This window comes from Spermophilus citellus (assembly GCF_964194105.1).
Source record: "Spermophilus citellus genome assembly, chromosome: 11".
In the NCBI taxonomy this organism is placed as follows: domain Eukaryota; kingdom Metazoa; phylum Chordata; class Mammalia; order Rodentia; family Sciuridae; genus Spermophilus; species Spermophilus citellus.
In genome coordinates, this window is record NC_138192.1 from 14,993,976 (window position 1) to 15,066,064 (window position 72,089).

Sequence of the window (72,089 nt, forward strand, 5' to 3'; positions counted from 1 at the left end):
TGGAAAGGGGTTGCCAAGCTTCCAAAAAATTACGAGTTTCCTGAAATCTCAGCACATATTTTTTCACCCAATCTTGATGACACTTTCAGGAAATGATCAGTACCCCAATCCCACTTGGCTCACCAAATTTCGTTCTTCTAGGTTCAACCTTTCGTTGGCAGTAACAGTTTTAATTTTTAGGTTTCACTCTGTTTTCTCCTATATGGATACATGTATTTGGAACTCTAAATTAAACATGGTTTGTGCTAGCTCTTTGAAACCTGATACAATAAAGTAGTTCCAAGTTCGATCTCTATGGTTTGTTTCCTATTGATGTAGCCCTAAGCAGAGACCACCGCAAATCACTTTCATGGAAATGGGTTCCAAGCTTCCAAAAAACTACGAGTTTCCTGAAATCTCAGCACACATTTTTTCACCCAATCTTGATGACACTTTCAGGTAATGATCAGTACGCCAATCACACTAGGCTCACTTAATTTCGTTCTTCTAGGTTAAACTGTTCGATGGCAGTAACAGTTTTAATTTTTATCTTTCACTCTGTTTTCTCCTATATGGATACATGTAGTTGAAACTCTAAATCAAACACGCTTTGTGCTAGCTCTTTGAAACTTGACACAATAAAGTAGTTCCAAGTTCTACCTCTATGGTTTGTTTCCTATTGATGTAGCCCTAAGCAGAGACCACCGCAAACTACTTTCATCTAAATGGGTTGCCAAGCTTCCAAAAAACTACGAGTTTCCTGAAATCTCAGCACACATTTTTTCACCCAATCTTGAAGACACTTTCAGGTAATGATCAGTACCCCCATCCCACTTGGCTCACCAATTTTCGTTCTTCTAGGTTAAACCGTTCGTTGGCAGTAACAGTTTTAATTTTTAGGTTTCACTCTGTTTTCTCCTATATGGATACATGTAGTTGGAACTCTAAATGAAACACGGTTTGTGCTAGCTCTTTGAATCTTGACACAACAAAGTAGTTCCAAGTTCTATCTCTATGGTTTGTTTCCTATTGATGTAGCCCTAAGCAGAGACCGGCGCAAATCACTTTCATGGAAAGGGGTTACCAAGCTTCCAAAAAACTACGAGTTTCCTGAAATCTCAGCACACATTTTTTCACCCAATCTTGATGACACTTTCAGGTAATGATCAGTACCCCAATCCCACTTGGCTCACCAAATTTCGTTCTTCTAGATTAAACCGTTCGTTGGCAGTAGGAGTTTTAATTTTTAGGTTTCACTCTGTTTTCTCCTATATGGATACATGTAGTTGGAACTCTAAATCAAACATGGTTTGTGCTAGCTCTTTGAAACTTGACACAATAAAGTACTTCCAAGTTCTGTCTCTATGGTTTGTTTCCTATTTGTGTAGCCCTAAGCATAGACCGGCGGAAATCACTTTCATGGAAAGGGGTTGCCAAGCTTCCAAAAAACTACGAGTTTCCTGAAATCTCAGCACTCATTTTTTCACCCAATCTTGATGTCACTTTCAGGTAATGATCAGTACCCCAATCCCACTTGGCTCACCAAATTTCGTTCCTCTAGTTAAAACCGTTCGTTGGCAGTAACAGATTTAATTTTTAGGTTTCACTCTGTTTTCTCCTATGTGGATACATGTAGATGGAACTCTAAATCAAACACGGTTTGTGATGGCTCTTTGAAACTTGACACAATAAAGTAGTTCCAAGTTCAATCTCTATGGTTTGTTTCCTATTGCTGTAGCCCTAAGAAGAGACCACCGCAAATCACTTTCATGGAAAGGGGTTGCCAAGCTTCCAAAAAACTACGAGTTTCCTGAAATCTCAGCACACATTTTTTCACCCAATCTTGATGACACTTTCAGGTAATGATCAGTACCCCAATCCCACTTGGCTCATTAAATTTCGTACTTCTAGGTTAAACCATTCGTTGTCAGTAACAGTTTTAATTTTTAGGTTTCACTCTGGTTTCTCCTATATGGATACATGTAGTTGGAACACTATATCAAACACGGTTTGTGCTAGCACTTTGAAACTTGACACAATAAAGTAGTTCCAAGTTCTATCTCTATGATTTGTTTCCTATTGATATAACCCTAAGCAGAGACTGGTGCAAATCACTTTAATGGAAAGGGGTTGCCTAGCTTCTAAAACACTACGAGATTCCTGAAATCTCAGCACACATTTTTTCATCCAATCTTGATGACACTTTCAGGTAATGATCAGTATGCCAATCCCACTTGGCTCACCAAATAACGTTCCTCTACTTAAACCGTTCGTTGGCAGTAACTGTTTTAATTTTTAGGTTTCACTCTGTTTTCTCCTATATGGATACATGTAGTTGGAACTCTAAATCAAACACGGTTTGTGCTAGCTGTTTGAAACTTGACACAATAAAGTAGTCCCAAGTTCTATCTCTATGGTTTGTTTCCTATTGATGTAGCCCTAAGCAGAAACCAGCGCAAATCACTTTCACGGAAAGGGGTTGCCAAGCTTCCAAAAAATTATGAGTTTCCTGAAATCTCAGCACATATTTTTTCACACAATCTTGATGACACGTTCAGGTAATGATCAGTAACCCAATCCCACTTGGCTCACCAATTTTCGTTCTTCTACATTAAACCATTCGTTGGCAGTAAGAGTTTTAATTTTTATCTTTCACTCTGTTTTCTCTAATAGGGATACATGTAGTTGGAACTCTAAATCAAACACGGTTTGTGCTAGCTCTTTGAAACCTGACACAATAAAGTAGTTCCAAGTTCTACCTCTATGGTTTGTTTCCTATTGATGTAGCCCTAAGCAGAGACCACCGCAAATCAATTTCATGGAAATGGGTTGCCAAGTTTCCAAAATACTACGAGTTTCCCGAAATATCAGCACACATTTTTTCACCCAATCTTGATGACACTTTCAGGTAAGGATCAGTACGCCAATCCCACTAGGCTCACCAAATTTCGTTCTTCTAGGTTAAACCGTTCGATGGCAGTAACAGTTTTAAATTTTATCTTTCACTCTGTTTTCTCCTATATGGATACATGTAGTTGGAAATCTAAATCCAACACGGTTTGTGCTAGCTCTTTGAAACTTGACACAATAAAGTAGTCCCAAGTTCTATCTCTATGGTTTGTTTCCTATTGATGTAGCCCTAAGCAGAGACCGGCGCAAATCACTTTCATGGAAAGGGGTTGCCAAGCTTCCAAAAAACTACCAGTTTCCTGAAATCTCAGCACACATTTTTTCTCCCAATCTTGATGACACTTTCAGGTAATGATCAGTACGGGTTTCCACTAGGCTCACCAAATTTCGTTCTTCTAGGTTAAACCGTTCGATGGCAGTAACAGTTTTAATTTTTATGTTTCACTCTGTTTTCTCCTATATGGATACATGTAGTTGGAACTCTAAATCAAACACGGTTTGTGTTAGCTCTTTGAAACTTGACACAATAAAGTAGTTCCATGTTCTATTTCTACGGTTTGTTTCCTATTGATGTAGCCCTAAGCAGACCTGCGGAAACCACTATCATGAAAAGGGGTTGCCAAGCTTCCAAAAAACTCCGAGTTTCCTGAAATCTCAGCACACATTTTTTCACCGAATCTTGATGACACTTTCAGGTAATGATCAGTACCCCAATCCCACTTGGCTCACCAATTTTCGTTCTTCTAGGTTAAACCGTTCGTTGGCAGTAACAGTTTTAATTTTTAGGTTTCACTCTGTTTTCTCCTATATGGATACATGTAGTTGGAACTCTAAATCAAACACGGTTTGTGCTAGCTCTTTGAAACTTGACACAATAAAGTAGTTCCAAGTTCTATCTCTATGGTTTGTTTCCTATTGATGTAGCCCTAAGCAGAGACCGGCGCAAATCACTTGCATGGAAACGGGTTGCCAAGCTTCCAAAAAACTACGAGTTTCCTGAAATCTCAGCACAGATTTTTTCACCCAATCTTGATGACACTTTCAGGTAATGATCAGTACCCCAATTCCACTTGGCTCACCCAATTTCGTTCTTCTAGGTTAAACCGTTCGTTGGCAGTAACAGTTTTAATTCTTAGGTTTCACTCTGTTTTCTCCTATATGGATACATGTAGTTGGAACTCTAAATCAAACACGGTTTGTGCTAGCTCTTTGAAACTTGACACAATAAAGTAGTTCCAAGTTCTATCTCTATGGTTTGTTTCCTATTGATGTAGCCCTAAACAGAGACCAGCGCAAATAACTTTCACGGAAAAAGTTTTCCAAGCTTCCAAAAAACTACGAGTTTCCTGACATCTCAGCACACATTTTTTTACACAATCTTGATGACACTTTCAGGTAATGATCAGTACCCCAATCCCACTTGGCTCACCAATTTTCGTTCTTCTAGGTTAAACCGTTCGTTGGCAGTAACAGTTTTAATTTTTAGGTTTCACTCTGTTTTCTCCTAATGGATACATGTCGTTGGAACTCTAAATCAAACACGGTTTGTGCTAGCTCTTTGAAACTTGACACAATAAAGTAGTTCCAAGTTATGTCTCTATGGTTTGTTTCCTATTGATGTAGCCCTAAGCAGAGACCGGCGCAAATCCCTTTCATGGAAAGGGGTTGCCAAGCTTCCAGAAAACTACGAGTTTCCTGAAATCTCAGCCCACATTTTTTCACCCAATCTTGATGACACTTTCAGGAAATGATCAGTACCCCAATCCCACTTGGCTCACCAAATTTCGTTCTTCTAGGTTAAACCGTTCGTTGGCAGTAACAGTTTTAATTTTTAGGTTTCACTCTGTTTTCTCCTATATGGATACATGTATTTGGAACTCTAAATCAAACACGGTTTGTGCTAGCTCTTTGAAACCTGACACAATAAAGTAGTTCCAAGTTCTATCTCTATGGTTTGTTTCCTTTTGCTGTAGCCCTAAGCAGAGACTGACGCAAATCATTTTCATGGAAAGGGGTTGCCAAGCTTCCAAAAAACTACGAGTTTCCTGAAATCTCAGCACACATTTTTTCACCCAATCTTGATGACACTTTCAGGTAATGATCAGTACCCCAATCCCACTTGGCTCACCAAATTTAGTTCTTCTAGGATAAACCGTTCGATGGCAGTAACAGTTTTAATTTTTAGGTTTCACTCTGTTTTCTCCTATATGGATACATGTAGTTGGAACTCTAAATCAAATACGGTTTGTGCTACCTGTTTGAAACTTGACACAATAAAGTAGTCCCAAGTTCTATCTCTATGGTTTGTTTCATATTGATGTAGCCCTAAGCAGAAACCGGCGCAAATCACTTTCACGGAAAGGGGTTGCCAAGCTTCCAAAAAACTATGAGTTTCCTGAAATCTCAGCACATATTTTTTCACACAATCTTGATGACACGTTCAGGTACTGATCAGTACCCCAATCCCACTTGGCTCACCAATTTTAGTTCTTCTAGATTAAACCGTTCGTTGGCAGTAAGAGTTTTAATTTTTATCTTTCACTCTGTTTTCTCTAATAGGGATACATGTAGTTGGAACTCTAAATCAAACATGGTTTGTGCTAGCTCTTTGAAACCTGACACAATAAAGTAGTTCCAAGTTCTACCTCTATGGTTCGTTTCCTATTGATGTAGCCCTAAGCAGAGACCACCGCAAATCAATTTCATGGAAATGGGTTGCCAAGTTTCCAAAATACTACGAGTTTCCCGAAATATCAGCACACATTTTTTCACCCAATCTTGATGACACTTTCAGGTAAGGATCAGTACGCCAATCCCACTAGGCTCACCATATTTCGTTCTTCTAGGTTAAACCGTTCGATGGCAGTAACAGTTTTAAATTTTATCTTTCACTCTGTTTTCTCCTATATGGATACATGTAGTTGGAACTCTAAATCCAACACGGTTTGTGCTAGCTCTTTGAAACTTGACACAATAAAGTAGTCCCAAGTTCTATCTCTATGGTTTGTTTCCTATTGATGTAGCCCTAAGCAGAGACCGGCGCAAATCACTTTCACGGAAAGGGGTTGCCAAGCTTCCAAAAAACTACGAGTTTCCTGAAATCTGAGCACACATTTTTTCTCCCAATATTGATGACACTTTCAGGTAATGATCAGTACGGGAATCCCACTAGGCTCACCAAATTTTGTTCTTCTAGGTTAAACCGTTCGATGGCAGTAACAGTTTTAATTTTTATATTTCACTCTGTTTTCTCCTATATGGATACATGTAGTTGGAACTCTAAATCAAACACGGTTTGTGTTAGCTCTTTGGAACTTGACACAATAAAGTAGTTCCATGTTCTATTTCTACGGTTTGTTTCCTATTGATGTAGCCCTAAGCAGACCTGCGGAAACCACTATCATGAAAAGGGGTTGCCAGGCTTCCAAAACACTACGAGGTTCCTGAAATCTCAGCACACATTTTTTCACCGAATCTTGATGACACTCTCAGGTAATGATCAGTACCCCAATCCCACTTGGCTCACCAATTTTCGTTCTTCTAGGTTAAACCGTTCGTTGGCAGTAACAGTTTTAATTTTTAGGTTTCACTCTGTTTTCTCCTATATGGATACATGTAGTTGGAACTCTAAATCAAACACGGTTTGTGCTAGCTCTTTGAAACTTGACACAATAAAGTAGTTCCAAGTTCTATCTCTATGGTTTGTTTCCTATTGATGTAGCCCTAATCAGAGACCGGCGCAAATCACTTTCTTGGAAAGGTGATGCCAAGCTTCCAAAAAACTACGAGTTTCCTGAAATCTCAGCCCACATTGTTTCACCCAATCTTGATGACACTTTCAGGTAATTGTCAGTACCCCAATCCCACTTGGCTCACCAAATTTCGTTTTTCTAGGTTAAACCGTTCATTGGCAGTAACAGTTTTAATTTTTAGGTTTCACTCTGTTTTCTCCTATATGGATACATGTAGTTGGAACTCTAAATCAAACACGGTTTGTGCTAGCTGTTTGAAACTTGACACAATAAAGTAGTTCCAAGTTTTATCTCTATGGTTTGCTTCCTATTGATGTAGCCCTAAGCAGAGACCACCGCAAATCACTTTCATGGAAAGGGGTTGAAAGCTTCCAAAAAACTACGAGTTTCCTGAAATCTCAGCACACATTTTTTCACCCAATATTGATGACACTTTCAGGTAATGATCAGTACCCCAATCCCATTTGGCTCACCAAATTTTGTTCTTCTACGTTAAACCGTTCGTTGGCAGTAACAGTTTTAATTTTTAGGTTTCACTCTGTTTTCTCCAATAAGGATACATGTAGTTGGAACTCTAAATCAAACACGGTTTGTGCTAGCTGTTTGAAACTAGACACAATAAAGCAGTCCCAAGATCTATCTCTATGGTTTGTTTCCTATTGATGTAGCCCTAAGCAGAGACCGGCGCAAATCAATTTCACGGAAAGGGGTTGCCAAGCTTCCAAAAAACTACGAGTTTCCTGAATCTAAGAACACATTTTTTCACACAATCTTGATGACACTTTCAGGTAATGATCAGTACCCCAATCTCACTTGGCTCACCAAATTTCGTTCTTCTAGGTTAAACCGTTTGCTGGCAGTACGAGTTTTAATTTTTAGGTTTCACTCTGTTTTCTCCTATATGGATACATGTAGTTGGAACTCTAAATCAAACACGGTTTGTGCTAGCTCTTTGATACTTGACACAATAAAGTAGTTCAAAGTTCTATTTCTATGGTTTGTTTTTTAATGATGTAGCCCCAAGCAGAGACCACCGCAAATCACTTTCATGGAAATGGGTTGTCAAGCTTCCAAAAAACTACGAGTTTCCTGAAATCTCAGCACACATTTTTTCACCAATCTTGATGACACATTCAGGTAATGATCAGTACGCCAATCCCACTAGGCTCACCTAATTTTGTTCTTCTAGGTTAAACCGTTCGTTGGCAGTAACAGTTTTAATTTTTCGGTTTCACTCTGTTTTCTATGATATGGATACATGTAGTTGGAACTCTAAAACAAACACGGTTTGTGCTAGCTGTTTGAAACTTGACACAATAAAGTAGTCCCAAGATCTATCTCTATTGTTTGTTTCCTATTGATGTAGCCCTAAGCAGAGACCGGCGCAAATCACTTACATGGAAAGGGGTTTCCAAGCTTCCAAAAAACTACGAGTTTCGTGAAATCTCAGCACACATTTTTCACCCAAACTTGATGACACTTTCAGATAATGATCAGTACCCCAATCCAACTTGGCTCACCAAATTTCGTTCTTCTATGTTAAACCGTTTGGTGGCAGTAACAGTTTTAATTTTTAGGTTTCACTCTGTTTTCTCCTATATGGATACATGTATTTGGAACTCTAAATCAAAAACGGTTTGTGCTAGCTCTTTGAAACTTGACACAATAAAGTAGTTCCAAGTTCTATCTCTATGGTTTGTTTCCTAATGATGTAACACTAAGCAGAGACGGGCGCAAATCACTTTCATGGAAAGGGGTTGCCAAGCTTCCAAAAAACTACGAGTTTCCTGAAATCTCAGCACATATTTTTTCACACAATCTTGATGACACTTTCAGGTAATGATCAGTACCCCAATCCCACTTGGCTCACCAATTATCGTTCTTCTAGGTTAAACCGTTCGTTGGCAGTAACAGTTTTAATTTTTAGGTTTCACTCTGTTTTCTCCTATATGGATACATGTAGTTGGAACTCTAAATCCAACACGGTTTGTGCTAGCTCTTTGAAACTTGACACAATAAAGTAGTTCCAAGTTATATCTCTATGGTTTGTTTCCTATTGATGTAGCCCTAAGCAGAGACCGGCGCAAATCACTTTCATGGAAAGGGGTTGCCAAGCTTCCAAAAAATTACGAGTTTCCTGAAATCTCAGCACATATTTTTTCACCCAATCTTGATGACACTTTCAGGTAATGAGCAGTTTGCCAATCCCAATTGGCTCACCAAATTTCGTTCTTCTAGGTTAAACCGTTGGGTGGCAGTAACAGTTTTAATTTTTAGGTTTTACTCTGTTTTCTCCTATATGGATACATGTATTTGGAACACTAAATCAAACACGGTTTGTGCTAGCACTTGGAAACTTGACACAATAAATTAGTTCCAAGTTATGTCTCTATGGTTTGTTTCCTATTGATGTAGCCCTAAGCAGAGACCGGCGCAAATCACTTACATGGAAAGGGGTTGCCAAGCTTCCAGAAAACTACGAGTTTTCTCAAATCTCAGCCCACATTTTTTCACCCAATCTTGATGACACTTTCAGGAAATGATCAGTACCCCAATCCCACTTGGCTCACCAAATTTCGTTCTTCTAGGTTCAACCTTTCGTTGGCAGTAACAGTTTTAATTTTTAGGTTTCACTCTGTTTTCTCCTATATGGATACATGTATTTGGAACTCTAAATTAAACATGGTTTGTGCTAGCTCTTTGAAACCTGATACAATAAAGTAGTTCCAAGTTCGATCTCTATGGTTTGTTTCCTATTGATGTAGCCCTAAGCAGAGACCACCGCAAATCACTTTCATGGAAATGGGTTCCAAGCTTCCAAAAAACTACGAGTTTCCTGAAATCTCAGCACACATTTTTTCACCCAATCTTGATGACACTTTCAGGTAATGATCAGTACGCCAATCACACTAGGCTCACTTAATTTCGTTCTTCTAGGTTAAACTGTTCGATGGCAGTAACAGTTTTAATTTTTATCTTTCACTCTGTTTTCTCCTATATGGATACATGTAGTTGAAACTCTAAATCAAACACGCTTTGTGCTAGCTCTTTGAAACTTGACACAATAAAGTAGTTCCAAGTTCTACCTCTATGGTTTGTTTCCTATTGATGTAGCCCTAAGCAGAGACCACCGCAAACTACTTTCATCTAAATGGGTTGCCAAGCTTCCAAAAAACTACGAGTTTCCTGAAATCTCAGCACACATTTTTTCACCCAATCTTGAAGACACTTTCAGGTAATGATCAGTACCCCCATCCCACTTGGCTCACCAATTTTCGTTCTTCTAGGTTAAACCGTTCGTTGGCAGTAACAGTTTTAATTTTTAGGTTTCACTCTGTTTTCTCCTATATGGATACATGTAGTTGGAACTCTAAATGAAACACGGTTTGTGCTAGCTCTTTGAATCTTGACACAACAAAGTAGTTCCAAGTTCTATCTCTATGGTTTGTTTCCTATTGATGTAGCCCTAAGCAGAGACCGGCGCAAATCACTTTCATGGAAAGGGGTTACCAAGCTTCCAAAAAACTACGAGTTTCCTGAAATCTCAGCACACATTTTTTCACCCAATCTTGATGACACTTTCAGGTAATGATCAGTACCCCAATCCCACTTGGCTCACCAAATTTCGTTCTTCTAGATTAAACCGTTCGTTGGCAGTAGGAGTTTTAATTTTTAGGTTTCACTCTGTTTTCTCCTATATGGATACATGTAGTTGGAACTCTAAATCAAACATGGTTTGTGCTAGCTCTTTGAAACTTGACACAATAAAGTACTTCCAAGTTCTGTCTCTATGGTTTGTTTCCTATTTGTGTAGCCCTAAGCATAGACCGGCGGAAATCACTTTCATGGAAAGGGGTTGCCAAGCTTCCAAAAAACTACGAGTTTCCTGAAATCTCAGCACTCATTTTTTCACCCAATCTTGATGTCACTTTCAGGTAATGATCAGTACCCCAATCCCACTTGGCTCACCAAATTTCGTTCCTCTAGTTAAAACCGTTCGTTGGCAGTAACAGATTTAATTTTTAGGTTTCACTCTGTTTTCTCCTATGTGGATACATGTAGATGGAACTCTAAATCAAACACGGTTTGTGATGGCTCTTTGAAACTTGACACAATAAAGTAGTTCCAAGTTCTATCTCTATGGTTTGTTTCCTATTGCTGTAGCCCTAAGAAGAGACCACCGCAAATCACTTTCATGGAAAGGGGTTGCCAAGCTTCCAAAAAACTACGAGTTTTCTCAAATTTCAGCACACATTTTTTCACCCAATCTTGATGACACTTTCAGGTAATGATCAGTACCCCAATCCCACTTGGCTCATTAAATTTCGTTCTTCTAGGTTAAACCGTTCGTTGGCAGTAACAGTTTTAATTTTTAGGTTTCACTCTGGATTCTCCTATATGGATACATGTAGTTGGAACACTAAATCAAACACGGGTTGTGCTAGCACTTGGAAACTTGACACAATAAAGTAGTTCCAAGTTCTATCTCTATGATTTGTTTCCTATTGATGTAGCCCTAAACAGAGACCAGCGCAAATCACTTTCACGGAAAAAGGTTGCCAAGCTTCCAAAAAACTACGAGTTTCCTGAAATCTCAGCACACATTTTTTCACACAATCTTGATGACACTTTCAGGTAATGATCAGTACCCCAATCCCACTTGGCTCACCAATTTTCGTTCTTCTAGGTTAAACCGTTCGTTGGCAGTAACAGTTTTAATTTTTAGGTTTCACTCTGTTTTCTCCTATATGGATACATGTAGTTGGAACTCTAAATCCAACACGGTTTGTGCTAGCTCTTTGAAACTTGACACAATAAAGTAGTTCCAAGTAATGTCTCTATGGTTTGTTTCCTATTGATGTAGCCCTAAGGAGAGACCACCGCAAATCACTTTAATGGAAAGGGGTTGCCAAGATTCCAAAAAACTACGAGTTTCGTGAAATCTCAGCACACATTTTTTCTCCCAATCTTGATGACACTTTCAGGTAATGATCAGTACCCCAATCCCACTTGGCTCACCAAATTTCGTTCTTCTTGGTTAAACCGTTCGTTGGCAGTAAGCGTTTTAATTTTTAGGTTTCACTCTGTTTTCTCCGATATGGATACATGTAGTTGGAACTCTAAATCAAACACGGTTTGTGCTAGCTGTTTGAAACTGACACAATAAAGTAGTCTCAAGATCTATCTCTATAGTTTGTTTCCTATTGATGTAGCCCTAAGCAGAGACCGGCGCAAATCACTTTCATGGAAAGGGGTTGCCAAGCTTCCAAAAAACTACGAGTTTCCTGAAATCTCAGCACACATTTTTTCACCCAATCTTGATGACATTTTCAGGTAACGATCAGTACCCCAATACCACTTGGCTCACCAAATTTCGTTCTTCTAGGTTAAACAGTTCGTTGGCAGTAACAGTTTTAATTTTTAGGTTTCACTCTGTTTTCTCCTATATGGATACATGTAGTTGGAACTCTAAATCAAACACGGTTTGTGCTAGCTCTTTTAAACTTGACACAATAAAGTAGTTCCAAGTTCTACTTCTACGGTTTGTTTCCTATTGATGTAGCCCTAAGCAGAGACCAGCGCAAATCACTTTTATGGAAAGGGGTTGCCAAGCTTCCAAAAAACTACGAGTTTCCTGAAATCTCACCCCATATTTTTTCACCCAATCTTGATGACACTTTCAGGTAATGCTCATACCCCAATTTCACTTGGCTCACCAAATTTCATTCTTTTAGGTTAAACCGTTCGTTGGCAGTAACAGTTTTAATTTTTAGGTTTCACTATGTTTTCTGCTATAGGGATACATGTAGTTGGAACTCTAAATCAAACACGGTTTGTGTTAGCTCTTTGAAACTTGACACAATAAAGTAGTTCCAAGTTCTATCTCTATGGTTTGTTTCCTATTGAAGGAGCCCTAAGCAGAGACCGGCGCAAATCACTTTCATGGAAAGGGGTTGCCAAGCTTCCAAGTAACTACGAGTTTCCTGAAATCTCAGCACACATTTTTCACCCAATCTTGATGACACTTTCAGGTAATGATCAGTACCCCAATCCCACTTGGCTCACCAAATTTCGTTCTTCTAGATTAAACCGTTCGTTGGCAGTAACAGTTTTAATTTTATGTTTCACTCTGCTTTCTCCTACATGGATACATGTAGTTGGAACTTCAAATCAAACACGGTTTGTGCTATCTCTTTTAAACTTGACTCAATAAAGTAGTTCAAAGTTCTATTTCTACTGTTGGTTTTCTATTGATGTAGCCCTAAGCAGAGACCGGCGGAAACCACTATCATGGAAAGGGGTTGCCAAGCTTCCAAACAACTACGAGTTTCCTGAAATATCAGTACCCATTTTTTCACCCAATCTTGATGACACTTTCAGGTAATGATCAGTACCCGAATCCCACTTGGCTAACCAAATTTCGATCTTCTAGGTTAAACCGTTCGTTGGCAGTAACAGTTTTAATTTTTAGCTTTCACTCTGTTTTCTCCTATATGGATACATGTAGTTGGAACTCTAAATCAAACACGGTTTGTGCTAGCTCTTTGAAACTTGACACAATAAACTAGTTCAAAGATCTGTCTCTATGGTTTGTTTCCTATTGATGTAGCCCTAAGCAGAGACCAGCGCAAATCACTTTCATGGAAAGGGGTTGCCAAGCTTCCAAAAAACTATGAGTTTCCTGAAATCTCAGCCCACATTTTTTCACCCAATCTTGATGACACTTTCAGGAAATGATCAGTACCCCAATCCCACTTGGCTCACCAAATTTCGTTCTTCTAGGTTAAACCGTTCGTTGGCAGTAACAGTTTTAATTTTTAGGTTTCACTCTGTTTTCTCCTATATGGATACATGTATTTGGAACTCTAAATCAAACACGGTTTGTGCTAGCTCTTTGAAACCTGACACAATAAAGTAGTTCCAAGTTCTATCTCTATGGTTTGTTTCCTTTTGCTGTAGCCCTAAGCAGAGACTGACGCAAATCATTTTCATGGAAAGGGGTTGCCAAGCTTCCAAAAAACTACGAGTTTCCTGAAATCTCAGCACACATTTTTTCACCCAATCTTGATGACACTTTCAGGTAATGATCAGTACCCCAATCCCACTTGGCTCACCAAATTTAGTTCTTCTAGGATAAACCGTTCGATGGCAGTAACAGTTTTAATTTTTAGGTTTCACTCTGTTTTCTCCTATATGGATACATGTAGTTGGAACTCTAAATCAAATACGGTTTGTGCTACCTGTTTGAAACTTGACACAATAAAGTAGTCCCAAGTTCTATCTCTATGGTTTGTTTCATATTGATGTAGCCCTAAGCAGAAACCGGCGCAAATCACTTTCACGGAAAGGGGTTGCCAAGCTTCCAAAAAACTATGAGTTTCCTGAAATCTCAGCACATATTTTTTCACACAATCTTGATGACACGTTCAGGTACTGATCAGTACCCCAATCCCACTTGGCTCACCAATTTTCGTTCTTCTAGATTAAACCGTTCGTTGGCAGTAAGAGTTTTAATTTTTATCTTTCACTCTGTTTTCTCCTATATGGATACATGTAGTTGGAACTCTAAATCCAACACGGTTTGTGCTAGCTCTTTGAAACTTGACACAATAAAGTAGTCCCAAGTTCTATCTCTATGGTTTGTTTCCTATTGATGTAGCCCTAAGCAGAGACCGGCGCAAATCACTTTCAAGGAAAGGGGTTGCCAAGCTTCCAAAAAACTACGAGTTTCCTGAAATCTGAGCACACATTTTTTCTCCCAATATTGATGACACTTTCAGGTAATGATCAGTACGGGAATCCCACTAGGCTCACCAAATTTTGTTCTTCTAGGTTAAACCGTTCGATGGCAGTAACAGTTTTAATTTTTATATTTCACTCTGTTTTCTCCTATATGGATACATGTAGTTGGAACTCTAAATCAAACACGGTTTGTGTTAGCTCTTTGGAACTTGACACAATAAAGTAGTTCCATGTTCTATTTCTACGGTTTGTTTCCTATTGATGTAGCCCTAAGCAGACCTGCGGAAACCACTATCATGAAAAGGGGTTGCCAGGCTTCCAAAACACTACGAGGTTCCTGAAATCTCAGCACACATTTTTTCACCGAATCTTGATGACACTCTCAGGTAATGATCAGTACCCCAATCCCACTTGGCTCACCAATTTTCGTTCTTCTAGGTTAAACCGTTCGTTGGCAGTAACAGTTTTAATTTTTAGGTTTCACTCTGTTTTCTCCTATATGGATACATGTAGTTGGAACTCTAAATCAAACACGGTTTGTGCTAGCTCTTTGAAACTTGACACAATAAAGTAGTTCCAAGTTCTATCTCTATGGTTTGTTTCCTATTGATGTAGCCCTAATCAGAGACCGGCGCAAATCACTTTCTTGGAAAGGTGATGCCAAGCTTCCAAAAAACTACGAGTTTCCTGAAATCTCAGCCCACATTGTTTCACCCAATCTTGATGACACTTTCAGGTAATTGTCAGTACCCCAATCCCACTTGGCTCACCAAATTTCGTTTTTCTAGGTTAAACCGTTCATTGGCAGTAACAGTTTTAATTTTTAGGTTTCACTCTGTTTTCTCCTATATGGATACATGTAGTTGGAACTCTAAATCAAACACGGTTTGTGCTAGCTGTTTGAAACTTGACACAATAAAGTAGTTCCAAGTTTTATCTCTATGGTTTGCTTCCTATTGATGTAGCCCTAAGCAGAGACCACCGCAAATCACTTTCATGGAAAGGGGTTGAAAGCTTCCAAAAAACTACGAGTTTCCTGAAATCTCAGCACACATTTTTTCACCCAATATTGATGACACTTTCAGGTAATGATCAGTACCCCAATCCCATTTGGCTCACCAAATTTTGTTCTTCTACGTTAAACCGTTCGTTGGCAGTAACAGTTTTAATTTTTAGGTTTCACTCTGTTTTCTCCAATAAGGATACATGTAGTTGGAACTCTAAATCAAACACGGTTTGTGCTAGCTGTTTGAAACTAGACACAATAAAGCAGTCCCAAGATCTATCTCTATGGTTTGTTTCCTATTGATGTAGCCCTAAGCAGAGACCGGCGCAAATCACTTTCACGGAAAGGGGTTGCCAAGCTTCCAAAAAACTACGAGTTTCCTGAATCTAAGAACACATTTTTTCACACAATCTTGATGACACTTTCAGGTAATGATCAGTACCCCAATCTCACTTGGCTCACCAAATTTCGTTCTTCTAGGTTAAACCGTTTGCTGGCAGTACGAGTTTTAATTTTTAGGTTTCACTCTGTTTTCTCCTATATGGATACATGTAGTTGGAACTCTAAATCAAACACGGTTTGTGCTAGCTCTTTGATACTTGACACAATAAAGTAGTTCAAAGTTCTATTTCTATGGTTTGTTTTTTAATGATGTAGCCCCAAGCAGAGACCACCGCAAATCACTTTCATGGAAATGGGTTGTCAAGCTTCCAAAAAACTACGAGTTTCCTGAAATCTCAGCACACATTTTTTCACCAATCTTGATGACACATTCAGGTAATGATCAGTACGCCAATCCCACTAGGCTCACCTAATTTTGTTCTTCTAGGTTAAACCGTTCGTTGGCAGTAACAGTTTTAATTTTTCGGTTTCACTCTGTTTTCTATGATATGGATACATGTAGTTGGAACTCTAAAACAAACACGGTTTGTGCTAGCTGTTTGAAACTTGACACAATAAAGTAGTCCCAAGATCTATCTCTATTGTTTGTTTCCTATTGATGTAGCCCTAAGCAGAGACCGGCGCAAATCACTTACATGGAAAGGGGTTTCCAAGCTTCCAAAAAACTACGAGTTTCGTGAAATCTCAGCACACATTTTTCACCCAAACTTGATGACACTTTCAGATAATGATCAGTACCCCAATCCAACTTGGCTCACCAAATTTCGTTCTTCTATGTTAAACCGTTTGGTGGCAGTAACAGTTTTAATTTTTAGGTTTCACTCTGTTTTCTCCTATATGGATACATGTATTTGGAACTCTAAATCAAAAACGGTTTGTGCTAGCTCTTTGAAACTTGACACAATAAAGTAGTTCCAAGTTCTATCTCTATGGTTTGTTTCCTAATGATGTAACACTAAGCAGAGACGGGCGCAAATCACTTTCATGGAAAGGGGTTGCCAAGCTTCCAAAAAACTACGAGTTTCCTGAAATCTCAGCACACATTTTTTCACACAATCTTGATGACACTTTCAGGTAATGATCAGTACCCCAATCCCACTTGGCTCACCAATTATCGTTCTTCTAGGTTAAACCGTTCGTTGGCAGTAACAGTTTTAATTTTTAGGTTTCACTCTGTTTTCTCCTATATGGATACATGTAGTTGGAACTCTAAATCCAACACGGTTTGTGCTAGCTCTTTGAAACTTGACACAATAAAGTAGTTCCAAGTTATATCTCTATGGTTTGTTTCCTATTGATGTAGCCCTAAGCAGAGACCGGCGCAAATCACTTTCATGGAAAGGGGTTGCCAAGCTTCCAAAAAATTACGAGTTTCCTGAAATCTCAGCACATATTTTTTCACCCAATCTTGATGACACTTTCAGGTAATGAGCAGTTTGCCAATCCCAATTGGCTCACCAAATTTCGTTCTTCTAGGTTAAACCGTTGGGTGGCAGTAACAGTTTTAATTTTTAGGTTTTACTCTGTTTTCTCCTATATGGATACATGTATTTGGAACACTAAATCAAACACGGTTTGTGCTAGCACTTGGAAACTTGACACAATAAATTAGTTCCAAGTTATGTCTCTATGGTTTGTTTCCTATTGATGTAGCCCTAAGCAGAGACCGGCGCAAATCACTTACATGGAAAGGGGTTGCCAAGCTTCCAGAAAACTACGAGTTTTCTCAAATCTCAGCCCACATTTTTTCACCCAATCTTGATGACACTTTCAGGAAATGATCAGTACCCCAATCCCACTTGGCTCACCAAATTTCGTTCTTCTAGGTTAAACCTTTCGTTGGCAGTAACAGTTTTAATTTTTAGGTTTCACTCTGTTTTCTCCTATATGGATACATGTATTTGGAACTCTAAATTAAACATGGTTTGTGCTAGCTCTTTGAAACCTGATACAATAAAGTAGTTCCAAGTTCGATCTCTATGGTTTGTTTCCTATTGATGTAGCCCTAAGCAGAGACCACCGCAAATCACTTTCATGGAAATGGGTTCCAAGCTTCCAAAAAACTACGAGTTTCCTGAAATCTCAGCACACATTTTTTCACCCAATCTTGATGACACTTTCAGGTAATGATCAGTACGCCAATCACACTAGGCTTACTTAATTTCGTTCTTCTAGGTTAAACTGTTCGATGGCAGTAACAGTTTTAATTTTTATCTTTCACTCTGTTTTCTCCTATATGGATACATGTAGTTGAAACTCTAAATCAAACACGCTTTGTGCTAGCTCTTTGAAACTTGACACAATAAAGTAGTTCCAAGTTCTACCTCTATGGTTTGTTTCCTATTGATGTAGCCCTAAGCAGAGACCACCGCAAACTACTTTCATCTAAATGGGTTGCCAAGCTTCCAAAAAACTACGAGTTTCCTGAAATCTCAGCACACATTTTTTCACCCAATCTTGAAGACACTTTCAGGTAATGATCAGTACCCCCATCCCACTTGGCTCACCAATTTTCGTTCTTCTAGGTTAAACCGTTCGTTGGCAGTAACAGTTTTAATTTTTAGGTTTCACTCTGTTTTCTCCTATATGGATACATGTAGTTGGAACTCTAAATGAAACACGGTTTGTGCTAGCTCTTTGAATCTTGACACAACAAAGTAGTTCCAAGTTCTATCTCTATGGTTTGTTTCCTATTGATGTAGCCCTAAGCAGAGACCGGCGCAAATCACTTTCATGGAAAGGGGTTACCAAGCTTCCAAAAAACTACGAGTTTCCTGAAATCTCAGCACACATTTTTTCACCCAATCTTGATGACACTTTCAGGTAATGATCAGTACCCCAATCCCACTTGGCTCACCAAATTTCGTTCTTCTAGATTAAACCGTTCGTTGGCAGTAGGAGTTTTAATTTTTAGGTTTCACTCTGTTTTCTCCTATATGGATACATGTAGTTGGAACTCTAAATCAAACATGGTTTGTGCTAGCTCTTTGAAACTTGACACAATAAAGTACTTCCAAGTTCTGTCTCTATGGTTTGTTTCCTATTTGTGTAGCCCTAAGCATAGACCGGCGGAAATCACTTTCATGGAAAGGGGTTGCCAAGCTTCCAAAAAACTACGAGTTTCCTGAAATCTCAGCACTCATTTTTTCACCCAATCTTGATGTCACTTTCAGGTAATGATCAGTACCCCAATCCCACTTGGCTCACCAAATTTCGTTCCTCTAGTTAAAACCGTTCGTTGGCAGTAACAGATTAAATTTTTAGGTTTCACTCTGTTTTCTCCTATGTGGATACATGTAGATGGAACTCTAAATCAAACACGGTTTGTGATGGCTCTTTTAAACTTGACACAATAAAGTAGTTCCAAGTTCTATCTCTATGGTTTGTTTCCTATTGCTGTAGCCCTAAGAAGAGACCACCGCAAATCACTTTCATGGAAAGGGGTTGCCAAGCTTCCAAAAAACTACGAGTTTTCTCAAATTTCAGCACACATTTTTTCACCCAATCTTGATGACACTTTCAGGTAATGATCAGTACCCCAATCCCACTTGGCTCATTAAATTTCGTTCTTCTAGGTTAAACCGTTCGTTGGCAGTAACAGTTTTAATTTTTAGGTTTCACTCTGGATTCTCCTATATGGATACATGTAGTTGGAACACTAAATCAAACACGGGTTGTGCTAGCACTTGGAAACTTGACACAATAAAGTAGTTCCAAGTTCTATCTCTATGATTTGTTTCCTATTGATGTAGCCCTAAACAGAGACCAGCGCAAATCACTTTCACGGAAAAAGGTTGCCAAGCTTCCAAAAAACTACGAGTTTCCTGAAATCTCAGCACACATTTTTTCACACAATCTTGATGACACTTTCAGGTAATGATCAGTACCCCAATCCCACTTGGCTCACCAATTTTCGTTCTTCTAGGTTAAACCGTTCGTTGGCAGTAACAGTTTTAATTTTTAGGTTTCACTCTGTTTTCTCCTATATGGATACATGTAGTTGGAACTCTAAATCCAACACGGTTTGTGCTAGCTCTTTGAAACTTGACACAATAAAGTAGTTCCAAGTAATGTCTCTATGGTTTGTTTCCTATTGATGTAGCCCTAAGGAGAGACCACCGCAAATCACTTTAATGGAAAGGGGTTGCCAAGATTCCAAAAAACTACGAGTTTCCTGAAATCTCAGCACACATTTTTTCTCCCAATCTTGATGACACTTTCAGGTAATGATCAGTACCCCAATCCCACTTGGCTCACCAAATTTCGTTCTTCTTGGTTAAACCGTTCGTTGGCAGTAAGCGTTTTAATTTTTAGGTTTCACTCTGTTTTCTCCGATATGGATACATGTAGTTGGAACTCTAAATCAAACACGGTTTGTGCTAGCTGTTTGAAACTGACACAATAAAGTAGTCTCAAGATCTATCTCTATAGTTTGTTTCCTATTGATGTAGCCCTAAGCAGAGACCGGCGCAAATCACTTTCATGGAAAGGGGTTGCCAAGCTTCCAAAAAACTACGAGTTTCCTGAAATCTCAGCACACATTTTTTCACCCAATCTTGATGACATTTTCAGGTAACGATCAGTACCCCAATACCACTTGGCTCACCAAATTTCGTTCTTCTAGGTTAAACAGTTCGTTGGCAGTAACAGTTTTAATTTTTAGGTTTCACTCTGTTTTCTCCTATATGGATACATGTAGTTGGAACTCTAAATCAAACACGGTTTGTGCTAGCTCTTTTAAACTTGACACAATAAAGTAGTTCCAAGTTCTACTTCTAAGGTTTGTTTCCTATTGATGTAGCCCTAAGCAGAGACCAGCGCAAATCACTTTTATGGAAAGGGGTTGCCAAGCTTCCAAAAAACTACGAGTTTCCTGAAATCTCACCCCATATTTTTTCACCCAATCTTGATGACACTTTCAGGTAATGCTCATACCCCAATTTCACTTGGCTCACCAAATTTCATTCTTTTAGGTTAAACCGTTCGTTGGCAGTAACAGTTTTAATTTTTAGGTTTCACTATGTTTTCTGCTATAGGGATACATGTAGTTGGAACTCTAAATCAAACACGGTTTGTGTTAGCTCTTTGAAACTTGACACAATAAAGTAGTTCCAAGTTCTATCTCTATGGTTTGTTTCCTATTGAAGGAGCCCTAAGCAGAGACCGGCGCAAATCACTTTCATGGAAAGGGGTTGCCAAGCTTCCAAGTAACTACGAGTTTCCTGAAATCTCAGCACACATTTTTCACCCAATCTTGATGACACTTTCAGGTAATGATCAGTACCCCAATCCCACTTGGCTCACCAAATTTCGTTCTTCTAGATTAAACCGTTCGTTGGCAGTAACAGTTTTAATTTTATGTTTCACTCTGCTTTCTCCTACATGGATACATGTAGTTGGAACTTCAAATCAAACACGGTTTGTGCTATCTCTTTTAAACTTGACTCAATAAAGTAGTTCAAAGTTCTATTTCTACTGTTGGTTTTCTATTGATGTAGCCCTAAGCAGAGACCGGCGGAAACCACTATCATGGAAAGGGGTTGCCAAGCTTCCAAACAACTACGAGTTTCCTGAAATATCAGTACCCATTTTTTCACCCAATCTTGATGACACTTTCAGGTAATGATCAGTACCCGAATCCCACTTGGCTAACCAAATTTCGATCTTCTAGGTTAAACCGTTCGTTGGCAGTAACAGTTTTAATTTTTAGCTTTCACTCTGTTTTCTCCTATATGGATACATGTAGTTGGAACTCTAAATCAAACACGGTTTGTGCTAGCTCTTTGAAACTTGACACAATAAACTAGTTCAAAGATCTGTCTCTATGGTTTGTTTCCTATTGATGTAGCCCTAAGCAGAGACCAGCGCAAATCACTTTCATGGAAAGGGGTTGCCAAGCTTCCAAAAAACTACGAGTTTCCTGAAATCTCAGCACACATTTTTTCACCCAATCTTGATGACACTTTCAGGTAATGCTCATACCCCAATTTCACTTGGCTCACGAAATTTCTTTCTTCTAGGTTAAACCGTTCGTTGGCAGTAACAGTTTTCATTTTTAGGTTTCACTCTGTTTTCTCCTATATGGATACATGTAGTTGGAACTCTAAATCAAACACGGTTTGTGCTAGCTGTTTGAAACTTGACACAATAAAGTAGTCCCAAGTTCTATCTCTATGGTTTGTTTCCTATTGATGTAGCCCTAAGCAGAGACCGGCGCAAATCACTTTCACGGAAAGGGGTTGCCAAGCTTCCAAAAAACTACGAGTTTCCTGAAATATAAGCACACATTTTTTCAACCAATCTTGATGACACTTTCAGGTAATGATCAGTACTCCAATCCCACATGGCTCACCAAATTTCGTTCTTCTAGGTTAAACCGTTTGATGGCAGTAACAGTTTTAATTTTTAGGTTTCACTCTGTTTTCTCCTAATGGATACATGTTGTAGGAACTCTAAATCAAAAACGGTTTGTGCTAGCTCTTTGAAACTTGACACAATAGAGTAGTTCAAAGTTCTGTTTCTATGGTTTGTTTCCTATTGATGTAGCCCTAAGCAGAGACCGGCCCAAATCACTTTCATGGAAAGGAATTGCCAAGCTTCCAAAAAAGTAAGAGTTTCCTGAAATATCAGCACACATTTTTTCACCCAATCTTGATGACACTTTCAGGTAATGATCAGTACCCCAAATCCACTTGGCTCAGCAAATTTCGTTCTTCCAGGTTAAACCGTTCGATGGCAGTAACAGTTTTAATTTTTAGGTTTCATTCTGTTTTCTCCAATATGGATACATGTAGTTGGAACTCTAAATCAAACACGGTTTGTGCTAGCTCTTTGAAACTTGACACAATGAAGTAGTTCCAAGTTCTATCTCTATGGTTTGTTTCCTATTGATGTAGCCCTAATCAGAGACCGGCGCAAATCACTTTCATGGAAAGGGGTTGCCAAGCTTCCAAAAAACTACGAGATTCCTGAAATCTCAGCCCACATTTTTACACCCAATCTTGCTGACACTTTCAGGTAACGATCAGTACCCCAATCCCACTTGTCTCACCAAATTTTGTTCTTCTAGGTTAATCCGTTCCGTGGCAGTAACAGTTTTAACTTTTAGTTTTCACTCTGTTTTCTCTTATATGGATACATGTTGTTGGAACTCTAAATCAAACACGGTTTGTGCTAGCTCTTTGAAACTTGACACAATAAAATAGTTCCAAGTTCTGTCTCTATGGTTTGTTTCCTATTGATGTTGCCCTAAGCAGAGACCACCGCAAATCACTTTCATGGAAAGGGGTTGAAAGCTTCCAAAAAACTACGAGTTTCCTGAAATCTCAGCAGACATTTTTTCACCCAATCTTGATGACACTTTCAGGTAATGATCAGTACCCCAAATCCACTTGGCTCAGCATATTTCGTTCTTCCAGGTTAAACCGTTCGATGGCAGTAACAGTTTTAATTTTTAGGTTTCACTCTGTTTTCTCCAATATGGATACATGTAGTTGGAACTCTAAATCCAACACGGTTTGTGCTAGCTCTTTGAAACTTGACATAATAAAGTAGTTCCAAGTTCTATCTCTATGGTTTGTTTCCTATTGATGTAGCCCTAATCAGAGACCGGCGCAAATCACTTTCATGGAAAGGGGTTGCCAAGCTTCCAAAAAACTACGAGATTCCTGAAATCTCAGCCCACATTTTTTCACCCAATCATGCTGACACTTTCATGTAACGATCAGTACCCCAATCCCACTTGGCTCACCAGATTTCGTTCTTCTAGGTTAAACAGTTCGTTGGCATTAACAGTTTTAATTTTTAGGTTTCACTCTGTTTTCTCCTATATGGATAAATGTAGTTGGAATTCTAAATCAAACACGGTTTGTGCTAGTTCTTTGAAACTTGACACAATTAAGTAGTTCCATGTTCTACCTCTATGGTTTGTTTCCTATTGATGTAGCCCTAAGCAGAGAAAGGCGCAAATCACTTTCATGGAAATGGGTTGCCAAGCTTCCAAAAAACTACGAGTTTCCTGAAATCCCAGCACACATATTTTCACCCAATCTTGATGACACTTTCAGGTAATGATCAGTACGCCAATCCCACTAGGCTCACCAAATTTCGTTCTTCTAAGTTAAACCGTTCGATGGCAGTAACAGCTTAAATTTTTACCTTTCACTCTGTTTTCTCCTATATGGATACATGTAGTTGGAACTCTAAATCAAGCACGGTTTGTTCTAGCTCTTTGAAACTTGACACAATAAAGTAGTTCCAAGTTCTATATCTACGGTTTGTTTCCTATTGATGTAGCCCTAAGCAGAGACCGGCGGAAACCACTATCATGGAAAGGGGATGCCAAGGTTCCAAAAAACTACGAGTTTCCTGAAATCTCAGCACACATTTTTTAACCCAATCTTGATGACACTTTCTGGTAATAATCACTACCCCGATCCCACTTTGCTCATCAAATTTCGTTCTTCTAGGTTAATCCGTTCGTTGGCAGTAACAGTTTTAATTTTTAGGTTTCACTCTGTTTTCTCCTATATGGATACATGTAGTTGGAACTCTAAATCAAACACGGTTTGTGCTAGCTCTTTGAAACTTGACACAATAAAGTAGTTCCAAGTTCTACCTCTATGGTTTGTTTCCTATTGATGTAGCCCTAAGCAGAGACCAGCGCAAATCACTTTCATGGAAAGGGGTTGCCAAGCTTCCAAAAAACTACGAGTTTCCTGAAATCTCCGCACATATTTTTTCACCCAATATTGATGACACATTCAGTTAAGGATCAGTACACCAATATCACTTGGCTCACCAATTTTCGTTCTTCTAGGTTAAACCGTTCGTTGGCAGTAACAGTTTTAATTTTTAGGTTTCACCCTGTTTTCTCCTATATGGATACATGTAGTTGGAACTCTAAATCAAACACGGTTTGTGCTAGCTCTTTGAAACTTGACACAATAAAGTAGGTCCAAGTTCTATCTCTATGGTTTGTTTCCTATTGATGTAACAGTAAGCAGAGACGGGCGCAAATCACTTTCATGGAAAGGGGTTGCCAAGCTTCCAAAAAACTACGAGTTTCCTGAAATCACAGCACACATTTTTTCACCCAATATTGAAGACACTTTCAGGTAATGATCGTACCCCAATCCCACTTGGCTCACCAAATTTCGTTCTTCTAGGTTAAACCATTCGTTGGCAGTAACAGTTTTAAATTTTTAGGTTTCACTCTGTTTTCTCCTATATGGATACATGTAGTTGGAACTCTAAATGAAACACGGTTTGTGCTAGCTCTTTGAAACTTGACACAATAAAGTAGTTCCAAGTTCTATCTCTATGGTTTGTTTCCTATTGATGTAGCCCTAATAGAGACCGGCGGAAACCACTATCATGGAAAGGGGATGCCAAGGTTCCAAAAAACTACGAGTTTCCTGAAATCTCAGCACACATTTTTTAACCCAATCTTGATGACACTTTCTGGTAATGATCACTACCACAATCCCACTTTGCTCATCAAATTTCGTTCTTCTAGGTTAATCCGTTCGTTGGCAGTAACAGTTTTAATTTTTAGATTTCACTCTGTTTTCTCCTATATGGATACATGTATTTGGAACTCTAAATCAAACACGGTTTGTGCTAGCTCTTTGAAACTTGACACAATAAAGTAGTTCCAAGTTCTACCTCTATGGTTTGTTTCCTATTGATGTAGCCCTAAGCAGAGACCAGCGCAAATCACTTTCATGGAAAGGGGTTGCCAAGCTTCCAAAAAACTACGAGTTTCCTGAAATCTCCGCACATATTTTTTCACCCAATATTGATGACACTTTCAGTTAAGGATCAGTACCCCAATCCCACTTGGCTCACCAATTTTCGTTCTTCTAGGTTAAACCGTTCGTTGGCAGTAACAGTTTTAATTTTTAGGTTTCACCCTGTTTTCTCGTATATGGATACATGTAGTTGGAAGTCTAAATCAAAAACGGTTTGTGCTAGCTCTTTGAAACTTGACACAATAAAGTGGTTCCAAGTTCTATCTCTATGGTTTGTTTCCTATTGATGTAACAGTAAGCAGAGACGGGCGCAAATCACTTTCATTGAAAGGGGTTGCCAAGCTTCCGAAAAACTACGAGTTTCCTGAAATCTCAGCACACATTTTTTCACCCAATCTTGATGACACTTTCAGGTAATGATCAGTACGCCAATCCCACTAGGCTCACCAAATTTCGTTCTTCTAGGTTAAACCATTCGATGGCAGTAACAGTTTTAATTTTTATCTTTCACTCTGTTTTCTCCTATATGGATACATGTAGTTGGAACTCTAAATCAAAAACGGTTTGTGCTAGCTCTTTGAAAATTGACACAATAAAGTAGTCCCAAGTTCTATCTCTATGGTTTGTTTCCTACTGATGTAGCCCTAAGCAGAGACCAGCGCAAATCACTTTCACGGAAAAAGGTTGCCAAGCTTCCAAAAAACTACGAGTTTCCTGAAATCTCAGCACACATTTTTTCACCCAATCTTGATGACACTTTCAGGTAATGATCAGTACCCCAATCCCACTTGGCTCACCAATTTTCGTTCTTCTAGGTTAAACCGTTCGTTGGCAGTAACAGTTTTAATTTTTAGTTTTCACTCTGTTTTCTCCTATATGGATACATGTAGTTGGAACTCTAAATCCAACACGGTTTGTGCTAGCTGTTTGAAACTTGACACAATAAAGTAGTCCCAAGTTCTATCTCTATGGTTTGTTTCCTACTGATGTAGCCCTAAGCAGAGACCAGCGCAAATCACTTTCACGGAAAAAGGTTGCCAAGCTTCCAAAAAACTACGAGTTTCCTGAAAACTCAGCACACATTTTTTCACCCAATCTTGATGACACTTCAAGGTAATGATCAGTACCCCAATCCCACTTGGCTCACCAACTTTCGTTCTTCTAGATTAAACCGTTCATTGGCAGTAAGAGTTTTAATTTTTAGGTTTCACTCTGTTTTCTCCTATAGGGATACATGTAGTTGGAACTCTAAATCAAACACGGTTTGTGCTAGCTCTTTGAAACTTGACACAATAAAGTAGTTCCAAGTTCTACCTCTATGGTTTGTTTCCTATTGATGTAGCCCTAAGCAGAGACCACCGCAAATCACTTTCATGGAAAGGGGTTGCCAAGCTTCCAAAATACTACGAGTTTCCTGAAATCTGAGCACACATTTTTTCACCCAATCTTGATGACACTTGCAGGTAAGGATCAGTACGCCAATCCCACTTGGCTCACCAAATTTCGTTCTTCTAGGTTAAACCGTTCCATGGCAGTAACAGTTTTAATTTTTCGGTTTCACTCTGTTTTCTCCTATATGGATACATGTAGTTTGAACTCTAAATCCAACACGGTTTGTGCTAGCTCTTTGAAACTTGACACAATAAAGTAGTTCCAAGTTCTATCTCTATGGTTTGTTTCCTATTGATGTAGCCCTAAGCAGAGACTGGCGCAAATCACTTTCATGGAAAGGGGTTGCCAAGCTTCCAAAAAACTATGAGTTTCCTGAAATCTCAGCACACATATTTTCACCCAATCTTGATGACACTTTCAGGTAATGATCAGTACCCCAATCCCATTTGGCACACCAAATTTGGTTCTTCTCGGTTAAACCGTTCGTTGGCAGTAACAGTTTTAATTTTTCGGTTTCACTCTGTTTTCTCCTATATGGATACATGTAGTTGGAACTCTAAAGTAAACACGGTTTGTGCTAGCTCTTTGAATCTTGACACAATAAAGTAGTCCCAAGATCTATCTCTATGGTTTGTTTCCTATTGATGTAGCCCTAAGCAGAGACCAGCGCAAATCACTTTCACGGAAAGGGGTTGCCAAGCTTCCAAAAAACTACGAGTTTCCTAAATCTCAGCACACATTTTTTCACTCAATCTTGATGATACTTTCAGGTAATGATCAGTACCCCAATCTCACTTGGCTCACCAAATTTCGTTCTTCTAGGTTAAACCGTTTGTTGGCAGTACGAGTTTAAATTTTTAGGTTTCACTCTGTTTTCTCCTATATGGATACATGTAGTTGGAACTCTAAATCAAACACGGTTTGTGCTAGCTCTTTGAAACTTGACACAATAAAGTAGTCCCAAGTTCTATCTCTATGGTTTGTTTCCTATTGATGTAGCCCTAAGCAGAGACCAGCGCAAATCACTTTCACGGAAAAAGGTTGCCAAGCTTCCAAAAAACTACGAGTTTCCTGAAATCTCAGCACACATTTTTTCACCCTATCTTGATGACACTTTCAGGTAATGAACAGTACCCCAATCCCACTTGGCTCACCAACTTTCGTTCTTCTAGATTAAACCGTTCGTTGGCAGTAAGCGTTTTAATTTTTAGGTTTCACTCTGTTTTCTCCTATAGGGATACATGTAGTTGGAACTCTAAATCCAACACGGTTTGTGCTAGCTCTTTGAAACTTGACACAATAAAGTAGTTCCAAGTTCTATCTCTATGGTTTGTTTCCTATTGATGTAGCCCTAAGCAGAGACTGGCGCAAATCACTTTCATGGAAAGGGGTTGCCAAGCTTCCAAAAAACTACGAGTTTCCTGAAATCTCAGCACACATATTTTCACCCAATCTTGATGACACTTTCAGGTAATGATCAGTACCCCAATCCCATTTGGCTCACCAAATTTGGTTCTTCTCGGTTAAACCGTTCGTTGGCAGTAACAGTTTTAATTTTTCGGTTTCACTCTGTTTTCTCCTATATGGATACATGTAGTTGGAACTCTAAAGTAAACACGGTTTGTGCTAGCTCTTTGAATCTTGACACAATAAAGTAGTCCCAAGATCTATCTCTATGGTTTGTTTCCTATTGATGTAGCCCATGCAGAGACCAGCGCAAATCACTTTCACGGAAAGGGGTTGCCAAGCTTCCAAAAAACTACGAGTTTCCTAAATCTCAGCACACATTTTTTCACTCAACTTGATGATACTTTCAGGTAATGATCAGTACCCCAATCTCACTTGGCTCACCAAATTTCGTTCTTCTAGGTTAAACCGTTTGTTGGCAGTACGAGTTTAAATTTTTAGGTTTCACTGTGTTTTCTCCTATATGGATACATGTAGTTGGAACTCTAAATCAAACACGGTTTGTGCTAGCTCTTTGAAACTTGACACAATAAAGTAGTCCCAAGTTCTATCTCTATGGTTTGTTTCCTATTGATGTAGCCCTAAGCAGAGACCGGCGCAAATCACATTCACGGAAAAAGGTTGCCAAGCTTCCAAAAAACTACGAGTTTCCTGAAATCTCAGCACACATTTTTTCACCCTATCTTGATGACACTTTCAGGTAATGATCAGTACCCCAATCCCACTTGGCTCACCAATTTTCGTTCTTCTAGGTTAAACCGTTCGTTGGCAGTAACAGTTTTAATTTTTAGGTTTCACTCTGTTTTCTCCTATATGGATAAATGTATTTGGAACTCTAAATCCAACACGGTTTGTGCTAGCTGTTTGAAACTTGACACAATAAAGTAGTCCCAATTTTTATCTCTATGGTTTGTTTCCTAATGATGTAGCCCTAAGCAGAGACCGGCGCAAATCACTTACAAGGAAAGGGGTTGCCAAGTTTCCAAAATACTACGAGTTTCCTGAAATCTCAGCCCACATTTTTTCACCCAATCTTGATGACACTTTCAGGTAATGATCAGTACCCCAATCCCACTTGGCTCACCAACTTTCGTTCTTCTAGATTAAACCGTTCGTTGGCAGTAAGCGTTTTAATTTTTAGTTTCACTCTGTTTTCTCCTATAGGGATACATGTAGTTGGAACTCTAAATCCAACACGGTTTGTGCTAGCTCTTTGAAACTTGACACAATAAAGTAGTTCCAAGTTCTATCTCTATGGTTTGTTTCCTATTGATGTAGCCCTAAGCAGAGACTGGCGCAAATCACTTTCATGGAAAGGGGTTGCCAAGCTTCCAAAAAACTACGAGTTTCCTGAAATCTCAGCACACATTTTTTCACCCAATATTCATGACACTTTCAGGTAATGATCAGTACCCCAATCCCATTTGGCTCACCAAATTTGGTTCTTCTCGGTTAAACCGTTCATTGGCAGTAACAGTTTTAATTTTTCGGTTTCACTCTGTTTTCTCCTATATGGATACATGTAGTTGGAACTCTAAAGTAAACACGGTTTGTGCTAGCTCTTTGAAACTTGTCACAATAAAGTAGTCCCAAGATCTATCTCTATGGTTTGTTTCCTATTGATGTAGCCCTAAGCAGAGACCAGCGCAAATCACTTTCACGGAAAGGGGTTGCCAAGCTTCCAAAAAACTACGAGTTTCCTGAATCTCAGCACACATTTTTTCACTCAATCTTGATGACACTTTCAGGTAATGATCAGTACCCCAATCTCACTTGGCTCAACAAATTTCGTTCTTCTAGGTTAAACCGTTTGTTGGCAGTACGAGTTTAAATTTTTAGGTTTCACTCTGTTTTCTCCTATATGGATACATGTATTTGGAACACTAAATCAAACATGGTTTGTTCTAGCTCTTTGAAACTTGACACAATAAAGTAGTTCCAAGTTCTGTTTCTATGGTTTGTTTCTTATTGATGTAGCCCTAAGCAGAGACCACCGCAAATCACTTTCATGGAAATGGGTTGCCAAGCTTCCAAAATACTACGAGTTTTCTGAAATCTCAGCACACATTTTTTCACCCAATCTTGATGACACTTTCAGGTAATGATCAGTATGCCAATCCCACTAGGCTCACATAATTTCGTTCTTCTAGGTTAAACCGTTCGATGGCAGTAACAGTTTTAAATTTTATCTTTCACTCTGTTTTCTCCTATATGGATACATGTAGTTGGAACTCTAAATCAAACACGGTTTGTGCTATCTCTTTTAAACTTGACACAATAAAGTAGTTCCAAGTTCTATTTCTATGGTTTGTTTCCTATTGATGTAGCCCTAAGCAGAGACCGGCGGAAACCACTATCATGTAAAGGGGATGCCAAGCTTCCAAAAAACTACGAGTTTCCTGAAATCTCAGCACATATTTTTTAACCCAATCTTGATGACACTTTCTGGTAATGATCAGTACCCCAAAACCACTTGGCTCACCAAATTTCGTTCTTCTAGGTTAATCCGTTCGTTGGCAGTAACAGTTTTAATTTTTAGGTTTCACTCTGTTTTCTCCTATATGGATACATGTAGTTGGAACTCTAAATCAAACACGGTTTGTGCTAGCTGTTTGAAACTTGACACAATAAAGTAGTCCCAGGTTCTATCTCTATGCTTTGTTTCCTATTGATGTAGCCCTAAGCAGAGACCGGCGCAAATCACTTTCACGGAAAGGTGTTGCCAAGCTTCCAAAAAACTACGAGTTTCCTGAAATCTCAGCACATATTTTTTCACACAATCTTGATGACACTTTCAGGTAATGATCAGTACCCCAATCCCACTTAGCTCACCAAATTTCGTTCTTCTATATTAAACCGTTGGTTGGCAGTAAGAGTTTTAATTTTTATATTTCACTCTGTTTTCTCCTATATGGATACATGTAGTTGGAACTCTAAATCAAACACGGTTTGTGCTAGCTCTTTGAAACTTGACACAATAAAGTAGTTCCAAGTTCTACCTCTATGGTTTGTTTCCTATTGATGTAGCCCTAAGCAGAGACCACCGCAAATCACTTTCATGGAAATGGGTTGCCAAGCTTCCAAAATACTACGAGTTTCCTGAAATCTCAGCACAAATTTTTTCACCCAATCTTGATGACACTTTCAGGTAAGGATCAGTACGCCAGTACCACTAGGCACACCAAATTTCGTTCTTCTAGGTTAAACAGTTCGATGGCAGTAACAGTTTTAATTTTTATCTATCACTCTGTTTTCTCCTATATGGATACATGTAGTTGGAACTCTAAATCCAACATGGTTTGTGCTAGCTCTTTGAAACTTGACACAATAAAGTAGTTCCAAGTTCTGTCTCTATGGTTTGTTTCCTATTGATGTAGCCCTAAGCAGAGACCGGCGCAAAACACTTTCATGGAAAGGGGTTGCCAAGCTTCCAAAAAACTACGAGTTTCCTGAAATCACAGCACAGATTTTTTCACCCAATCTTGATGACACTTTCAGGTAATGATAAGTACCCCAATGCCACTTGGCTCACCAAATTTCGTTCTTCTAGGTTAAACAGTTCGTTGGCAGTAACAGTTTTAATTTTGACGTTTCACTCTGTTTTCTCCTATATGGATACATGTAGTTGGAACTCTAAATCAAACACGGTTTGTGCTAGCTCTTTGAAACTTGACACAATAAAGTAGTTCCAAGTTCTATCTCTATGGTTTGTTTCCTATTGATGTAGCCCTAAGCAGAGACTGCCGCAAATCTCTTTCATGGAAAGGGGTTGCCAAGCTTCCAAAAAACTACGAGTTTCCTGAAATATAAGCACACATTTTTTCACCCAATATTCATGACACTTTCAGGTAATGATCAGTACCCCAATCCCACTTGGATCACCAAATTTCGTTCTTCTAGGTTAAACCGTTCATTGGCAGTAACAGTTTAAATTTTTAGGTTTCAATCTGTTTTCTCCTATATGGATACATGTAGTTGGAACTCTAAATCAAACACGGTTTGTGCTAGCTCTTTGAAACTTGACACAATAAAGTAGTTCCAAGATTTATCTCTATGGTTTGTTTCCTATTAATGTTGCCCTAAGCAGAGACCACCGCAAATCACTTTCATGGAAAGTGGTTGAAAGATTCCAAAAAACTACGAGTTTCATGAAATCTCAGCACACATTTTTTCACCCAATATTCATGACACTTTCAGGTAATGATCAGTACCCCAATCCCACTTGGCTCACCAAATTTCGTTCTTCTAGGTTAAACCGTTCGTTGGCAGTAACAGTTTAAATTTTTAGGTTTCACTCTGTTTTCTCCTATATGGATACATGTAGTTGGAACTCTAAATCAAACACGGTTTGTGCTAGCTCTTTGAAACTTGACACAATAAAGTAGTTCCAAGTTCTATCTTTATGGTTTGTTTCCTATTGATGTAGCCCTAAGCAGAGACCACCGCAAATCACTTTCATGGAAAGGGGTTGCCAAGCTTCCAAAAAACTACGAGTTTCCTGAAATCTCAGCACACATTTTTTCACCCAATCTTGATGACACTTTCAGGTAATGATCAGTACCCCAATTCCACTTGGCTCACCAAATTTCGTTCTTCTAGTTTAAACCGTTCGTTGGCAGTAACAGTTTTAATTTTTCGGTTTCACTCTGTTTTCTCCTATATGGATACATGTAATTGGAACTCTAAATCAAACACGGTTTGGGCTAGCTGTTTGAAACTTGACACAATAAAGTAGTCCCAAGTTCTATCTCTATGGTTTGTTTCTATTGATGTAGTCCTAAGCAGAGACCAGCGCAAATCACTTTCACGGAAAGGTGTTGCCAAGCTTCCAAAAAACTACGAGTTTCCTGAAATCTCAGCACACATTTTTTCACACAATCTTGATGACAATTTCAGGTAATGATCAGTACCCCAATCCCACTTGGCTCACCAAATTTCGTTCTTCTAGGTTAAACCGTTCGTTGGCAGTAACAGTTTTAATTTTTATCTTTCACTCTGTTTTCTCCTATATGGATACATGTAGTTGGAACTCTAAATCAAACACGGTTAGTGCTAGCTCTTTGAAACTTGACACAATAAATAGTTCCAATTTCTACCTCTATGGTTTGTTTCCTATTGATGTAGCCCTAAGTAGAGACCAGCGCAAATCACTTTCATAGAAAGGGGTTGCCAAGCTTCCAAAAAACTACGAGTTACCTGAAATCTCAGCACACATTTTTTAACCCAATCTTGATGACACTTTCAGGTAATGATCAGTACGCCAATCCCACTTGGCTCACCAAATTTCGTTCTTCTAGGTTAAACCGTTCGTTGGCATTAACAGTTTTAATTTTTAGGTTTCACTCTGTTTTCTCCTATATGGATACATGTAGTTGGAATTCTAAATCAAACACGGTTTGTGCTAGTTCTTTGAAACTTGACACAATTAAGTAGTTCCAAGTTCTATCTCTATGGTTTGTTTCCTATTGATGTAGCCCTAATCAGAGACCGGCGCAAATCACTTTCATGGAAAGGGGTTGCCAATCTTCCAAAAAACTACGAGTTTCCTGAAATCTCAGCACACAAATTTTCACCCAATCTTGATGACACTTTCAGGTAATGATCAGTACGCCAATCCCACTAGGCTCACCAAATTTCGTTCTTCTAGGTTAAACCGTTCGATGGCAGTATCAGTTTAAATTTTTACCTTTCACTCTGTTTTCTCCTATATGGATACATGTAGTTGGAACTCTAAATCAAACACGGTTTGTGCTAGCTCTTTGAAACTTGACACAATAAAGTAGTTCTAAGTTTTGTCTCTATGGTTTGTTTCCTATTGATGTAGCCCTAAGCAGAGACCACCAAATCACTTTCATGGAAATGGGTTGCCAAGCTTCCAAAAAACTACGAGTTTCCTGAAATCTCAGCACACATTTTTTCACCCAATCTTGATGACACTTTCAGTTAATGATCAGTACGCCAATCCCACTTGGCTCATTAAATTTCGTTCTTCTAGGTTAAACCGTTCGTTGGCAGTAACAGTTTTAATTTTTAGGTTTCACTCTAGTTTCTCCTATATGGATACATGTAGTTGGAACACTAAATCAAACACGGTTTGTGCTAGCACTCGGAAACTTGACACAATAAAGTAGTTCCAAGTTCTATCTCTATGGTTTGTTTCCTATTGATGTAGCCCTAAGCAGAGACTGGCACAAATCACTTTCATGGAAAGGGGTTGCCAAGCTTCCAAAAAACTACGAGTTTCCTGAAATCTCAGCACACATTTTTTTCATCCAATCTTGATGACCCTTTCAGGTAATGATCAGTAGAACAATACCACTTGGCTCAGCAAATTTCGTTCCTCTAGTTTAAACCGTTCGTTGGCAGTCACAGTTTTAATTTTTAGGTTTCACTCAGTTTTCTCCTATATGGATACATGTAGTTGGAACTCTAAATCAAACACTGTTTGTGTTAGCTCTTTGAAACTTGACACAATAAAGTAGTTCCAAGTTCTATCTCTATGGTTTATTTCCTATTGAAGGAGCCCTAAGCAGAGACCGGCGCAAATCACTTTAATGGAAAGGGGTTGCCAAGCTTCCAAGTAACTACGAGTTTCCTGAAATCTCAGCAAACATTTTTTTACCCAAACCTGATGACACTTTCAGGTAATGATCAGTACCCCAATCCCACTTGGCTCACCAAATTTCGTTCCTCTAGTTTAAACCGTTCGTTGGCAGTAACAGTTTTAATTTTTAGGTTTCACTCTGTTTTCTCCTATATGGATACATGTAGTTGGAATTCTAAATCAAACACGGTTTGAGCTAGTTCTTTGAAACTTGACACAATTAAGTAGTTCCAAGTTCTATCTCTATGGTTTGTTTCCTATTGATGTACTCCTAAGCAGAGACCGGCGCAAATCACTTTCATGGAAAGGGGTTGCCAATCTTCCAAAAAACTACGAGTTTCCTGAAATCTCAGCACACATATTTTCACCCAATCTTGATGACACTTTCAGGTAATGATCAGTACGCCAATCCCACTAGGCTCACCAAATTTCGTTCTTCTAGGTTAAACCGTTCGATGGCAGTATCAGTTTAAATTTTTACCTTTCACTCTGTTTTCTCCTATATGGATACATGTAGTTGGAACTCTAAATCAAACACGGTTTGTGCTAGCTCTTTGAAACTTGACACAATAAAGTAGTTCCAAGTTCTATCTCTATGGTTTGTTTCCTATTGATGTAGCCCTAAGCAGAGACTGGCACAAATCTCTTTCATGGAAAGGGGTTGCCAAGCTTCCAAGAAACTACGAGTTTCCTGAAATATCAGCACACATTTTTTCACCCAATCTTGATGACACTTTCAGGTAATGATCAGTACCCCAATCCCACTTGGCTCACCAAATTTCGTTCTTCTAGGTTAATCCGTTCGATGGCAGTAACAGTTTTAATTTTTAGGTTTCACTCTGTTTTCTCCTAATGGATACATGTTGTTGGAACTCTAAATCAAACACGGTTTGTGCTAGCTCTTTGAAACTTGACACAATAAAGTAGTTCCAAGTTATGTCTCTATGGTTTGTTTCCTATTGATGTAGCCCTAAGCAGAGACCACCGCAAATCACTTTCATGGAAATGGGGTGCCAAGCTTCCAAAAAACTACGAGTTTCCTGAAATCTCAGCACACATTTTTTCACCCAATCTTGATGACATTTTCAGGTAATGATCAGTACCCCAATGATACTTGGCTCACCAAATTTCGTTCTTCTAGGATAAACAGTTCGTTGGCAGTAACATTTTAATTTTTAGGTTTCACTCTGTTTTCTCCTATATGGATACATGTAGTTGGAACTCTAAATCAAACACGGTTTGTGCTAGCTCTTTCAAACTTGACCCAATAAAGTAGTTCCAAGTTCTATCTCTATGGTTTGTTTCCTATTGATGTAGCCCTAAGCAGAGACTGGCACAAATCTCTTTCATGGAAAGGGGTTGCCAAGCTTCCAAGAAACTACGAGTTTCCTGAAATATCAGCACATATTTTTTAACCCAATCTTGATGAAAATTTCAGGTAATGATCAGTACCCCAGTCCCACTTGGCTCCCCTAATTTCCTTCTTCTAGGTTAAACAGTTCGTTGGCAGTAACAGTTTTAATTTTTAGGTTTCACTCTGGTTTCTCCTATATGGATACATGTAGTTGGAACACTAAATCAAACACGGTTTGTGCTAGCACTTGGAAACTTGACACAATAAAGTAGTTCCAAGTTCTATCTCTATGATTTGTTTCCTATTGATGTGGCCCTAAGCAGAGACTGGCACAAATCACTTTCATGGAAAGGGGTTGCCAAGCTTCCAAAAAACTATGAGTTTCCTGAAATCTCAGCACACATTTTTTTCATCCAATCTTGATGACACTTTCAGGTAATGATCAGTACAACAATCCCACTTGGCTCACCAAATTTCGTTCCTCTAGGTTAAACAGTTCGTTGGCAGTAACAGTTTTAATTTGTAGGTTTCACTCTGTTTTCTCCTATATGGATACATGTAGTTGGAATTCTAAATCAAACACGGTTTGTGCTAGCTCTTTCAAACTTGACCCAATAAAGTAGTTCCAAGTTCTATCTCTATGGTTTGTTTCCTATTGGTGTAGCCCTAAGCAGAGACTGGCGCAAATCACATTCATGGAAAGGGGTTGCCAAGCTTCCAAAAACTACGAGTTTCCTGAAATATCAGCACACATTTTTTCACCCAATCTTGATGACACTTTCAGGTAATGATCAGTACCCCAATCCCACTTGGCTCACCAAATTTCGTTCTTCTAGGTTAAACCGTTCGATGGCAGTAACAGTTTTAATTTTTAGGTTTCACTCTGTTTTCTCCCAATGGATACATGTTCTTGGAACTCTAAATCAAACACGGTTTGTGCTAGCTCTTTGAAACTTGACACAATAAAGTAGTTCTAAGTTTTGTCTCTATGGTTTATTTCCTATTGAAGGAGCCCTAAGCAGAGACCGGCGCAAATCACTTTAATGGAAAGGGGTTGCCAAGCTTCCAAATAACTACGAGTTTCCTGAAATCACAGCAAACATTTTTTTACCCAAACCTGATGACACTTTCAGGTAATGATCAGTACCCCAATCCCACTTGGCTCACCAAATTTCGTTCCTCTAGTTTAAACCGTTCGTTGGCAGTAACAGTTTTAATTTTTAGGTTTCACTCTGTTTTCTCCTATATGGATACATGTAGTTGGCACTCTAAATCAAACACGGTTTGTGCTAGCTCTTTGAAACTTGACACAATAAAGTAGTTCCAAGTTCTATCTCTATGGTTTGTTTCCTATTAATGTAGTCCTTAAGCAGAGACTGGCGCAAAACACTTTCATGGAAAGGGGTTGCCAAGCTTCCAAAAAACTACGAGTTTCCTAAAATCTCAGCACCCATTTTTTCACACAATCTTGATGACACTTTCAGGTAATGATCAGTACCTCAATCCCACTTGGCTCACCAAATTTCGTTCTTCTAGGTTAAACCGTTCGTTGGCAGTAACAGTTTTAATTTGTAGGTTTCACTCTGTTTTCTCCTATATGGATACATGTAGTTGGAACTCCAAATCAAACACGGTTTGTGCTAGCTCTTTGAACCTTGACACAATAAAGTAGTTCCAAGTTCTATCTCTATGGTTTGTTTCCTATTGATGTAGCCCTAAGCAGAGACTGACGCAAATCACATTCATGGAAAGGGGTTGCCAAGCTTCCATAAACTACGAGTTACCTGAAATATCACCACACATTTTTTAACCCAATCTTGATGACACTTTCAGGTAATGATCAGTACCTCAATCCCACTTGGCTCACCAAATTTCGTTCTTCTAGGTTAAACAGTTCGTTGGCAGTAACAGTTTTAATTTGTAGGTTTCACTCTGTTTTCTCCTATATGGATACATGTAGTTGGAACTCTAAATCAAACACGGTTTGTGCTAGCTCTTTTAAACTTGAAACAATAAAGTAGTTCCAAGTTCTATTTCTACGGTTTGTTTCCTATTGATGTAGTGCTAAGCAGAGACAGGCGGAAACCACTATCATGGAAAGGGGATGCCAAGCTTCCAAAAATCTACGAGTTTCCTGAAATCTCAGCACATATTTTTTAACCCAATCTTGATAACACTTTCTGGTAATGATGAGTACCCCAATCCCACTTGGCTCACCAAATTTCGTTCTTCTAGGTTAATCCGTTCGTTGGCAGTAACAGTTTTAATTTTTAGGTTTCACTCTGTTTTCTCCTATATGGATACATGTAGTTGGAACTCTAAATCAAACACGGTTTGTGCTAGCTCTTTCAAACTTGACCCAATAAAGTAGTTCCAAGTTCTATCTCTATGGTTTGTTTCCTATTGATGTAGCCCTAAGCAGAGACCGGCGCAAATCACTTTCATGGAAAGGGGTTGCCAAGCTTCCAAAAAACTACGAGTTTCCTGAAATCACAGCACAGATTTTTTCACCCAATCTTGATGACACTTTCAGGTAATGATAAGTACCCCAATGCCACTTGGCTCACCAAATTTCGTTCTTCTAGGTTAATCCGTTTGATGTCAGTAACAGTTTTAATTTTTAGGTTTCACTCTGTTTTCTCCTAATGGATACATGTTGTTGGAACTCTAAATCAAACACGGTTTGTGCTAGCTCTTTGAAACTTGACACAATAAAGTAGTTCCAAGTTATGTCTCTATGGTTTGTTTGCTATTGATGTAGCCCTATGCAGAGACCACCGCAAATCACTTTCATGGAAATGGGGTGCCATGCTTCCAAAAAACTACGAGTTTCCTGAAATCTCAGCACACATTTTTTCACCCAATCTTGATGACATTTTCAGGTAATGATCAGTACCCCAATGATACTTGGCTCACCAAATTTCGTTCTTCTAGGATAAACAGTTCGTTGGCAGTAACAGTTTTAATTTTTAGGTTTCACTCTGTTTTCTCCTATATGGATACATGTAGTTGGAAATCTATATCAAACACGGTTTGTGCTAGCTCTTTCAAACTTGACCCAATAAAGTAGTTCCAAGTTCTATCTCTATGGTTTGTTTCCTATTGATGTAGCCCTAAGCAGAGACCACCAAATCACTTTCATGGAAATGGGTTGCCAAGCTTCCAAAAAACTACGAGTTTCCTGAAATCTCAGCACACATTTTTTCACCCAATCTTGATGACACTTTTAGGTAATGATCAGTACGCCAATCCCACTTGGCTCATTAAATTTCGTTCTTCTAGGTTAAACCGTTCGTTGGCAGTAACAGTTTTAATTTTTAGGTTTCACTCTGTTTTCTCCTATATGGATACATGTAGTTGGAACTCTATATCAAACACGGTTTGTGCTAGCTCTTTGAAACTTGACACAATAAAGTAGTTCCAATTTCTATTTCTACGGTTTGTTTCCTATTGATGTAGCCCTAAGCAGACACCGGCGGAAACCACTATCATTGAAAGGGGTTGCCAAGCTTCCAAAAAACTACGAGTTTCCTGAAATCTCAGCACACATTTTTTCACCCAATCTTGATGACACTTTCAGGTAAGGATCAGTACCCCAATCCCACTTGGCTCACCAAATTTCATTCTTCTAGGTTAAACCGTTCGTTGGCAGTAACAGTTTTAATTTTTAGGTTCCACTCTGTTTTCTCCTATATGGATACATGTAGTTGGAACTCTAAATCAAACACGGTTTGTGCTAGCTGTTTGAAACTTGACACAATAAAGTAGTCCCAAGTTCTATCTCTATGGTTTGTTTCCTATTGATGTAGCCTTAAGCAGAGACCGGCGCAAATCACTTTCACGGAAAGGGGTTGCCAAGCTTCCAAAAAACTACGATTTTCCTGAAATCTCAGCACATATTTTTTCACCCAAACTTGATGACACTTTCAGGTAATGATCAGTACCCCAATCCCACTTGGCTCACCAAATTTCGTTCTTCTAGATTAAACCGTTCGTTGGCAGTAAGAGTTTTAATTTTTATCTTTCACTCTGTTTTCTCCTATATGGATACATGTAGTTGGAACTCTAAATCAAACACGGTTTGTGCTAGCTCATTGAAACTTGACACAATAAAGTAGTTCCAAGTTCTACCTCTATGGTTTGTTTCCTATTGATATAGCCCTAAGCAGAGGCCACCGCAAATCACTTTCATGGAAATGAGTTGCCAAGCTTCCAAAATACTACGAGTTTCCTGAAATCTCAGCACACATTTTTTCACCCAATCTTGATGACACTTTCAGGTAAGGATCAGTACGCCAATCCCACTAGTTTCACCAAATTTTGTTCTTCTAGGTTAAACCGTTCGATGGCAGTAACAGTTTTAATTTTTATCTTTCCCTCTGTTTTCTCCTATATGGATACATGTAGTTGGAACTCTAAATCCAACACGGTTTGTGCTAGCTCTTTGAAACTTGACACAATAAAGTAGTTCCAATTCTGTCTCTATGTTTTGTTTCCTATTGATGTAGCCCTAAGCGGAGACAGGCGCAAATCACTTTCATGGAAAGGGGTTGCCAAGCTTCCAAAAAACTACGAGTTTCCTGAAATCTCAGCACACATTTTTTCACCCAATCTTGATGACACTTTCAGGTAAGGATCAGTACGCCAATCCCACTAGGCTCACCAAATTTCGTTCTTCTAGGTTAAACCGTTCGATGGCAGTAACAGTTTTAATTTTTAGGTTTCACTCTGTTTTCTCCTATATGGATACATGTAGTTGCAACTCTAAATCCAACAAGGTTTGTGCTAGCTCTTTGAAACTTGACACAATAAAGTACTTCCAAGATCTATCTGTATGGTTTGTTTCCTATTGATGTAGCCCTAATCAGAGACCGGCGCAAATCACTTTCATGGAAAGGGGTTGCCAAGCTTCCAAAAAACTACGAGTTTCCTGATATCTTAGCCCACATTTTTTCACCCAATCTTTTGACACTTTCAGGTAATGATCAGTACACCAATCCCACTTGGCTCACCAAATTTCGTTCTTCTAGGTTAAACTGTTCATTGGCAGTAACAGTTTTAATTTTTAGGTTTCACTCTGTTTTCTCCTATATGGATACATGTAGTTGGAACTCTAAATCAAACACGGTTTGTGCTAGCTGTTTGAAACTTGACACAATAAAGTAGTCCCAAGTTCTATCTCTATGGTTTGTTTCCTATTGATGTAGCCCTAAGCAGAGACCAGCGCAAATCACTTTCACGGAAAGGTGTTGCCAAGCTTCCAAAAAACTACGAGTTTCCTGAAATCTCAGCACATATTTTTTCACACAATCTTGATGACACTTTCAGGTAATGATCAGTAGCCCAATCCCACTTGGCTCACCAAATTTCGTTCTTCTAGATTAAACCGTTGGTTGGCAGTAAGAGTTTTAATTTTTATATTTCACTCTGTTTTCTCCTATATGGATACATGTAGTTGGAACTCTAAATCAAACACGGTTTGTGCTAGCTCTTTGAAACTTGACACAATAAAGTAGTTCCAAGTTCTACCTCTATGGTTTGTTTCCTATTGATGTAGCCCTAAGCAGAGACCACCGCAAATCACTTTCATGGAAATGGGTTGCCAAGCTTCCAAAATACTACGAGTTTCCTGAAATCTCAGCACACATTTTTTCACCCAATCTTGATGACACTTTCAGGTAAGGATCAGTACGCCAATACCACTAGGCACACCAAATTTCGTTCTTCTAGGTTAAACAGTTCGATGGCAGTAACAGTTTTAATTTTTATCTATCACTCTGTTTTCTCCTATATGGATACATGTAGTTGGAACTCTAAATCCAACATGGTTTGTGCTAGCTCTTTGAAACTTGACACAATAAAGTAGTTCCAAGTTATGTCTCTATGGTTTGTTTGCTATTGATGTAGCCCTAAGCAGAGACCACCGCAAATCACTTTCATGGAAATGGGGTGCCAAGCTTCCAAAAAACCACGAGTTTCCTGAAATCTCAGCACAAGTTTTTTCACCCAATCTTGATGACATTTTCAGGTAATGATCAGTACCCCAATGATACTTGCCTCACCAAATTTCGTTCTTCAAGGATAAAGAGTTCGTTGGCAGTAACAGTTTTAATTTTAAGGTTTCACTCTGTTTTCTCCTATATGGATACATGTAGTTGGAACTCTAAATCAAACACGGTTTGTGCTAGCTCTTTCAAACTTGACCCAATAAAGTAGTTCCAAGTTCTATCTCTATGGTTTGTTTCCTATTGATGTAGCCCTAAGCAGAGACCGGCGCAAATCACTTTCATGGAAAGGGGTTGCCAAGCTTCCAAAAAACTACGAGTTTCCTGAAATCACAGCACAGATTTTTTCACCCAATCTTGATGACACTTTCAGGTAATGATAAGTACCCCAATGCCACTTGGCTCACCAAATTTCGTTCTTCTAGGTTAATCCGTTCGATGTCAGTAACAGTTTTAATTTTTAGGTTTCACTCTGTTTTCTCCTAATGGATACATGTTGTTGGAACTCTAAATCAAACACGGTTTGTGCTAGCTCTTTGAAACTTGACACAATAAAGTAGTTGCAAGTTATGTCTCTATGGTTTGTTTGCTATTGATGTAGCCCTAAGCAGAGACCACCGCAAATCACTTTCATGGAAATGGGGTGCCAAGCTTCCAAAAAACTACGAGTTTCCTGAAATCTCAGCACACATTTTTTCACCCAATCTTGATGACATTTTCAGGTAATGATCAGTACCCCAATGATACTTGGCTCACCAAATTTCGTTCTTCAAGGATAAAGAGTTCGTTGGCAGTAACAGTTTTAATTTTTAGGTTTCACTCTGTTTTCTCCTATATGGATAAATGTAGTTGGAACTCTAAATCAAACACGGTTTGTGCTAGCTCTTTCAAACTTGACCCAATAAAGTAGTTCCAAGTTCTATCTCTATGGTTTGTTTCCTATTGATGTAGCCCTAAGCAGAGACCACCAAATCACTTTCATGGAAATGGGTTGCCAAGCTTCCAAAAAACTACGAGTTTCCTGAAATCTCAGCACACATTTTTTCACCCAATATTCATGACACTTTCAGGTAATGATCAGTACCCCAATCCCACTTGGCTCACCAAATTTCGTTCTTCTAGGTTAAACCGTTCATTGGCAGTAACAGTTTTAATTTTTAGGTTTCACTCTGTTTTCTCCTATATGGATACATGTAGTTGGAAATCTAAATCAAACACGGTTTGTGCTAACTCTTTGAAACTTGACACAATAAAGTAGTTCCAAGTTCTATCTTTATGGTTTATTTCCTATTGATGTAGCCCTAACCAGAGACCACCGCAAATCACTTTCATGGAAAGGGGTTGCCAAGCTTCCAAAAAACTACGAGTTTCCTGAAATCTCAGCACACATTTTTTCACCCAATCTTGATGACACTTTCAGGTAATGATCAGTACCCCAATTCCACTTGGCTCACCAAATTTCGTTCTTCTAGTTTAAACCGTTCGTTGGCAGTAACAGTTTTAATTTTTCGGTTTCACTCTGTTTTCTCCTATATGGATACATGTAGTTGGAACTCGAAATCAAACACGGTTTGGGCTAGCTGTTTGAAACTTGACACAATAAAGTAGTCCCAAGTTCTATCTCTATGGTTTGTTTCTATTGATGTAGTCCTAAGCAGAGACCAGCACAAATCACTTTCACGGAAAGGGGTTGCCAAGCTTCCAAAAAACTACGAGTTTCCTGAAATCTCAGCACACATTTTTTCACACAATCTTGATGACAATTTCAGGTAATGATCAGTACCCCAATCCCACTTGGCTCACCAAATTTCGTTCTTCTAGGTTAAACCGTTCATTGGCAGTAAGAGTTTTAATTTTATCTTTCACTCTGTTTTCTCCTATATGGATACATGTAGTTGGAACTCTAAATCAAACACGGTTTGTGCTAGCTCTTTGAAACTTGACACAGTAAATAGTTCCAAGTTCTACCTCTATGGTTTGTTTCCTATTGATGTAGCCCTAAGTAGACACCAGCGCAAAATACTTTCATAGAAAGGGGTTGCCAAGCTTCCAAAAAACTACGAGGTTCCTGAAATCTCAGCACACATTTTTAAACCCAATCTTGATGACACTTTCTGGTAATGATCAGTACGCCAATCCCACTTGGCTCACCAAATTTCGTTCTTCTAGGTTAAACCGTTCGTTGGCAGTAACAGTTTTAATTTTTAGGTTTCACTCTAGTTTCTCCTATATGGATACATGTAGTTGGAACACTAAATCAAACACGGTTTGTGCTAGCACTCGGAAACTTGACACAATAAAGTAGTTCCAAGTTCTATCTCTATGGTTTGTTTCCTATTGATGTAGCCCTAAGCAGAGACTGGCACAAATCACTTTCATGGAAAGGGGTTGCCAAGCTTCCAAAAAACTACGAGTTTCCTGAAATCTCAGCACACATTTTTTTCATCCAATCTTGATGACACTTTCAGGTAATGATCAGTAGAACAATACCACTTGGCTCAGCAAATTTCGTTCCTCTAGTTTAAACCGTTCGTTGGCAGTCACAGTTTTAATTTTTAGGTTTCACTCAGTTTTCTCCTATATGGATACATGTAGTTGGAACTCTAAATCAAACACTGTTTGTGTTAGCACTTTGAAACTTGACACAATAAAGTAGTTCCAAGTTCTATCTCTATGGTTTATTTCCTATTGAAGGAGCCCTAAGCAGAGACCGGCGCAAATCACTTTAATGGAAAGGGGTTGCCAAGCTTCCAAGTAACTACGAGTTTCCTGAAATCTCAGCAAACATTTTTTTACCCAAACCTGATGACACTTTCAGGTAATGATCAGTACCCCAATCCCACTTGGCTCACCAAATTTCGTTCCTCTAGTTTAAACCGTTCGTTGGCAGTAACAGTTTTAATTTTTAGGTTTCACTCTGTTTTCTCCTATATGGATACATGTAGTTGGAATTCTAAATCAAACACGGTTTGAGCTAGTTCTTTGAAACTTGACACAATTAAGTAGTTCCAAGTTCTATCTCTATGGTTTGTTTCCTATTGATGTACTCCTAAGCAGAGACCGGCGCAAATCACTTTCATGGAAAGGGGTTGCCAATCTTCCAAAAAACTACGAGTTTCCTGAAATCTCAGCACACATATTTTCACCCAATCTTGATGACACTTTCAGGTAATGATCAGTACGCCAATCCCACTAGGCTCACCAAATTTCGTTCTTCTAGGTTAAACCGTTCGATGGCAGTATCAGTTTAAATTTTTACCTTTCACTCTGTTTTCTCCTATATGGATACATGTAGTTGGAACTCTAAATCAAACACGGTTTGTGCTAGCTCTTTGAAACTTGACACAATAAAGTAGTTCCAAGTTCTATCTCTATGGTTTGTTTCCTATTGATGTAGCCCTAAGCAGAGACTGGCACAAATCTCTTTCATGGAAAGGGGTTGCCAAGCTTCCAAGAAACTACGAGTTTCCTGAAATATCAGCACACATTTTTTAACCCAATCTTGATGACACTTTCAGGTAATGATCAGTACCCCAATCCCACTTGGCTCACCAAATTTCGTTCTTCTAGGTTAATCCGTTCGATGGCAGTAACAGTTTTAATTTTTAGGTTTCACTCTGTTTTCTCCTAATGGATACATGTTGTTGGAACTCTAAATCAAACACGGTTTGTGCTAGCTCTTTGAAACTTGACACAATAAAGTAGTTCCAAGTTATGTCTCTATGGTTTGTTTCCTATTGATGTAGCCCTAAGCAGAGACCACCGCAAATCACTTTCATGGAAATGGGGTGCCAAGCTTCCAAAAAACTACGAGTTTCCTGAAATCTCAGCACACATTTTTTCACCCAATCTTGATGACATTTTCAGGTAATGATCAGTACCCCAATGATACTTGGCTCACCAAATTTCGTTCTTCTAGGATAAACAGTTCGTTGGCAGTAACATTTTAATTTTTAGGTTTCACTCTGTTTTCTCCTATATGGATACATGTAGTTGGAACTCTAAATCAAACACGGTTTGTGCTAGCTCTTTCAAACTTGACCCAATAAAGTAGTTCCAAGTTCTATCTCTATGGTTTGTTTCCTATTGATGTAGCCCTAAGCAGAGACTGGCACAAATCTCTTTCATGGAAAGGGGTTGCCAAGCTTCCAAGAAACTACGAGTTTCCTGAAATATCAGCACATATTTTTTAACCCAATCTTGATGAAAATTTCAGGTAATGATCAGTACCCCAGTCCCACTTGGCTCCCCTAATTTCCTTCTTCTAGGTTAAACAGTTCGTTGGCAGTAACAGTTTTAATTTTTAGGTTTCACTCTGGTTTCTCCTATATGGATACATGTAGTTGGAACACTAAATCAAACACGGTTTGTGCTAGCACTTGGAAACTTGACACAATAAAGTAGTTCCAAGTTCTATCTCTATGATTTGTTTCCTATTGATGTGGCCCTAAGCAGAGACTGGCACAAATCACTTTCATGGAAAGGGGTTGCCAAGCTTCCAAAAAACTATGAGTTTCCTGAAATCTCAGCACACATTTTTTTCATCCAATCTTGATGACACTTTCAGGTAATGATCAGTACAACAATCCCACTTGGCTCACCAAATTTCGTTCCTCTAGGTTAAACAGTTCGTTGGCAGTAACAGTTTTAATTTGTAGGTTTCACTCTGTTTTCTCCTATATGGATACATGTAGTTGGAAATCTAAATCAAACACGGTTTGTGCTAGCTCTTTCAAACTTGACCCAATAAAGTAGTTCCAAGTTCTATCTCTATGGTTTGTTTCCTATTGATGTAGCCCTAAGCAGAGACTGGCGCAAATCACATTCATGGAAAGGGGTTGCCAAGCTTCCAAAAACTACGAGTTTCCTGAAATATCAGCACACATTTTTTCACCCAATCTTGATGACACTTTCAGGTAATGATCAGTACCCCAATCCCACTTGGCTCACCAAATTTCGTTCTTCTAGGTTAAACCGTTCGATGGCAGTAACAGTTTTAATTTTTAGGTTTCACTCTGTTTTCTCCCAATGGATACATGTTCTTGGAACTCTAAATCAAACACGGTTTGTGCTAGCTCTTTGAAACTTGACACAATAAAGTAGTTCTAAGTTTTGTCTCTATGGTTTATTTCCTATTGAAGGAGCCCTAAGCAGAGACCGGCGCAAATCACTTTAATGGAAAGGGGTTGCCAAGCTTCCAAATAACTACGAGTTTCCTGAAATCACAGCAAACATTTTTTTACCCAAACCTGATGACACTTTCAGGTAATGATCAGTACCCCAATCCCACTTGGCTCACCAAATTTCGTTCCTCTAGATTAAACCGTTCGTTGGCAGTAACAGTTTTAATTTTTAGGTTTCACTCTGTTTTCTCCTATATGGATACATGTAGTTGGCACTCTAAATCAAACACGGTTTGTGCTAGCTCTTTGAAACTTGACACAATAAAGTAGTTCCAAGTTCTATCTCTATGGTTTGTTTCCTATTGATGTAGCCCTAAGCAGAGACCACCAAATCACTTTCATGGAAATGGGTTGCCAAGCTTCCAAAAAACTACGAGTTTCCTGAAATCTCAGCACACATTTTTTCACCCAATCTTGATGACACTTTTAGGTAATGATCAGTACGCCAATCCCACTTGGCTCATTAAATTTCGTTCTTCTAGGTTAAACCGTTCGTTGGCAGTAACAGTTTTAATTTTTAGGTTTCACTCTGTTTTCTCCTATATGGATACATGTAGTTGGAACTCTATATCAAACACGGTTTGTGCTAGCTCTTTGAAACCTGACACAATAAAGTAGTTCCAATTTCTATTTCTACGGTTTGTTTCCTATTGATGTAGCCCTAAGCAGACACCGGCGGAAACCACTATCATTGAAAGGGGTTGCCAAGCTTCCAAAAAACTACGAGTTTCCTGAAATCTCAGCACACATTTTTTCACCCAATCTTGATGACACTTTCAGGTAAGGATCAGTACCCCAATCCCACTTGGCTCACCAAATTTCATTCTTCTAGGTTAAACCGTTCGTTGGCAGTAACAGTTTTAATTTTTAGGTTCCACTCTGTTTTCTCCTATATGGATACATGTAGTTGGAACTCTAAATCAAACACGGTTTGTGCTAGCTGTTTGAAACTTGACACAATAAAGTAGTCCCAAGTTCTATCTCTATGGTTTGTTTCCTATTGATGTAGCCTTAAGCAGAGACCGGCGCAAATCACTTTCACGGAAAGGGGTTGCCAAGCTTCCAAAAAACTACGATTTTCCTGAAATCTCAGCACATATTTTTTCACCCAAACTTGATGACACTTTCAGGTAATGATCAGTACCCCAATCCCACTTGGCTCACCAAATTTCGTTCTTCTAGATTAAACCGTTCGTTGGCAGTAAGAGTTTTAATTTTTATCTTTCACTCTGTTTTCTCCTATATGGATACATGTAGTTGGAACTCTAAATCAAACACGGTTTGTGCTAGCTCATTGAAACTTGACACAATAAAGTAGTTCCAAGTTCTACCTCTATGGTTTGTTTCCTATTGATATAGCCCTAAGCAGAGGCCACCGCAAATCACTTTCATGGAAATGAGTTGCCAAGCTTCCAAAATACTACGAGTTTCCTGAAATCTCAGCACACATTTTTTCACCCAATCTTGATGACACTTTCAGGTAAGGATCAGTACGCCAATCCCACTAGGCTCACCAAATTTTGTTCTTCTAGGTTAAACCGTTCGATGGCAGTAACAGTTTTAATTTTTATCTTTCCCTCTGTTTTCTCCTATATGGATACATGTAGTTGGAACTCTAAATCCAACACGGTTTGTGCTAGCTCTTTGAAACTTGACACAATAAAGTAGTTCCAATTCTGTCTCTATGTTTTGTTTCCTATTGATGTAGCCCTAAGCGGAGACAGGCGCAAATCACTTTCATGGAAAGGGGTTGCCAAGCTTCCAAAAAACTACGAGTTTCCTGAAATCTCAGCACACATTTTTTCACCCAATCTTGATGACACTTTCAGGTAAGGATCAGTACGCCAATCCCACTAGGCTCACCAAATTTCGTTCTTCTAGGTTAAACCGTTCGATGGCAGTAACAGTTTTAATTTTTAGGTTTCACTCTGTTTTCTCCTATATGGATACATGTAGTTGCAACTCTAAATCCAACAAGGTTTGTGCTAGCTCTTTGAAACTTGACACAATAAAGTACTTCCAAGATCTATCTGTATGGTTTGTTTCCTATTGATGTAGCCCTAATCAGAGACCGGCGCAAATCACTTTCATGGAAAGGGGTTGCCAAGCTTCCAAAAAACTACGAGTTTCCTGATATCTTAGCCCACATTTTTTCACCCAATCTTTTGACACTTTCAGGTAATGATCAGTACACCAATCCCACTTGGCTCACCAAATTTCGTTCTTCTAGGTTAAACTGTTCATTGGCAGTAACAGTTTTAATTTTTAGGTTTCACTCTGTTTTCTCCTATATGGATACATGTAGTTGGAACTCTAAATCAAACACGGTTTGTGCTAGCTGTTTGAAACTTGACACAATAAAGTAGTCCCAAGTTCTATCTCTATGGTTTGTTTCCTATTGATGTAGCCCTAAGCAGAGACCAGCGCAAATCACTTTCACGGAAAGGTGTTGCCAAGCTTCCAAAAAACTACGAGTTTCCTGAAATCTCAGCACATATTTTTTCACACAATCTTGATGACACTTTCAGGTAATGATCAGTAGCCCAATCCCACTTGGCTCACCAAATTTCGTTCTTCTAGATTAAACCGTTGGTTGGCAGTAAGAGTTTTAATTTTTATATTTCACTCTGTTTTCTCCTATATGGATACATGTAGTTGGAACTCTAAATCAAACACGGTTTGTGCTAGCTCTTTGAAACTTGACACAATAAAGTAGTTCCAAGTTCTACCTCTATGGTTTGTTTCCTATTGATGTAGCCCTAAGCAGAGACCACCGCAAATCACTTTCATGGAAATGGGTTGCCAAGCTTCCAAAATACTACGAGTTTCCTGAAATCTCAGCACACATTTTTTCACCCAATCTTGATGACACTTTCAGGTAAGGATCAGTACGCCAATACCACTAGGCACACCAAATTTCGTTCTTCTAGGTTAAACAGTTCGATGGCAGTAACAGTTTTAATTTTTATCTATCACTCTGTTTTCTCCTATATGGATACATGTAGTTGGAACTCTAAATCCAACATGGTTTGTGCTAGCTCTTTGAAACTTGACACAATAAAGTAGTTCCAAGTTATGTCTCTATGGTTTGTTTGCTATTGATGTAGCCCTAAGCAGAGACCACCGCAAATCACTTTCATGGAAATGGGGTGCCAAGCTTCCAAAAAACCACGAGTTTCCTGAAATCTCAGCACAAGTTTTTTCACCCAATCTTGATGACATTTTCAGGTAATGATCAGTACCCCAATGATACTTGCCTCACCAAATTTCGTTCTTCAAGGATAAAGAGTTCGTTGGCAGTAACAGTTTTAATTTTTAGGTTTCACTCTGTTTTCTCCTATATGGATACATGTAGTTGGAACTCTAAATCAAACACGGTTTGTGCTAGCTCTTTCAAACTTGACCCAATAAAGTAGTTCCAAGTTCTATCTCTATGGTTTGTTTCCTATTGATGTAGCCCTAAGCAGAGACCGGCGCAAATCACTTTCATGGAAAGGGGTTGCCAAGCTTCCAAAAAACTACGAGTTTCCTGAAATCACAGCACAGATTTTTTCACCCAATCTTGATGACACTTTCAGGTAATGATAAGTACCCCAATGCCACTTGGCTCACCAAATTTCGTTCTTCTAGGTTAATCCGTTCGATGTCAGTAACAGTTTTAATTTTTAGGTTTCACTCTGTTTTCTCCTAATGGATACATGTTGTTGGAACTCTAAATCAAACACGGTTTGTGCTAGCTCTTTGAAACTTGACACAATAAAGTAGTTGCAAGTTATGTCTCTATGGTTTGTTTGCTATTGATGTAGCCCTAAGCAGAGACCACCGCAAATCACTTTCATGGAAATGGGGTGCCAAGCTTCCAAAAAACTACGAGTTTCCTGAAATCTCAGCACACATTTTTTCACCCAATCTTGATGACATTTTCAGGTAATGATCAGTACCCCAATGATACTTGGCTCACCAAATTTCGTTCTTCAAGGATAAAGAGTTCGTTGGCAGTAACAGTTTTAATTTTTAGGTTTCACTCTGTTTTCTCCTATATGGATAAATGTAGTTGGAACTCTAAATCAAACACGGTTTGTGCTAGCTCTTTCAAACTTGACCCAATAAAGTAGTTCCAAGTTCTATCTCTATGGTTTGTTTCCTATTGATGTAGCCCTAAGCAGAGACCACCAAATCACTTTCATGGAAATGGGTTGCCAAGCTTCCAAAAAACTACGAGTTTCCTGAAATCTCAGCACACATTTTTTCACCCAATATTCATGACACTTTCAGGTAATGATCAGTACCCCAATCCCACTTGGCTCACCAAATTTCGTTCTTCTAGGTTAAACCGTTCATTGGCAGTAACAGTTTTAATTTTTAGGTTTCACTCTGTTTTCTCCTATATGGATACATGTAGTTGGAAATCTAAATCAAACACGGTTTGTGCTAACTCTTTGAAACTTGACACAATAAAGTAGTTCCAAGTTCTATCTTTATGGTTTATTTCCTATTGATGTAGCCCTAACCAGAGACCACCGCAAATCACTTTCATGGAAAGGGGTTGCCAAGCTTCCAAAAAACTACGAGTTTCCTGAAATCTCAGCACACATTTTTTCACCCAATCTTGATGACACTTTCAGGTAATGATCAGTACCCCAATTCCACTTGGCTCACCAAATTTCGTTCTTCTAGTTTAAACCGTTCGTTGGCAGTAACAGTTTTAATTTTTCGGTTTCACTCTGTTTTCTCCTATATGGATACATGTAGTTGGAACTCGAAATCAAACACGGTTTGGGCTAGCTGTTTGAAACTTGACACAATAAAGTAGTCCCAAGTTCTATCTCTATGGTTTGTTTCTATTGATGTAGTCCTAAGCAGAGACCAGCACAAATCACTTTCACGGAAAGGGGTTGCCAAGCTTCCAAAAAACTACGAGTTTCCTGAAATCTCAGCACACATTTTTTCACACAATCTTGATGACAATTTCAGGTAATGATCAGTACCCCAATCCCACTTGGCTCACCAAATTTCGTTCTTCTAGGTTAAACCGTTCATTGGCAGTAAGAGTTTTAATTTTATCTTTCACTCTGTTTTCTCCAATATGGATACATGTAGTTGGAACTCTAAATCAAACACGGTTTGTGCTAGCTCTTTGAAACTTGACACAATAAAGTAGTTACAAGTTATGTCTCTATGGTTTGTTTCCTATTGATGTAGCCCTAAGCAGAGACTGGCACAAATCTCTTTCATGGAAAGGGGTTGCCAAGCTTCCAAGAAACTACGAGTTTCCTGAAATATCAGCACACATTTTTTAACCAAATCTTGATGACACTTTCAGGTAATGATCAGTACCCCAATCCCACTTGGCTCACCAAATTTCGTTCTTCTAGGTTAATCCGTTCGATGGCAGTAACAGTTTTAATTTTTAGGTTTCACTCTGTTTTCTCCTAATGGATACATGTTGTTGGAACTCTAAATCAAACACGGTTTGTGCTAGCTCTTTGAAACTTGACACAATAAAGTAGTTCCAAGTTATGTCTCTATGGTTTGTTTGCTATTGATGTAGCCCTATGCAGAGACCACCGCAAATCACTTTCATGGAAATGGGGTGCCAAGCTTCCAAAAAACTACGAGTTTCCTGAAATCTCAGCACACATTTTTTCACCCAATCTTGATGACACTTTTAGGTAATGATCAGTACGCCAATCCCACTTGGCTAATTAAATTTCATTCTTCTAGGTTAAACCGTTCGTTGGCAGTAACAGTTTTAATTTTTAGGTTTCACTCTGTTATCTCCTATATGGATACATGTAGTTGGAACTCGAAATCAAACACGGTTTGGGCTAGCTGTTTGAAACTTGACACAATAAAGTAGTCCCAAGTTCTATCTCTATGGTTTGTTTCTATTGATGTAGTCCTAAGCAGAGACCAGCACAAATCACTTTCACGGAAAGGGGTTGCCAAGCTTCCAAAAAACTACGAGTTTCCTGAAATCTCAGCACACATTTTTTCACACAATCTTGATGACAATTTCAGGTAATGATCAGTACCCCAATCCCACTTGGCTCACCAAATTTCGTTCTTCTAGGTTAAACCGTTCATTGGCAGTAAGAGTTTTAATTTTATCTTTCACTCTGTTTTCTCCTATATGGATACATGTAGTTGGAACTCTAAATCAAACACGGTTTGTGCTAGCTCTTTGAAACTTGACACAGTAAATAGTTCCAAGTTCTACCTCTATGGTTTGTTTCCTATTGATGTAGCCCTAAGTAGACACCAGCGCAAAATACTTTCATAGAAAGGGGTTGCCAAGCTTCCAAAAAACTACGAGGTTCCTGAAATCTCAGCACACATTTTTAAACCCAATCTTGATGACACTTTCTGGTAATGATCAGTACGCCAATCCCACTTGGCTCACCAAATTTCGTTCTTCTAGGTTAAACCGTTCGTTGGCAGTAACAGTTTTAATTTTTAGGTTTCACTCTAGTTTCTCCTATATGGATACATGTAGTTGGAACACTAAATCAAACACGGTTTGTGCTAGCACTCGGAAACTTGACACAATAAAGTAGTTCCAAGTTCTATCTCTATGGTTTGTTTCCTATTGATGTAGCCCTAAGCAGAGACTGGCACAAATCACTTTCATGGAAAGGGGTTGCCAAGCTTCCAAAAAACTACGAGTTTCCTGAAATCTCAGCACACATTTTTTTCATCCAATCTTGATGACACTTTCAGGTAATGATCAGTAGAACAATACCACTTGGCTCAGCAAATTTCGTTCCTCTAGTTTAAACCGTTCGTTGGCAGTCACAGTTTTAATTTTTAGGTTTCACTCAGTTTTCTCCTATATGGATACATGTAGTTGGAACTCTAAATCAAACACTGTTTGTGTTAGCTCTTTGAAACTTGACACAATAAAGTAGTTCCAAGTTCTATCTCTATGGTTTATTTCCTATTGAAGGAGCCCTAAGCAGAGACCGGCGCAAATCACTTTAATGGAAAGGGGTTGCCAAGCTTCCAAGTAACTACGAGTTTCCTGAAATCTCAGCAAACATTTTTTTACCCAAACCTGATGACACTTTCAGGTAATGATCAGTACCCCAATCCCACTTGGCTCACCAAATTTCGTTCCTCTAGTTTAAACCGTTCGTTGGCAGTAACAGTTTTAATTTTTAGGTTTCACTCTGTTTTCTCCTATATGGATACATGTAGTTGGAACTCGAAATCAAACACGGTTTGGGCTAGCTGTTTGAAACTTGACACAATAAAGTAGTCCCAAGTTCTATCTCTATGGTTTGTTTCTATTGATGTAGTCCTAAGCAGAGACCAGCACAAATCACTTTCACGGAAAGGGGTTGCCAAGCTTCCAAAAAACTACGAGTTTCCTGAAATCTCAGCACACATTTTTTCACACAATCTTGATGACAATTTCAGGTAATGATCAGTACCCCAATCCCACTTGGCTCACCAAATTTCGTTCTTCTAGGTTAAACCGTTCATTGGCAGTAAGAGTTTTAATTTTATCTTTCACTCTGTTTTCTCCAATATGGATACATGTAGTTGGAACTCTAAATCAAACACGGTTTGTGCTAGCTCTTTGAAACTTGACACAGTAAATAGTTCCAAGTTCTACCTCTATGGTTTGTTTCCTATTGATGTAGCCCTAAGTAGACACCAGCGCAAAATACTTTCATAGAAAGGGGTTGCCAAGCTTCCAAAAAACTACGAGGTTCCTGAAATCTCAGCACACATTTTTTAACCCAATCTTGATGACACTTTCTGGTAATGATCAGTACGCCAATCCCACTTGGCTCACCAAATTTCGTTCTTCTAGGTTAAACAGTTCGTTGGCATTAACTGTTTTAATTTTTAGGTTTCACTCTGTTTTCTCCTATATGGATACATGTAGTTGGAATTCTAAATCAAACACGGTTTGTGCTAGTTCTTTGAAACTTGACACAATTAAGTAGTTCCAAGTTCTATCTCTATGGTTTGTTTCCTATTGATGTACTCCTAAGCAGAGACCGGCACAAATCACTTTCATGGAAAGGGGTTGCCAATCTTCCAAAAAACTCGAGTTTCCTGAAATGTCAGCACACATTTTTTCACCCAATCTTGATGACAATTTCAGGTAATGATCAGTACGCCAATCCCACTAGGCTCACCAAATTTCGTTCTCCTAGGTTAAACCGTTCGATGGCAGTATCAGTTTAAATTTTTACCTTTCACTCTTTTTTCTCCTATATGGATACATGTAGTTGGAACTCTAAATCAAACACGGTTTGTGCTAGCTCTTTGAAACTTGACACAATAAAGTAGTTACAAGTTATGTCTCTATGGTTTGTTTCCTATTGATGTAGCCCTAAGCAGAGACTGGCACAAATCTCTTTCATGGAAAGGGGTTGCCAAGCTTCCAAGAAACTACGAGTTTCCTGAAATATCAGCACACATTTTTTAACCAAATCTTGATGACACTTTCAGGTAATGATCAGTACCCCAATCCCACTTGGCTCACCAAATTTCGTTCTTCTAGGTTAATCCGTTCGATGGCAGTAACAGTTTTAATTTTTAGGTTTCACTCTGTTTTCTCCTAATGGATACATGTTGTTGGAACTCTAAATCAAACACGGTTTGTGCTAGCTCTTTGAAACTTGACACAATAAAGTAGTTCCAAGTTATGTCTCTATGGTTTGTTTGCTATTGATGTAGCCCTATGCAGAGACCACCGCAAATCACTTTCATGGAAATGGGGTGCCAAGCTTCCAAAAAACTACGAGTTTCCTGAAATCTCAGCACACATTTTTTCACCCAATCTTGATGACACTTTTAGGTAATGATCAGTACGCCAATCCCACTTGGCTAATTAAATTTCATTCTTCTAGGTTAAACCGTTCGTTGGCAGTAACAGTTTTAATTTTTAGGTTTCACTCTGTTTTCTCCTATATGGATACATGTAGTTGGAACTCGAAATCAAACACGGTTTGGGCTAGCTGTTTGAAACTTGACACAATAAAGTAGTCCCAAGTTCTATCTCTATGGTTTGTTTCTATTGATGTAGTCCTAAGCAGAGACCAGCACAAATCACTTTCACGGAAAGGGGTTGCCAAGCTTCCAAAAAACTACGAGTTTCCTGAAATCTCAGCACACATTTTTTCACACAATCTTGATGACAATTTCAGGTAATGATCAGTACCCCAATCCCACTTGGCTCACCAAATTTCGTTCTTCTAGGTTAAACCGTTCATTGGCAGTAAGAGTTTTAATTTTATCTTTCACTCTGTTTTCTCCTATATGGATACATGTAGTTGGAACTCTAAATCAAACACGGTTTGTGCTAGCTCTTTGAAACTTGACACAGTAAATAGTTCCAAGTTCTACCTCTATGGTTTGTTTCCTATTGATGTAGCCCTAAGTAGACACCAGCGCAAAATACTTTCATAGAAAGGGGTTGCCAAGCTTCCAAAAAACTACGAGGTTCCTGAAATCTCAGCACACATTTTTAAACCCAATCTTGATGACACTTTCTGGTAATGATCAGTACGCCAATCCCACTTGGCTCACCAAATTTCGTTCTTCTAGGTTAAACCGTTCGTTGGCAGTAACAGTTTTAATTTTTAGGTTTCACTCTAGTTTCTCCTATATGGATACATGTAGTTGGAACACTAAATCAAACACGGTTTGTGCTAGCACTCGGAAACTTGACACAATAAAGTAGTTCCAAGTTCTATCTCTATGGTTTGTTTCCTATTGATGTAGCCCTAAGCAGAGACTGGCACAAATCACTTTCATGGAAAGGGGTTGCCAAGCTTCCAAAAAACTACGAGTTTCCTGAAATCTCAGCACACATTTTTTTCATCCAATCTTGATGACACTTTCAGGTAATGATCAGTAGAACAATACCACTTGGCTCAGCAAATTTCGTTCCTCTAGTTTAAACCGTTCGTTGGCAGTCACAGTTTTAATTTTTAGGTTTCACTCAGTTTTCTCCTATATGGATACATGTAGTTGGAACTCTAAATCAAACACTGTTTGTGTTAGCTCTTTGAAACTTGACACAATAAAGTAGTTCCAAGTTCTATCTCTATGGTTTATTTCCTATTGAAGGAGCCCTAAGCAGAGACCGGCGCAAATCACTTTAATGGAAAGGGGTTGCCAAGCTTCCAAGTAACTACGAGTTTCCTGAAATCTCAGCAAACATTTTTTTACCCAAACCTGATGACACTTTCAGGTAATGATCAGTACCCCAATCCCACTTGGCTCACCAAATTTCGTTCCTCTAGTTTAAACCGTTCGTTGGCAGTAACAGTTTTAATTTTTAGGTTTCACTCTGTTTTCTCCTATATGGATACATGTAGTTGGAATTCTAAATCAAACACGGTTTGAGCTAGTTCTTTGAAACTTGACACAATTAAGTAGTTCCAAGTTCTATCTCTATGGTTTGTTTCCTATTGATGTACTCCTAAGTAGAGACCGGCGCAAATCACTTTCATGGAAAGGGGTTGCCAATCTTCCAAAAAACTACGAGTTTCCTGAAATCTCAGCACACATATTTTCACCCAATCTTGATGACACTTTCAGGTAATGATCAGTACGCCAATCCCACTAGGCTCACCAAATTTCGTTCTTCTAGGTTAAACCGTTCGATGGCAGTATCAGTTTAAATTTTTACCTTTCACTCTGTTTTCTCCTATATGGATACATGTAGTTGGAACTCTAAATCAAACACGGTTTGTGCTAGCTCTTTGAAACTTGACACAATAAAGTAGTTCCAAGTTCTATCTCTATGGTTTGTTTCCTATTGATGTAGCCCTAAGCAGAGACTGGCACAAATCTCTTTCATGGAAAGGGGTTGCCAAGCTTCCAAGAAACTACGAGTTTCCTGAAATATCAGCACACATTTTTTAACCCAATCTTGATGACACTTTCAGGTAATGATCAGTACCCCAATCCCACTTGGCTCACCAAATTTCGTTCTTCTAGGTTAATCCGTTCGATGGCAGTAACAGTTTTAATTTTTAGGTTTCACTCTGTTTTCTCCTAATGGATACATGTTGTTGGAACTCTAAATCAAACACGGTTTGTGCTAGCTCTTTGAAACTTGACACAATAAAGTAGTTCCAAGTTATGTCTCTATGGTTTGTTTCCTATTGATGTAGCCCTAAGCAGAGACCACCGCAAATCACTTTCATGGAAATGGGGTGCCAAGCTTCCAAAAAACTACGAGTTTCCTGAAATCTCAGCACACATTTTTTCACCCAATCTTGATGACATTTTCAGGTAATGATCAGTACCCCAATGATACTTGGCTCACCAAATTTCGTTCTTCTAGGATAAACAGTTCGTTGGCAGTAACATTTTAATTTTTAGGTTTCACTCTGTTTTCTCCTATATGGATACATGTAGTTGGAACTCTAAATCAAACACGGTTTGTGCTAGCTCTTTCAAACTTGACCCAATAAAGTAGTTCCAAGTTCTATCTCTATGGTTTGTTTCCTATTGATGTAGCCCTAAGCAGAGACTGGCACAAATCTCTTTCATGGAAAGGGGTTGCCAAGCTTCCAAGAAACTACGAGTTTCCTGAAATATCAGCACATATTTTTTAACCCAATCTTGATGAAAATTTCAGGTAATGATCAGTACCCCAGTCCCACTTGGCTCCCCTAATTTCCTTCTTCTAGGTTAAACAGTTCGTTGGCAGTAACAGTTTTAATTTTTAGGTTTCACTCTGGTTTCTCCTATATGGATACATGTAGTTGGAACACTAAATCAAACACGGTTTGTGCTAGCACTTGGAAACTTGACACAATAAAGTAGTTCCAAGTTCTATCTCTATGATTTGTTTCCTATTGATGTGGCCCTAAGCAGAGACTGGCACAAATCACTTTCATGGAAAGGGGTTGCCAAGCTTCCAAAAAACTATGAGTTTCCTGAAATCTCAGCACACATTTTTTTCATCCAATCTTGATGACACTTTCAGGTAATGATCAGTACAACAATCCCACTTGGCTCACCAAATTTCTTTCCTCTAGGTTAAACAGTTCGTTGGCAGTAACAGTTTTAATTTGTAGGTTTCACTCTGTTTTCTCCTATATGGATACATGTAGTTGGAATTCTAAATCAAACACGGTTTGTGCTAGCTCTTTCAAACTTGACCCAATAAAGTAGTTCCAAGTTCTATCTCTATGGTTTGTTTCCTATTGATGTAGCCCTAAGCAGAGACTGGCGCAAATCACATTCATGGAAAGGGGTTGCCAAGCTTCCAAAAACTACGAGTTTCCTGAAATATCAGCACACATTTTTTCACCCAATCTTGATGACACTTTCAGGTAATGATCAGTACCCCAATCCCACTTGGCTCACCAAATTTCGTTCTTCTAGGTTAAACCGTTCGATGGCAGTAACAGTTTTAATTTTTAGGTTTCACTCTGTTTTCTCCCAATGGATACATGTTCTTGGAACTCTAAATCAAACACGGTTTGTGCTAGCTCTTTGAAACTTGACACAATAAAGTAGTTCTAAGTTTTGTCTCTATGGTTTATTTCCTATTGAAGGAGCCCTAAGCAGAGACCGGCGCAAATCACTTTAATGGAAAGGGGTTGCCAAGCTTCCAAATAACTACGAGTTTCCTGAAATCACAGCAAACATTTTTTTACCCAAACCTGATGACACTTTCAGGTAATGATCAGTACCCCAATCCCACTTGGCTCACCAAATTTCGTTCCTCTAGTTTAAACCGTTCGTTGGCAGTAACAGTTTTAATTTTTAGGTTTCACTCTGTTTTCTCCTATATGGATACATGTAGTTGGCACTCTAAATCAAACACGGTTTGTGCTAGCTCTTTGAAACTTGACACAATAAAGTAGTTCCAAGTTCTATCTCTATGGTTTGTTTCCTATTGATGTAGCCCTAAGCAGAGACCACCAAATCACTTTCATGGAAATGGGTTGCCAAGCTTCCAAAAAACTACGAGTTTCCTGAAATCTCAGCACACATTTTTTCACCCAATCTTGATGACACTTTTAGGTAATGATCAGTACGCCAATCCCACTTGGCTCATTAAATTTCGTTCTTCTAGGTTAAACCGTTCGTTGGCAGTAACAGTTTTAATTTTTAGGTTTCACTCTGTTTTCTCCTATATGGATACATGTAGTTGGAACTCTATATCAAACACGGTTTGTGCTAGCTCTTTGAAACTTGACACAATAAAGTAGTTCCAATTTCTATTTCTACGGTTTGTTTCCTATTGATGTAGCCCTAAGCAGACACCGGCGGAAACCACTATCATTGAAAGGGGTTGCCAAGCTTCCAAAAAACTACGAGTTTCCTGAAATCTCAGCACACATTTTTTCACCCAATCTTGATGACACTTTCAGGTAAGGATCAGTACCCCAATCCCACTTGGCTCACCAAATTTCATTCTTCTAGGTTAAACCGTTCGTTGGCAGTAACAGTTTTAATTTTTAGGTTCCACTCTGTTTTCTCCTATATGGATACATGTAGTTGGAACTCTAAATCAAACACGGTTTGTGCTAGCTGTTTGAAACTTGACACAATAAAGTAGTCCCAAGTTCTATCTCTATGGTTTGTTTCCTATTGATGTAGCCCTAAGCAGAGACCACCAAATCACTTTCATGGAAATGGGTTGCCAAGCTTCCAAAAAACTACGAGTTTCCTGAAATCTCAGCACACATTTTTTCACCCAATCTTGATGACACTTTTAGGTAATGATCAGTACGACAATCCCACTTGGCTCATTAAATTTCGTTCTTCTAGGTTAAACCGTTCGTTGGCAGTAACAGTTTTAATTTTTAGGTTTCACTCTGTTTTCTCCTATATGGATACATGTAGTTGGAACTCTATATCAAACACGGTTTGTGCTAGCTCTTTGAAACTTGACACAATAAAGTAGTTCCAATTTCTATTTCTACGGTTTGTTTCCTATTGATGTAGCCCTAAGCAGACACCGGCGGAAACCACTATCATTGAAAGGGGTTGCCAAGCTTCCAAAAAACTACGAGTTTCCTGAAATCTCAGCACACATTTTTTCACCCAATCTTGATGACACTTTCAGGTAAGGATCAGTACCCCAATCCCACTTGGCTCACCAAATTTCATTCTTCTAGGTTAAACCGTTCGTTGGCAGTAACAGTTTTAATTTTTAGGTTCCACTCTGTTTTCTCCTATATGGATACATGTAGTTGGAACTCTAAATCAAACACGGTTTGTGCTAGCTGTTTGAAACTTGACACAATAAAGTAGTCCCAAGTTCTATCTCTATGGTTTGTTTCCTATTGATGTAGCCTTAAGCAGAGACCGGCGCAAATCACTTTCACGGAAAGGGGTCGCCAAGCTTCCAAAAAACTACGATTTTCCTGAAATCTCAGCACATATTTTTTCACCCAAACTTGATGACACTTTCAGGTAATGATCAGTACCCCAATCCCACTTGGCTCACCAAATTTCGTTCTTCTAGATTAAACCGTTCCATGGCAGTAAGAGTTTTAATTTTTATCTTTCACTCTGTTTTCTCCTATATGGATACATGTAGTTGGAACTCTAAATCAAACACGGTTTGTGCTAGCTCATTGAAACTTGACACAATAAAGTAGTTCCAAGTTCTACCTCTATGGTTTGTTTCCTATTGATATAGCCCTAAGCAGAGGCCACCGCAAATCACTTTCATGGAAATGAGTTGCCAAGCTTCCAAAATACTACGAGTTTCCTGAAATCTCAGCACACATTTTTTCACCCAATCTTGATGACACTTTCAGGTAAGGATCAGTACGCCAATCCCACTAGGCTCACCAAATTTTGTTCTTCTAGGTTAAACCGTTCGATGGCAGTAACAGTTTTAATTTTTATCTTTCCCTCTGTTTTCTCCTATATGGATACATGTAGTTGGAACTCTAAATCCAACACGGTTTGTGCTAGCTCTTTGAAACTTGACACAATAAAGTAGTTCCAATTCTGTCTCTATGTTTTGTTTCCTATTGATGTAGCCCTAAGCGGAGACAGGCGCAAATCACTTTCATGGAAAGGGGTTGCCAAGCTTCCAAAAAACTACGAGTTTCCTGAAATCTCAGCACACATTTTTTCACCCAATCTTGATGACACTTTCAGGTAAGGATCAGTACGCCAATCCCACTAGGCTCACCAAATTTCGTTCTTCTAGGTTAAACCGTTCGATGGCAGTAACAGTTTTAATTTTTAGGTTTCACTCTGTTTTCTCCTATATGGATACATGTAGTTGCAACTCTAAATCCAACAAGGTTTGTGCTAGGTCTTTGAAACTTGACACAATAAAGTACTTCCAAGATCTATCTGTATGGTTTGTTTCCTATTGATGTAGCCCTAATCAGAGACCGGCGCAAATCACTTTCATGGAAAGGGGTTGCCAAGCTTCCAAAAAACTACGAGTTTCCTGATATCTTAGCCCACATTTTTTCACCCAATCTTTTGACACTTTCAGGTAATGATCAGTACACCAATCCCACTTGGCTCACCAAATTTCGTTCTTCTAGGTTAAACTGTTCATTGGCAGTAACAGTTTTAATTTTTAGGTTTCACTCTGTTTTCTCCTATATGGATACATGTAGTTGGAACTCTAAATCAAACACGGTTTGTGCTAGCTGTTTGAAACTTGACACAATAAAGTAGTCCCAAGTTCTATCTCTATGGTTTGTTTCCTATTGATGTAGCCCTAAGCAGAGACCAGCGCAAATCACTTTCACGGAAAGGTGTTGCCAAGCTTCCAAAAAACTACGAGTTTCCTGAAATCTCAGCACATATTTTTTCACACAATCTTGATGACACTTTCAGGTAATGATCAGTAGCCCAATCCCACTTGGCTCACCAAATTTCGTTCTTCTAGATTAAACCGTTGGTTGGCAGTAAGAGTTTTAATTTTTATATTTCACTCTGTTTTCTCCTATATGGATACATGTAGTTGGAACTCTAAATCAAACACGGTTTGTGCTAGCTCTTTGAAACTTGACACAATAAAGTAGTTCCAAGTTCTACCTCTATGGTTTGTTTCCTATTGATGTAGCCCTAAGCAGAGACCACCGCAAATCACTTTCATGGAAATGGGTTGCCAAGCTTCCAAAATACTACGAGTTTCCTGAAATCTCAGCACACATTTTTTCACCCAATCTTGATGACACTTTCAGGTAAGGATCAGTACGCCAATACCACTAGGCACACCAAATTTCGTTCTTCTAGGTTAAACAGTTCGATGGCAGTAACAGTTTTAATTTTTATCTATCACTCTGTTTTCTCCTATATGGATACATGTAGTTGGAACTCTAAATCCAACATGGTTTGTGCTAGCTCTTTGAAACTTGACACAATAAAGTAGTTCCAAGTTATGTCTCTATGGTTTGTTTGCTATTGATGTAGCCCTAAGCAGAGACCACCGCAAATCACTTTCATGGAAATGGGGTGCCAAGCTTCCAAAAAACCACGAGTTTCCTGAAATCTCAGCACAAGTTTTTTCACCCAATCTTGATGACATTTTCAGGTAATGATCAGTACCCCAATGATACTTGCCTCACCAAATTTCGTTCTTCAAGGATAAAGAGTTCGTTGGCAGTAACAGTTTTAATTTTTAGGTTTCACTCTGTTTTCTCCTATATGGATACATGTAGTTGGAACTCTAAATCAAACACGGTTTGTGCTAGCTCTTTCAAACTTGACCCAATAAAGTAGTTCCAAGTTCTATCTCTATGGTTTGTTTCCTATTGATGTAGCCCTAAGCAGAGACCGGCGCAAATCACTTTCATGGAAAGGGGTTGCCAAGCTTCCAAAAAACTACGAGTTTCCTGAAATCACAGCACAGATTTTTTCACCCAATCTTGATGACACTTTCAGGTAATGATAAGTACCCCAATGCCACTTGGCTCACCAAATTTCGTTCTTCTAGGTTAATCCGTTCGATGTCAGTAACAGTTTTAATTTTTAGGTTTCACTCTGTTTTCTCCTAATGGATACATGTTGTTGGAACTCTAAATCAAACACGGTTTGTGCTAGCTCTTTGAAACTTGACACAATAAAGTAGTTGCAAGTTATGTCTCTATGGTTTGTTTGCTATTGATGTAGCCCTAAGCAGAGACCACCGCAAATCACTTTCATGGAAATGGGGTGCCAAGCTTCCAAAAAACTACGAGTTTCCTGAAATCTCAGCACACATTTTTTCACCCAATCTTGATGACATTTTCAGGTAATGATCAGTACCCCAATGATACTTGGCTCACCAAATTTCGTTCTTCAAGGATAAAGAGTTCGTTGGCAGTAACAGTTTTAATTTTTAGGTTTCACTCTGTTTTCTCCTATATGGATAAATGTAGTTGGAACTCTAAATCAAACACGGTTTGTGCTAGCTCTTTCAAACTTGACCCAATAAAGTAGTTCCAAGTTCTATCTCTATGGTTTGTTTCCTATTGATGTAGCCCTAAGCAGAGACCACCAAATCACTTTCATGGAAATGGGTTGCCAAGCTTCCAAAAAACTACGAGTTTCCTGAAATCTCAGCACACATTTTTTCACCCAATATTCATGACACTTTCAGGTAATGATCAGTACCCCAATCCCACTTGGCTCACCAAATTTCGTTCTTCTAGGTTAAACCGTTCATTGGCAGTAACAGTTTTAATTTTTAGGTTTCACTCTGTTTTCTCCTATATGGATACATGTAGTTGGAAATCTAAATCAAACACGGTTTGTGCTAACTCTTTGAAACTTGACACAATAAAGTAGTTCCAAGTTCTATCTTTATGGTTTATTTCCTATTGATGTAGCCCTAACCAGAGACCACCGCAAATCACTTTCATGGAAAGGGGTTGCCAAGCTTCCAAAAAACTACGAGTTTCCTGAAATCTCAGCACACATTTTTTCACCCAATCTTGATGACACTTTCAGGTAATGATCAGTACCCCAATTCCACTTGGCTCACCAAATTTCGTTCTTCTAGTTTAAACCGTTCGTTGGCAGTAACAGTTTTAATTTTTCGGTTTCACTCTGTTTTCTCCTATATGGATACATGTAGTTGGAACTCGAAATCAAACACGGTTTGGGCTAGCTGTTTGAAACTTGACACAATAAAGTAGTCCCAAGTTCTATCTCTATGGTTTGTTTCTATTGATGTAGTCCTAAGCAGAGACCAGCACAAATCACTTTCACGGAAAGGGGTTGCCAAGCTTCCAAAAAACTACGAGTTTCCTGAAATCTCAGCACACATTTTTTCACACAATCTTGATGACAATTTCAGGTAATGATCAGTACCCCAATCCCACTTGGCTCACCAAATTTCGTTCTTCTAGGTTAAACCGTTCATTGGCAGTAAGAGTTTTAATTTTATCTTTCACTCTGTTTTCTCCAATATGGATACATGTAGTTGGAACTCTAAATCAAACACGGTTTGTGCTAGCTCTTTGAAACTTGACACAGTAAATAGTTCCAAGTTCTACCTCTGGTTTGTTTCCTATTGATGTAGCCCTAAGTAGACACCAGCGCAAAATACTTTCATAGAAAGGGGTTGCCAAGCTTCCAAAAAACTACGAGGTTCCTGAAATCTCAGCACACATTTTTTAACCCAATCTTGATGACACTTTCTGGTAATGATCAGTACGCCAATCCCACTTGGCTCACCAAATTTCGTTCTTCTAGGTTAAACAGTTCGTTGGCATTAACTGTTTTAATTTTTAGGTTTCACTCTGTTTTCTCCTATATGGATACATGTAGTTGGAATTCTAAATCAAACACGGTTTGTGCTAGTTCTTTGAAACTTGACACAATTAAGTAGTTCCAAGTTCTATCTCTATGGTTTGTTTCCTATTGATGTACTCCTAAGCAGAGACCGGCACAAATCACTTTCATGGAAAGGGGTTGCCAATCTTCCAAAAAACTAAGAGTTTCCTGAAATGTCAGCACACATTTTTTCACCCAATCTTGATGACAATTTCAGGTAATGATCAGTACGCCAATCCCACTAGGCTCACCAAATTTCGTTCTCCTAGGTTAAACCGTTCGATGGCAGTATCAGTTTAAATTTTTACCTTTCACTCTTTTTTCTCCTATATGGATACATGTAGTTGGAACTCTAAATCAAACACGGTTTGTGCTAGCTCTTTGAAACTTGACACAATAAAGTAGTTACAAGTTATGTCTCTATGGTTTGTTTCCTATTGATGTAGCCCTAAGCAGAGACTGGCACAAATCTCTTTCATGGAAAGGGGTTGCCAAGCTTCCAAGAAACTACGAGTTTCCTGAAATATCAGCACACATTTTTTAACCAAATCTTGATGACACTTTCAGGTAATGATCAGTACCCCAATCCCACTTGGCTCACCAAATTTCGTTCTTCTAGGTTAATCCGTTCGATGGCAGTAACAGTTTTAATTTTTAGGTTTCACTCTGTTTTCTCCTAATGGATACATGTTGTTGGAACTCTAAATCAAACACGGTTTGTGCTAGCTCTTTGAAACTTGACACAATAAAGTAGTTCCAAGTTATGTCTCTATGGTTTGTTTGCTATTGATGTAGCCCTATGCAGAGACCACCGCAAATCACTTTCATGGAAATGGGGTGCCAAGCTTCCAAAAAACTACGAGTTTCCTGAAATCTCAGCACACATTTTTTCACCCAATCTTGATGACACTTTTAGGTAATGATCAGTACGCCAATCCCACTTGGCTAATTAAATTTCATTCTTCTAGGTTAAACCGTTCGTTGGCAGTAACAGTTTTAATTTTTAGGTTTCACTCTGTTTTCTCATATATGGATACATGTAGTTGGAACTCTATATCAAACACGGTTTGTGCTAGCTCTTTGAAACTTGACACAATAAAGTAGTTCCAATTTCTATTTCTACGGTTTGTTTCCTATTGATGTAGCCCTAAGCAGACACCGGCGGAAACCACTATCATTGAAAGGGGTTGCCAAGCTTCCAAAAAACTACGAGTTTCCTGAAATCTCAGCACACATTTTTTCACCCAATCTTGATGACACTTTCAGGTAAGGATCAGTACGCCAATCCCACTTGGCTCACCAAATTTCATTCTTCTAGGTTAAACCGTTCGTTGGCAGTAACAGTTTTAATTTTTAGGTTCCACTCTGTTTTCTCCTATATGGATACATGTAGTTGGAACTCTAAATCAAACACGGTTTGTGCTAGCTGTTTGAAACTTGACACAATAAAGTAGTCCCAAGTTCTATCTTTATGGTTTGTTTCCTATTGATGTAGCCTTAAGCAGAGACCGGCGCAATTCACTTTCACGGAAAGGGGTTGCCAAGCTTCCAAAAAACTACGATTTTCCTGAAATCTCAGCACACATTTTTTCACACAATCTTGATGACAATTTCAGGTAATGATCAGTACCCCAATCCCACTTGGCTCACCAAATTTCGTTCTTCTAGGTTAAACCGTTCATTGGCAGTAAGAGTTTTAATTTTATCTTTCACTCTGTTTTCTCCAATATGGATACATGTAGTTGGAACTCTAAATCAAACACGGTTTGTGCTAGCTCTTTGAAACTTGACACAGTAAATAGTTCCAAGTTCTACCTCTATGGTTTGTTTCCTATTGATGTAGCCCTAAGTAGACACCAGCGCAAAATACTTTCATAGAAAGGGGTTGCCAAGCTTCCAAAAAACTACGAGGTTCCTGAAATCTCAGCACACATTTTTTAACCCAATCTTGATGACACTTTCTGGTAATGATCAGTACGCCAATCCCACTTGGCTCACCAAATTTCGTTCTTCTAGGTTAAACAGTTCGTTGGCATTAACTGTTTTAATTTTTAGGTTTCACTCTGTTTTCTCCTATATGGATACATGTAGTTGGAATTCTAAATCAAACACGGTTTGTGCTAGTTCTTTGAAACTTGACACAATTAAGTAGTTCCAAGTTCTATCTCTATGGTTTGTTTCCTATTGATGTACTCCTAAGCAGAGACCGGCACAAATCACTTTCATGGAAAGGGGTTGCCAATCTTCCAAAAAACTAAGAGTTTCCTGAAATGTCAGCACACATTTTTTCACCCAATCTTGATGACAATTTCAGGTAATGATCAGTACGCCAATCCCACTAGGCTCACCAAATTTCGTTCTCCTAGGTTAAACCGTTCGATGGCAGTATCAGTTTAAATTTTTACCTTTCACTCTTTTTTCTCCTATATGGATACATGTAGTTGGAACTCTAAATCAAACACGGTTTGTGCTAGCTCTTTGAAACTTGACACAATAAAGTAGTTACAAGTTATGTCTCTATGGTTTGTTTCCTATTGATGTAGCCCTAAGCAGAGACTGGCACAAATCTCTTTCATGGAAAGGGGTTGCCAAGCTTCCAAGAAACTACGAGTTTCCTGAAATATCAGCACACATTTTTTAACCAAATCTTGATGACACTTTCAGGTAATGATCAGTACCCCAATCCCACTTGGCTCACCAAATTTCGTTCTTCTAGGTTAATCCGTTCGATGGCAGTAACAGTTTTAATTTTTAGGTTTCACTCTGTTTTCTCCTAATGGATACATGTTGTTGGAACTCTAAATCAAACACGGTTTGTGCTAGCTCTTTGAAACTTGACACAATAAAGTAGTTCCAAGTTATGTCTCTATGGTTTGTTTGCTATTGATGTAGCCCTATGCAGAGACCACCGCAAATCACTTTCATGGAAATGGGGTGCCAAGCTTCCAAAAAACTACGAGTTTCCTGAAATCTCAGCACACATTTTTTCACCCAATCTTGATGACACTTTTAGGTAATGATCAGTACGCCAATCCCACTTGGCTAATTAAATTTCATTCTTCTAGGTTAAACCGTTCGTTGGCAGTAACAGTTTTAATTTTTAGGTTTCACTCTGTTTTCTCATATATGGATACATGTAGTTGGAACTCTATATCAAACACGGTTTGTGCTAGCTCTTTGAAACTTGACACAATAAAGTAGTTCCAATTTCTATTTCTACGGTTTGTTTCCTATTGATGTAGCCCTAAGCAGACACCGGCGGAAACCACTATCATTGAAAGGGGTTGCCAAGCTTCCAAAAAACTACGAGTTTCCTGAAATCTCAGCACACATTTTTTCACCCAATCTTGATGACACTTTCAGGTAAGGATCAGTACCCCAATCCCACTTGGCTCACCAAATTTCATTCTTCTAGGTTAAACCGTTCGTTGGCAGTAACAGTTTTAATGTTTAGGTTCCACTCTGTTTTCTCCTATATGGATACATGTAGTTGGAACTCTAAATCAAACACGGTTTGTGCTAGCTGTTTGAAACTTGACACAATAAAGTAGTCCCAAGTTCTATCTCTATGGTTTGTTTCCTATTGATGTAGCCTTAAGCAGAGACCGGCGCAATTCACTTTCACGGAAAGGGGTTGCCAAGCTTCCAAAAAACTACGATTTTCCTGAAATCTCAGCACATATTTTTTCACCCAAACTTGATGACACTTTCAGGTAATGATCAGTACCCCAATCCCACTTGGCTCACCAAATTTCATTCTTCTAGATTAAACCGTTCGTTGGCAGTAAGAGTTTTAATTTTTATCTTTCACTCTGTTTTCTCCTATATGGATACATGTAGTTGGAACTCTAAATCAAACACGGTTTGTGCTAGCTCATTGAAACTTGACACAATAAAGTAGTTCCAAGTTCTACCTCTATGGTTTGTTTCCTATTGATGTAGCCCTAAGCGGAGACAGGCGCAAATCACTTTCATGGAAAGGGGTTGCCAAGCTTCCAAAAAACTACGAGTTTCCTGAAATCTCAGCACACATTTTTTCACCCAATCTTGATGACACTTTCAGGTAAGGATCAATACGCCAATCCCAATAGGCTCACCAAATTTTGTTCTTCTAGGTTAAACCGTTCGATGGCAGTAACAGTTTTAATTTTTATCTTTCCCTCTGTTTTCTCCTATATGGATACATGTAGTTGGAACTCTAAATCCAACACGGTTTGTGCTAGCTCTTTGAAACTTGACACAATAAAGTAGTTCCAATTCTGTCTCTATGTTTTGTTTCCTATTGATGTAGCCCTAAGCGGAGACAGGCGCAAATCACTTTCATTGTAAAGGGGTTGCCAAGCTTCCAAAAAACTACGAGTTTCCTGAAATCTCAGCACACATTTTTTCACCCAAACTTGATGACACTTTCAGGTAAGGATCAGTACGCCAATCCCACTAGGCTCACCAAATTTCGTTCTTCTAGGTTAAACCGTTCGATGGCAGTAACAGTTTTAATTTTTAGGTTTCACTCTGTTTTCTCCTATATGGATACATGTAGTTGCAACTCTAAATCCAACAAGGTTTGTGCTAGCTCTTTGAAACTTGACACAATAAAGTACTTCCAAGATCTATCTGTATGGTTTGTTTCCTATTGATGTAGCCCTAATCAGAGACCGGCGCAAATCACTTTCATGGAAAGGGGTTGCCAAGCTTCCAAAAAACTACGAGTTTCCTGAAATCTTAGCCCACATTTTTTCACCCAATCTTTTGACACTTTCAGGTAATGATCAGTACCCCAATCCCACTTGGCTCACCAAATTTCGTTCTTCTAGGTTAAACTGTTCATTGGCAGTAACAGTTTTAATTTTTAGGTTTCACTCTGTTTTCTCCTATATGGATACATGTAGTTGGAATTCTAAATCAAACACGGTTTGTGCTAGCTCTTTTAAACTTGACACAATAAAGTAGTTCCAAGTTCTATCTCTATGGTTTGTTTCCTATTGATGTAGCCCTAAGCAGAGACTGGTGCAAATCACTTTCATGGAAAGGGGTTGCCAAGCTTCCAAAAAACTATGAGTTTCCTGAAATCTCAGCACACATTTTTTCACCCAATCTTGATGACACTTTCAGGTAATGATCAGTACGCCAATCCCACTAGGCTCACCAAATTTCGTTCTTCTAGGTTAAACCTTTCTTTGACAGTATCAGTTTTAATTTTTATCTTTCACTCTGTTTTCTCCTATGTGGATACATGTAGTTGGAACTCTAAATCAAACACGGTTTGTGCTAGCTCTTTGAAACTTGACACAATAAAGTAGTTCCAACTTCTATTTCTACGGTTTGTTTCCTATTGATGTAGCCCTAAGCAGACACCGGCGGAAACCACTATCATTGAAAGGGGATGCCAAGCTTCCAAAAAACTACGAGTTTCCTGAAATCTCAGCACACATTTTTTCACCCAATCTTGATGACACTTTCAGGTAAGGAATAGTACCCCAATCCCACTTGGCTCACCAATTTTCGTTCTTCTAGGTTAAACCGTTCGTTGGCAGTAACAGTTTTAATTTTATGTTTCACTCTGTTTTCTCCTATATGGATACATGTAGTTGGAACTCTAAATCCAACACGGTTTGTGCTAGCTCTTTGAAACTTGACACAATAAAGTAGTCCAAGGTCTATCTCTATGGTTTGTTTCCTATTGATGTAGCCCTAAGCAGAGACCGGCGCAAATCACTTTCATGGAAAGGTGTTGCCAAGCTTCCAAAAAACTACGAGTTTCCTGAAATCTCAGCACACATTTTTTTTACCCAATCTTGATGACACTTTCAG